This window comes from Homo sapiens, chromosome 4, assembly GCF_000001405.40.
Source record: "Homo sapiens chromosome 4, GRCh38.p14 Primary Assembly".
Lineage (NCBI taxonomy): Eukaryota > Metazoa > Chordata > Mammalia > Primates > Hominidae > Homo > Homo sapiens.
Window position 1 is genome coordinate 19,977,752 of NC_000004.12, and position 72,089 is coordinate 20,049,840.

The 72,089-nt window shown below is 35.6% G+C and overlaps 1 long non-coding RNA gene across 1 annotated transcript, besides 1 other annotated feature; it reads left to right on the forward strand.

Moving 5' to 3' along the window:
• The first annotated feature begins 29,165 nt into the window (after positions 1 to 29,165).
• On the forward strand, positions 29,166 to 48,565 carry LOC105374513 (uncharacterized). Its single transcript, XR_925449.2, has 3 exons — positions 29,166 to 29,247; positions 34,029 to 34,144; positions 48,441 to 48,565. It is a non-coding gene; the product is annotated as an uncharacterized LOC105374513 (long non-coding RNA).
• Positions 50,281 to 51,480: an enhancer, noted in NCBI's record as "CDK7 strongly-dependent group 2 enhancer chr4:20029655-20030854 (GRCh37/hg19 assembly coordinates)". NCBI's record gives its function as "activates an origin of replication core promoter dependent on BRD2, BRD4, P300/CBP, MED14 and CDK7 cofactors, with strong dependence on CDK7, by STARR-seq in HCT116 cells {active_cell/tissue: HCT116}" and the evidence as "EXISTENCE:reporter gene assay evidence [ECO:0000049][PMID:35650434]".

Sequence of the window (72,089 nt, forward strand, 5' to 3'; positions counted from 1 at the left end):
TGCCAGCTCCTCCTTTGCCTTTCACCATGCTCATAAGTTTCCTTAGGCTTTACTGGAAGCCAAGCAGTTTCTGGTGCTATGTTTTCTACACAGCTTGCAGAACTGTGAGTCAATTAAACCTATTTTCTGTATAGTTAGGCAAAAAATGGCCTAATACAGAAAACAGGTATTGAGGAGTGGCATATTGCTATAAAATTGCCCTCAGATGTGGAAGTGGCTTTGGAATTGGGTAAGAGGCAAAGGTTCTAAGAGTTTGGAGGGCTCAGAACAAGAAAAAAAAGAAAGTTTGGAACTTCTCAGAGACTTGTTAACTGGTTTTGACCAAAATACCGATAGAAATATGAGCAGTATAGGTCAGGCTGATGAGGTCTCCAATGGAAATGAGGAAGCTGTTGGGAACTGGAGTAAAGATTATTTGTAATATACCCTTCCAAAGAACTTGGCCACATTGTGTTTATGTCTTAGAGATCTGTGGAAGGTTAAACTAAAGAGTGATGACTTAGGGTATCTGGTGGAAGAAATTTCTAAGCAGCAGAATGTTCAAGATGTGGCCTAGCTGCTTCTAACAGCTTACAGTCAGATACAGGAACAAATAAATGACTTAAATTTGGAACTTATATTTAAAAGGGAAATAGAACATAAAAGTTCGGAAAATTTGCAGAGTAGTCCAGTGGTAGAGATAGAAGCTAAGCAGGCTGAGGAGGAACCATTTGGTAGAAAGATTAGCATGACTAAAAGGGAGCCAAGTGCTAGTATCCAAAACAATAGGGAAAAGGCCTTGAAAGTATTTCAGAAGTCTTTGAGATAGCCTCTCTCATCATAGGCCCAGAGACCTAGGAAGAAAGAATAGTTTTGGGGGCCTGGCCCAGGGTACAACTGCTCTGAATAGCTTAGGACACTGCTCCCCATATCCTGGCGACTCTGGCTCTGCTGTTAACTCAAGGGAGACAAGGTAGATCTTGGGCCACCACCCCAGAGGGTGCAAGCCATAAGCCTTGGTGGTTTCCACGTGGTGATAAGTCTGCAGATTGTTTGAATGCATGCTTGAAGGAGGCTTGGGGGCTTCTACTTAGATTTCAGAGGATGTATAGAAAAGCCTGGGTACCTAAGCAGAAGCCTCCCACAGGGGCAGAGCCCCAACAGAAAAACTGTACTAGGAGGAGAAATGTGGAGTTGGAGCACCCACACAGAGTCCCCACCAGGACACTGCTTATTGGAGCTGTGACAAGGAGCCCACCACTCTCCAGACCCCAGAATGATAGATTCACTAGCAGCTTAGACCCTCTTCTTGGAAAAACTCCAAACACTCAACTCCAACCTATGAGAGAAACCACGTGACCTGTACCCTGAGAGGCCACAGGAGCAGAGATGCTGAAGGTCTTTGGAGCTCACTCCACACACCAGGATGCAGAACATGGTGTGAAAGCTTATGTTGGAGCTTTAAGATTTGATGTCTGCCCTACAGGGTTTCAAAATTGTATGAGACCTATTACTGCCTTCTTTTGGTCAATGTTTTGCTTTTGGAATGGAAATGTATACCCAGTTCCTATACCACCATTGTATTTTTGGAGTAAACAGCTTATTTTTGATTGCACAACCTCGTAGATGGAAGGAATTTGCCTCCAGATGAGACTTTTGACTTGGGACTGTTGAGTTAATGCTGAAACAAATTAAGACTTTGCGGATCAATTGCAAAGGCATAATTTTATTTTGAAATGTGAGAAAGGCACGAGATGTGGAGGGCCAGGCATGGAATGATATGGTTTCGATGTTTGTTCCCTCCAAATCTAATGTTAAAATGTAATTCCCACTGTTGGAGGTGGGGCATGGTGGGAGGCGATTGGATCATGGGGGCAGATCCCTTATGAATGGCTTAGTTACATTCCCTTGGTGATGAATGAGTTCTCACTCTGGTACTTCATACAAGATCTAGTTGTTTAAGAGTATGAAATCTCCCCCATCTCTCTCTTGCTCCTGCTTTTTCTATGTGATACACCTGCTCCCCCTCTGCCTTCTGCCATAATTCTAAGATTCCTGAGGTTTCACCAGAAGCTGAGCCAATGCTGGCATCATGCTTTCTGTACAGCACATAGAACTGTATGCCAATTAAACCTCTTTATAAATTACTTAGCCTATGTTACTGCTTTCTAGTAATACAAAAACTAACACACTATGTGAGGACATGGAGGTGGCCATTTATAAGCCAAAGAAAGAGGCCTCAGAAGAAACCAACCCTACTGACACCTTGATCTGGGATTTCTAGCCTTCAGAACTGTGAGACAATTATTTTTGTTTTTATAAGCCCAACAGTCTCTGGTATTATACTTTGTTATGGCAGCTCTAGAAAGCTAATATGGGTGAAGTGGGAGGTGGCAGAATAGATTGAGCCCTCTCTATTGAGTAGAGGATTTGTAGGAAGGGTAAAGGGTTGGTAGGAATTAGGTGGAACATGATTAAAGGAAAGAGAAACACAGGCAAAGGAAGTAATGTATACCATGAAGCCAGAGACCTGAAAAGCTCTGTTCCCTCCAGGTAGTATTTGATTCATCTGCCTAAGCCATCAGCAAGACCAAAGAGTGAGGCTTCTATATGGATGGGATTTTCATTCATAGTTTCCCATTATACATATCTTCAAGGCCAGACTTTCAAGTTAGCTGGGTCATTTATTTTTTTCATATCATTAATGTTAATACTTAAAATACCTAACATTTATTGAGTAGTTATTTATTTTAAGCACTACTGTAAGTACTTTACTGTCATCAACATGTTCAAGACTCCAAGCAATTCTATGTGGTGTTTTTTATTAATATTTTTATAGATGTGTTAACTGAGACACAAGGAAACAGACAGGTGAATTCCTCAACAGCACAGAGCAAACATAAGAGAAGGAAAATGAATCTGATGAGTTGTTCTGACTCTAGAACCCATATTATGAACTCAATTGTAGTTATTTTGGAACCCTGCATGTAAATTTTCTTCAAAAATGTTCTAAGGTTTGTTTGTCGTTGTTGTGGCTTTTTTCTCATTTTAACAAATAGGTGTCCTGCCCTAAAATCAGATTATAATGAAAATATGGAGTCCATTTCAGCCCCTGATGACATTTTAAAATTATGAGTGAACCCTGAGCTCCAAACTTCTAGTTAAATAAACAATGTGTTCTCATGTTTTAAAATACTGTTCATCAGAGTTTTTGTTACTTGAAGCCAAAACTTTCTTGAAAAAATTTTAACATATAAGAAAAACAAAACGAAAATTCCCAGACATATCGTATTAGGAAAATGAAAGAACATATTGTCTGTACTTCCACTAAATATCCAAACTGTTAATGTTTTAATGTGTATGACATTACATATATTTTCTACACATAAATTACCAAAAAAGGATCATTTTTTAATATACATTTTATCCTAACATTATTTTATGAACATTTTTCTATTATACATCTTATATGTATGAAATATGCATGAAACAATGGCACTAAATATTCTTCTTAACAGGAATCAGCAAACTTTTAAATATAAAAGGTCAGATAATAAATATTTTAGGTTTGGAGGCCATATGGTATCTGCTGCAACCACTCAACTCTTCTATTGTAACATAAAAGTAGCCTTAGGTTATATATAACCAAATGGACAAAACCATGTTCTGTTAAAACTTTATTTACAAAATCAAGTGGGGGGCCAGATTTGACAAGTGGGCCAGTTTGCCAATCATTGTTTTAAAGCATTGTTTTGAATGGCTGTTTTGAATCCCTTTACTATATGTACTATGTTTCTTAAGCCTTTCTAAAGGCAGAAAAAAATGTATCTTATATAGTTGCTATAACCCATAGCACTAGAAACACAGATATGTTATAAATGTCAGTTTAATTAATAAATTAACAAATGCTGATAAAGTTTAGAATCAAGATTCAAGTTTTGAAATGTATAAGAAAGACACAAATTTGAAGAAAATAGGTAATCTATTCCAGTAAATAAAGAAGGAGAATTTGGGAAGCTTTTTATTCAGTGGGCTATGAGAAAGCAAATGAAATAGGAAAACCAGAAAAGATAAGGTTGAAATAGCTAATGGACAAATAGTAGAATCCAAAGAAGCATTCTTAGGAGGAAGGATATATAGCATTGAAGTAGAACAAAATCTGGATTGGGCTTTGGTGCTCAGACCAAGAGGACTTGGGTCATAATAATTTGAGGTTTAATTTGAGAGGAGCCACTTTACTGGAGGGAAAGTGTTTGGTTCTTTGCAAAATTAGAGTGTTAAGTTGATGATGTCCACCCAAATCTAGACAATTTTTGCATTAATCTTTGGTTACAGATGTTCTTTCTTCTGAAAAAAACAGTTTGGTTCTCACTAGGTTAACTTAAATATGAGCATTCATCAGATGGGAATATTAAATCACAAGATAAAAATATTTTGGTGACTTGGGACTGTACTATTCCACACCATAAAGCAAAAATTCAAATCATGGAAGCATGCATATTTGCAAGCATTGAGCTGGTTGTATTATTAAATGTTTCCCACAATTCCTCAAAATCTATAAAAGAAAGCTATGAAAAAACAAAGGAATTATTTGCCATCTGGCTAAACCTAATTAAATACCCCTCTAGAAAGTTGGTACATCTTTCCCTTAAGGATATTATAGCAATTTTCCATTAGATGTTGTGTTCCTCCTCAATAGTTCACAGAGGCGAAAAGATAATACTTCATTCAAACAGAGACTCCTGTTGGATTGTACAGTCCAGGCCCTGTAACCTGTGAACTAGGAAAAAAAGTGTGAGCAATCCCTACAGGTTTACCAGCGGATGCAGGGGTAAGTGCCTTATGTGGAACTATGGTGATAAATGGGAACGATTCAATTGCTCAGAAGTTTGAAGCTTCTATTTAGTGAGGCCTACATAATAATTTAACACACTCCATGAAGCACTTGGAAATGTGATTTCAAAAACCCTGTTTATTCCTGGCAACACTTAGGGTCAAAGCACTCATCTGTGACTCAGAGAATCATTGTTGATACGGATTGGTTAACATCTTTATCAGGAAGAATGTAGAGATTTATCACTTTAAGAGATCTTTCGAACAGAGACCTTGCATATTTTTGTAATGAAATGTTACTTTTCATTTTCCTAGAACCTTGGTATCATGAGTAGTTTGTACATAAATAGGTGAATATTAATTCTTAACTGCTGAGCAGAGTAGAGAAAGGTAAAATGCTAATGCTGGTAGTTTAAAGTCCATCGACAGAAGATGATGAGAAAAATATAGGTGTGTTAACCAGCTTGGATAATGATAATGTAGTATGTTTTTGACATCTGAGATATTGTTTTTATTCTAGCAATGACCGTGCTCTCCCTTAACACATTACTATTACTACTGACATTTCTCCTACTACCACCACTACTTACCATTTATGGAAAATGTACAATATGCTAGTCTTTAGTAAATTCATTCCAATAATATGTATCTAATCTTTAAAATATGCAGAACACTGTGGTAAATCCTAAGTACACACTGACGTGGCATTTCCTTTTCAGTTCTAAGCCCTTTCAGAAAGTTGTTTTATGTCCACATGTTAGGCCTGAAGACGTAACCATGGGTGATTTTTCAATATTTCCATTTAACAAGTGTTCTCATAGATGACAAATACTGGAATGTACAGAAAAACATTTACATGTGCTAATATATGGCAAAGAAATGCCAAGTGATTGGGAAAAAAGAATTGGAAAAGGCTTAGAAAACTGCATGAGATGAACAGAAATATCATATTCCTTCTGTTACATCCTGAGCAGAAGCACAGGAATAATCTTCAATAAGGTACAACCTTTAACAACTCAGTGTGTTTTGAGGACCTACTATGGGCTAAGTACATACTATGTGGTGTTTTAATTATAATTCTTATTCTGAGAAAATTTTAGAAAATGTATCACATGATATTATGAAATTATAGAGAGACAATAGGTATATTTTATCCAATTTTTCTCAGTGGTAGTATCTTTCAAGCCTATAGTGTAATATCACAACCAGATATTGACATCAACACAGTCAAGAGATAGAAAATTCCCATGACCACATGCATCCGTCCTATTGTCTCTTATAGCCATGATAAAAGGCTATACTTTTGTATGTCCACCCCCTTCTTAACACGTGACATCCACTAATCTGTTCTTTCATTTAATGAATGTTACACAAATAGAATTGTACACTATGTAACCTTTCAGGGACTGACTTTTCTTACTGAGCTTAATTCTCTGGAGACTCACGTAAGTTATATCGGGTATCAATTGCTCATTTCCTTGTATTAGTGAGTACCAAGTCCATGGCATAGATGTGCCCCAGTTTGTTTAACCTTTCCCCTGTTGAAGAATATTTGGTTGTTTTCAGTTTATAGCTATTACAATTAAAGGAGCTATAAACGTTCATGTATGGATTTTTTGCATAAACGTAAGTTTTCCTTTTTCTGGGATAAATACCTAGGAGTACAATTGTGGAGTAGTATAATAATTGCAGATTTAGATTTTTAAGAAAGTATCAATTTGTTTTCAATGTGGCTGCACCAATTTACCTTCTCACCCCAGGGTATGAATGATTCAGTTTTATCCACATACTGTCCAGCATTTGGTATTGTCACTATTTTGTTTTTTTGATTTTACCCATTCTGATATGAATGCAGTGTTACCTCATTGGAGTTTTATTTTGCATTTCTTAAGGGCTCATAATGAAAAATATATTTTCATGTGCTTATTTACCACCTATATATCCTCTTCAGTGTCATGTCCCTTAATGACTTTTGCGTATATGCTAATTAGATTGATTTTTTTTTCCTTACTGAGGGTTTTGAGAGTTCTTATGTATTCTAGATACTAGCCCTACGTTGGATGTATGGTTTGCAAATACTTTCTCCAACTGTGTAGTATATTTTTTCATTCACTTAACAACTCTTTTGCAGTGCAAACGTTTTCAATTCTGATGAAGTACAATTTATCCTTTTTCCCTTTTATAGATGTTTTTGGTATTAAGATTTTGCCTAGCCCTAGATCCAAAAAGATTTCCCCGTATTTTTTCCTAAGAGTTTTATAATTTTACATTTTATACTTACATCTCTATTTCATTTTGACTTAATTTTTTAATACAGTATAAGACATCGATCAGGTTTTTTTTTTATTTCTCTGTTTTGTTTTGTTTTTGTTTTTGTTTTGCCTATGGAAGTTCACCTGTTCTAGCATCGGTTTTTGAAAAGGCGATTTTTCCTCTGTTAAACTGATCTCGTTCCTTTGGCACAAGTCAATTGGGTATATATGTTTGGACCTATTTCTGGGGTTCTCTATTGTATTCCATTGACCTATGAGCCTAATTCTCTGCCAATACCATACAGACCTGGTTATGGTATCTATATAAAATAGGTCTTGAAAGTGGGTAAAGCAATTTTTCCCACTTTCTTCATCTTTTTCAAACTTGTTTAGCTATTCCACTTCCTTAGCCTTTCAGTGTAAGTTGTAAGATAACCCTGTCTATATCCACAAAAAAATGCCATGATTTTGATAAGAATTGCACTAGACATGTATATCCCTTTGGGTAGACTTGGCATCTTTGCTATGTGAGTCTCACAATCCATACGTAAAGTTCATGTCTCTTCATTTTTCACAGATCTTTGATTTTTTAAATCAGTGTTTTATAGTTTGAAGCATACAAGACCTGCAAATGTTTGGCTATATTTAAAGCTAAGTATTTAATTTTAAAAATGTTTGCAAATGGTATTTCATTTTACATTTTTGTTTCTATGTGCTAATTTTTTATATATAGTGTGTGTGTGTGCGTATATATACACAATTGATTTTTGTGTTTATTTTGTTCTATCAACTTGCTAACCTTATTTATATGTTCTAGGAGGCTTTTTTGATAGATTTTGTAGAATTTTTTCATGTAAGATGATCATGTTATCTGCAAATAAAGGTAAATTTATATCTTTCATTCTGATCTGCATTCCTTTTATTTCTTTTCCTCACCTTATTGTGTCTACTAGAGTTTCCAGTACTATGTGAAATAAGAGGGTTGAGAGTGGATGTCCTTGCCTTCACTCTGATTCTACAGGGAAAACATTTAGTCTTTCACCGTTAAGAATCACATTAGCTGTAAGAATTTTTTTTTAATCAAGTTGAGGAAGTTCCTCTCTATTCCTGATAAGGTTTAGCTCTGTGTCCCCACCCAAATCTCATCTTGTAGCTCCCATAATTCCCACGCATTGTGGGAGGGACACAGTGGGAGATGATTGAATCATGGGGGAGGATCTTTCCCATGCTGTTCTCGTGACAATAAATGGGTCTCACATGATCTGATGGTTTTTAAAAAGGGAGACTCCATACAGGAGCTCTCTTTGCCTGCTGCCATCCACGTAAGAGGTGACTTGCTCCTCCTTGCTTTCCACCATGATTGTGAGGCCTCCCCAGCCACGTGGAACTGTAAGCCCAGTTACACCTCTTTCTTTTGTAAATTGCCCAGTCCTGGGTATGTCTTTATCAGCCGGGTGAAAACGGACTAATACAATTCCCTTTTCCCTAAGAGTTTTTCCTTATGTGTGTTAAAGCTTGTCAAATATTTTTTCAGCATAAATTCATATGAACATGCGATTTTTATTCTTTAAACTGTTAATATGATAGGTTACATTGCTTTTTAAAATGTTGAACCAGCCATAAATCTCTGGAATAAATCCACTTGATTATGGTGTATATTTTTTACATATTAATGTACATATTAATGAATTCTGTTGACTAAAATTTTCTTAGGGAGTTTATTTATGCATTCATGAATACATCCAGGTATACTCGTATTTATATTTGTCAGCAGTTTTGTTTTTTATTATTTTTCCTGGTTGATCATGCATAGCACAGAGTGTTATTAGCTTCATAAAATGAAGTGCTCTCTCATCTATTTTCTGGAGAAGATTGTGTATAATTGCTGTCATTGTTCTTTAAACATTTGCTAGAATTCAAGACTGAAGTTATCTGGGCTTACTAGATTTTTAACAGTTTTCTTTCAGCTACAGATTCGATTACTTTAATAGTTAAAGGCTACTATTGTATATTTGATGAGTTGCGAGTTTATATTTTTCAAGTAATTGTCAATTTTTCACATATTTGTTCAAAATATTTCCTTATTAACTTTTTGATGTCTGCAAGGTTATAGTTATATCCCCTGCTTTATTTTTGATAGTGTTAATTTGTGTCTGCTTTTATCTTTTTCTTGCTAGAAGTTAGTTGGTTTTATTAATATTTCCACAGAACAAAGTTTTTGTTTTCTTGTCTCTATTTTTTTTCTGATCTTAATTTTATTAATCTATGCTTTTTTTTAGTATTTTTTTTCTCAATTCTTTGGGTTTATTTTGCTCTTTTCTCTCAGTTTTTGAGGTGGATCCTAGATTATTGATTTAAACTTTTTCCATTAACGTATGCCTTTATTGCTCTAAATATATATATATATACACACACACACACACACACATATATATACACATATATGTGTGTGGGTCTATGGATTATGTGTGTGTGTGTGTGTGTGTGTGTGTGTGTGTGTGTGTGTGTATAGTTGCTGTTTTGTTTTTTTTTTTCTGAGACAGGGTCTAACTCTGTTGCCCAGGCTGAGTGCAGTGATGCGATCACACTCACTGCAGCCTTGACCTCCTCAGCTCAAGCAATCCTCCCACCTCAGCCTTCCAAGTACCTGGGACTGCAGCCATGCACCACCACACCTGGCTAGATTATGCTTTTTGTAGAGATGAGGGTCTCACTAGATTGCTCAGGCTGGTCTCAAATTCCTGGATGCAAGTGATCCTCCCACCTCAGCCTGCCAAAGTGCTGGAATTACAGGCATGACCCACAGAGTCTGCCTGTATGTTTTTTTCTTTTTCATTCAGTTCAATATATGTTTGTATTCCCTTTAAACATCTTTGTTGATCCATGGAATATTTAGAAATGTGCTGTTTAGTGTGTAGTACTTAGGGAGTGTCCTGTTCTATTTTGTCATTGAATTTTAGTTTTACAAATCTGTAAATTGTATTTTTTCCAAATTTTGGAACTACTTAGACACTATTTTTTTAAATATCCTTTCACTCCACCTTCTTTCTCCTCTCCTAGGATTCAGATGACTCAGATGTTAAATATTTTCATATAATTCCACATGTGTCTCAGGCTCTGTTCATTTGGGTTTTTTGTTTTGTTTTCAGAAGTCTACTCTCTGTTGTTCAGAAAGGGGAATTTCCACTACTCCATCTTCAAAGTCACTGATTTATTCTTCTCTTGTCTCCATTTTGCTGTCTAGCCCACCCACTGATTTTGTTTTCATTTTGGCTATTTTCAAGTTCTAAAATTTTATTTGATTCTCCCTTCTATCTTCTCTTTCTTTGTTGATACTTTCTTTCATTTGTTTTACATATGGTCTCTCTTCTCCTTTCCACCTTTCCGAGTTTTATTTTTTACAGAATTTTCATCTGTACTATTTATGAATTTTTTTGGGAAGGGCTTTTATCTGTATTTAAAAAGAAGAATGGAGCAAAGAATGTCTATTCTACCTTTTTGGAAGTGGAAGTCCTCTATAAATGATGATTTTCTTTCTTTCATTTACTCAAGTATTTATTATCTACCAATTTCCAGTGACACAAAATGACTAAGATAGATACGGTTTCTACCCTCAAGGTTATTAAAGTCTTGTGATGAAGATGAATATTAAAAAATTAAAAAATTAGTCAATTAAAACTGAAGTAAATTGTACCACACAGAGTAGCATATTAGTAAATATAGGGGACCTAACTTAGTTTTATCCAATATTTCATACAATGCCTTATACATGTGTTAGTTGTAAATAATGTTAAAAAATTTGGAAGCTGAGGATATTTCTGAGCGGTACATTCCTCTGCATTTTTGTTTTTGTTTTGTTTTGTTTTTGACAGTCTCTTGCTCTGTCACCCAGGCTCCCATGCTGGATACAGTGGTGCAAACACAGTCACTGAAGCCTGAAACTCCTGGGCTCAAGCAGTCCTCCTACCCCAGCCCCCTAAGTAGCTGGCACCACAGGCACACACCACCATGCCCAGCTAACTTTTTTCAGAGAGGCAGTCTCACTTTTGTTGCCCAGGCTGGTCTCAAACTCCTGAATTCAAGAGATCCTCCCACCTTGGCCTCCCAAAATGCTGGGATTACAGGCATGAGAAACTGCTCCCAACACCGTTTCTATGCATTTGAGGCTTATTATGATGAATGATAACTCTACTCTCTTTCACACACAGATTCTCTCTTACTTCCACAAACAAGATAGAATTCCAGGTTAAGGGAATTTTAGTTATACTCCAGTACAGTGATTCTTAGGGTATTAGAGTGCCTAAAAATCTCTTCAGTGTCATAGCACTATTTCATTATGGAATGTTCAGCTACTTTATTTGTCTTCAGATTTGGCTGACTTCATTGTCTACTATCCTCCAAAGAACATGCTGACATTTTTAATTTGATGGACTGCTGAGAAACCACAGCAGGATATAGACCAACCCATCAAAAGTGAATTTAGGATTGCATTGATGTGTAGAACTAATTAGGTGACTATGGGGAGTGGGACCCTGATTGAAATCCATATGACTTTTCAATACTCACTCTGTAAGCTAGCTTCTGAAAGGAATAGTAAATTCAGGTGACTTGTTCTTTGCTGTCACCACAGTACTGCCTAGCCCTTCTCTGCTTCAAGTCAGCAGCAGAGGCCCTGACCCCTCCCGCAAAGCGAAGCATCCAAAAACAGGCAAGAATTTTCTTTGACTGATCTTGAAGTAGTTTTTAGTTTATCCTGAAAAGATGCTGAAAACCTACCTTCAGATCTTCTACCAAACATATCAACTCTGTCTTTGTACTCTCTCTAAAGCCCATCTTGAGCTTTAAATACTTTAAAAATAACACTGATCACTATATGTATATGTAGATATGAAGTATTTATATTTGTGTAATGAAAATTACATAAATATAAATATTTGTGTATGTTTGTTTAAATTTTGTATTTATAGTTTGTTTAAACTCCCTAGGGACAGATCAATCCCATGTAGTTATGGAAAAGATTGCTAAATTTAGAAGACCTGAGTTTGTATAGCTTTCATAACATGTGAGCAACTGACATATTGTCTTCTAAAGATTTTATAGGACAGTGCCAATTGCTCTTCTTCTTAAAGAAGCATTCACTAAATGTGTAAATCTAACATTTTTCTTTCTGATATCCATCATTTCTTTGAACTCTTTTATTTTTACTAAATCTGAGCTGTCTTTTGTGCACAATCAGCTTTTACCTACCTGGTAAGTCTCTCCCTTGGCTACCACACTACACTCAAATATGTGGTTTTGATTCATGCTCCTTAGGGTATGATATTCCTGAATCTCCACTCCAAATATGTATTTTAGATTTCTTTTTCAGAATGTCTGGTCCTTACCTCTGCTCTTACTGCTCGCATTCTTGACTGAACCAGCCCTGTTGTATCTCCACATCAAATCCTGCCATTTGTTCACAGTTAATTAAGATAATTTTAGGAAAGAGAAGTAACATTTTTCTTGGGTATTCATTAAGTGCCGGAAAAAAAAACATTGAATTGTGTATTTCATAGGCATTATCTCATTGAATTTCCACAACCTAGGTATTATTATATTCACTTTTCAAAATGCTTAATAGAATCACAAATAAACTAAGTAACTCATATAAAGTCATACAGCTGGAGAATGATTGGATTAGGACTCAAATCTTAGATTGTTTGACCTCAAAGTGTTTTGAGCTCTTATTCTCTATAACAGTGTTTCTTATAATCAAATGATGAATTGATCTGTTTAAATGAGGAAAATTATGGTGGGCACTGATTCATGGTTTAAATTATGATCTTCATCGTGGTACTTATTGAATACAAAAGTATAAGTTTTATACATGTAACTTTTGTGCAACTCCAACACTAAATACATCTCTGGGTATTGAAGAGACTTCTTAAACTTATTATTTGCAAAACTGATCTTTTGATATTCCCTTCTATTTCCACACTTGCTCCTTCTGCAGTTGTATCTATTTCAGTTAATGTCAACTGCATTCTTCCAATGTTGCAAGTCCAAAATAATAATGTTATCCTTTAATTTCCCTCTTTCTCTCACTCCCCACATCTAGCCCATCAGGAAATTATATATTCTTTATTTTCACCATAGATCCAGAATGCAAGCTCCTCTCACAACTCCCGCTACTCCCATCCTGGTTCAGGTCATCGTCACTTCCCTTATAGAGCAGCCTTTCAACTTATTTCCTTGCTTCGGTTCTTGACATCGTTAAGTTCATTCTAAACACAGCAGTCGGAAAAATCCTGGTTAAACATAAATCAGAGCACAATGTTTCTGTGCTACAATCTGCCCAATGGCTCACATTGGACTCAGAAGAAAAGCTAAAACCCTTCCACTGATTTACCAGGCCCTACATAGTCGGGTGCATGTTTTTACTTCCATAACATTCTCATTTTATTCTCTGCCTTATTTATATCTCTCCAGCAACATAGACCTGATCACTCTTGTCAACTACACAGACATGCTCTTGCCTTAGGGCATTTGCACCTGCTATTCCCTCTGCTGGAAATGCTGTTTCCCTGGTTATCTATATGGAAAGTTGCATCTTCTTGAAGATCTTCAGTGTAATTCCACCTACTCAGTGAGGCCTTTCTTAACCATAATACTAAAGCGTACTAAAAATTGCAACCCTCCTCATCCTCCTTAGTCTCCTTTACTATTTCATTTTTCTTCCTAATCATTAATCAGTATCTGACATGCTATATAGTCTACTTATTTATATTGGTATCTGCCTCTTTTATTATAATAAAAAGATGCATGAGGGCAAATATGTTTATCTATTAATTATCCTATTTCTAGTACCTAGATGACTGATTTGTACATAGAAAAGCTTAAATAATTATTCAATGAGAAAATAATTTAAAATTAATAAAATAACTATACAATTAATACAATTAAATCTGAAAATATTAGTTGAATGCAATAGATTAGTTTTATGATATATAATGTAAATTTTTTGAAACAAATTTTGCTCATATTGCATCCCATAACAGAAACATATTTGCATGTTTTTGATTTTTACTTGTTTTCAGATTAATTCCCTTGAATTTGACAATGCTAAGCCATCATTATCACTTCTCTTAATTTTCTTATTAACAATGAAATTGTTCTTTACTTTGTTGGGCCAATTAGTAGAATAGTGCCCCTGAAGCTACAATATAAAAAGAGAAAACATTTTCATTATTTGCATACTTACTACCACATTCATTGTCAATGAAGCATGGATAATTGGAATATAAAAGATGGAAAATGTCCTGCAAACATCAATTCACCATGTGAATATGGCAGATAGAGCATGAATTGTTCAGTGAGCCCAAATTTTATAATATACAGAAAACTTGCTTTTACCTATGACTCTTCCCTACTTGAAATATTATAAAACTTGTGTCTTACCAAGTGAATTCTTCTGTCCTTCACCTCTTGTGAAGGAGATTGTAAAGGAAAATTCATATATGGGAAATAAAATGCATCTCAATACTCAATTATGAGATTATTATACAGGTGACCCAGAATATGCATATATTTTTTAAGATTGTCATCAAGAGAAAAATACAAAAATTCATTAATTCTTATAGAAATTGAGACCATGTCTGCAAACTCACATGATCCACAAAGCACAGTTTAAGAAATATTCCTTATAGTACAAGGAGTTTGCATGGTAAAGTATGATAAATAGCATATGGCAATATTACACTAGATTGAATTGAAAGAGAAACATTCGATTTGTGAAAAAGGACAGTCTTATTTAAGGAAATGACATTTATACTAGGGCCAATTTAGGAAGGTAGAAACTGAAAGGGAAGTTAATTCAGCTGGAGAAAATTGCATGAGCAGAGAATCAGAAACCAAAAGGACCTTGATTTCTCAAGAAATTTCAAAACCATTAATTTACTGGAAAACAGTTTAAGAAGGAGATTAATGAAGATTAGCATGAAGAGATAGTCTGGATATTAGACACACTAAGAAATAATGGTAGCCTAAGGGTATACAGTGCCTTCTACACACGCAGGCACTCTCCTAAGTGCTTTACCCATAGTCCCTTGTTTCACCTGCACCATAACCCTTTGAAGTAGATGTTTTCATATTCTTCTCTCTACTAGGCTGAGAAAGGTTCAGCAACTTTTCCAAGGTCACACTAATTTGATAGATCTTAGAGTTCGATTCTGGAGCCCATGTTTAACACTCTGTTCTAGACCTCTAAATGTATAATTCAGTGCGTATGAAGAATTAGAACCCCCTCCAGGACATAATAAATTATTGACAGTTGATGTAGTAGGAAAAGTACAGAAGGTCCTCAGGAGCAAGAAGTAATATTTTGAAATAAGAATCTCCTAAAAGTTAATAAAAATACCATACAGACTCAGTTTTCTCATAAGGCCAGAGAAAGAGAAGAGTTTCTAGTGATCTTTTGTATTTTAACAAACCACATTTTAATAAAGTGTGTTTCTCATTTCCTTCTTTCTCTCACATCCCTCTCCCTCCCACAGCTTTGCAACAGTCACCTCATTGCAGCATTTCCTTTTCTTTCAAGCCCTATAACAGCTCTGACTGCTCATTTATCTTTTTTTTGGTACTAACTAAATATTTTAGTAGTTTGTGCCCCATGAATCTGATGTAAGAAATTGTCAGCCTTCAGTGATCTCATAAATGCTAAATCTGATCTGTGAAAACTTGGCAAAATCGCGTTATGATGTTTGTTTCTCATGTTCTCCACCCTCAAGTGTGAAGGGACCACTTAGCTAAAAATGTTTAAAATTTTCAAGAAACAAAAGTCAGGCAGAAGTGAAGTGGTTTTATTTTTCTCCTTAGTAAATCTTTAAGTTTCTATGTATGTTCTTTCATCTGCTCTCCAGAATGGTAAATGGAAGTCCTTGACACATAAATTAAAATTCATTTTAATCTTAATAAATATGGTATGGGCATTCTTTGTTTTTCTCTACACATTCCCTTTATTAAAACATGCAGTCTGGTGACTGATTAAAATATTATTTCCAGTTGACACAAAATACAACGACATTTCATATAACCATATAACAATAAATATCTGAATTAAGAGGCTTTTTCTCACTTTAAAATGTAAAGTAGAATCTACATTTACTTCTCTTTTTATGTTGTGGGGAAAAGGTGTGGGAAATCATAGCATGGTATCATTTATACGTTTATGATGGTAATATCGGATTCCCAGGAAAATTATGTTAAGTATTCTGTTTTACAAAAGCATACTTTTTAATGATTATCATTGGAATAGTTAAATATTTTTAATTATCAAATGAGGAATGAATGTTATTCATCAATAGCATCTGCAATAGACCTAATATTGGATCGATGTTGTGTTAGATTTTAAAGGCAGAAAAGCTAGGAATGGGAGAATTAGATGGATCATCAAATATAGGAATAACTCCATGCTTGGTGGGGAATCAATACAATAATATGTGGCCACTCCAAACTAAAAAGTGGCTATGCCATTGTACTCAATACTTTATTTAAAATATTTATTGAGTCCACTATATGCCACCCTATTTGGTGCTGCAATGAATTAAAAAGTCATTGCAAAGAGGTAGTCCCTGGCCTCATACAACTTTTTTTTTTTTTTTTGGTTGGGGGTGGGGTGGAGATCACACAGGTAATAAACAAGCATACAAATAAATAAATTATATTCAGGTTCTCAGTCCACTATGGGAGAAAATCCGGGAAACTAAAAAATCTAGGTTGTACTATAAGTATAGAGGAAAAAAGTATATGAAAACCTGGACAATATTAAACACTTGCTTCTGATAAACCTGGGAAGACATTTACACTCTATGCTTTTCTATCTTCATATCTAAGGTGAGAATATTCCACTGACAAGTCTTTTAAGCCCCCCTTCATGTTGTATAATTTTAAAATCCTTGTGTTGACTTCCTTGGCTGAGGAAAACAAAGGAAGACTTTCAAAAGGGCATAGATGGCCTTCGCACTCCAGTGACATCATGACCTCTATTAAGGTGCTCAATGTATATGTTCCATCTAAGTTGAAGAACACCCAATTATGACAATAGAATGAATTTCGAGATTTCCAGTCAAGATGACAGATTATAGTGTTCTCATTTACCTTTGCTCTTCTCCACCAGGCCCCATTAAAACAAAAACAGGCCGGGCACAGAGGCTCATGCCTGCAATCCCAGCACTTTGGGAGGCCGAGACGGGAGGATCACCTGAGGTCAGGAGTTCAAGACCAGCCTGGCCAACATGGCAAGACCCCATTTCTACTAAAAAATACAAAAATTAGCTGGGTGTAGTGGCATGTGCCTGTAATCCCAGCTACTCAGGAGGCTGAAGCAGGGAGAATTGCTTGAACCCCAGAGGTGGAGGTTGCAGCCTGGGCGACAGAGCGAGACTCCGTCTCGAAAAAAAAAAAAACAACCAAACAAAAAACCCCCACAAAAACAAAGTGATTTTTTGAAAGGTATCTATAAATTCAAAGAGAATGGAGGAGACAACACTATCCAATTTTTCTAAGCTGCAAAGTATGTGCCTTAGCCGATCAAGAAAGCTGACCTCTAAGTCAGCACTTGAAAAAGCCAATAAGCAACCTGCCTTATTGAAACATACACAGAAGACTCAAATTTCATCAGCAAGTATCTCTGTTCTGAGGATAAAATTGTGGCTAAAACCTGGAGTCCTGAGAAATTCCATTTCATAATCTGCAATACATCCCCTGTTTCAGAGCTTATTCTTCACTTTCAGCAGTCAGAAGATGACCTTACCATATTTTGGCCAAAAATTAGGGTTTATTTCCTGGAAAGGTGGAAAAAAAAAGAGACTCTGGAATAAGATCCCAAACAGAATTGAGAGCAAGTGTATGAAAGGAAAAGAAGGCAATTAATTATGAGCATAGTTACTGAATGTAGAGATTCCTAGACCCTTTCCTCCACTTTTCTAGGAAATTTGATTTCTTTTTTATAGAGAGTGGAAATAAATAAGGTACCTCAATTGGGGAATCATCAAGAAAACACCAGTCAGAGCACCGTACAAAAATGAACTTCAACAAATTACACCGCTCATACATACAATGATTCTAATCAGATTTTTCTTACCTCTCCTCAAAGCTAAGCATCCCATGATAAATTTAAGGATATTGTCAAATAGAAAGAGACCAAGGAATCAGGTTAAAAAATTAAATTATAGGAAAAATAAAATATTTCCGGAGGAGAAACTTGACAAAAATATCTTCAGAAGAATAAAATAAAATATTCATGAGGTAAGTGTAATAAACTGCAAAAAGAAAATACAGAGACCAACTAAGAGTTCTTGCACTTAAAATATTATTTAAAATATTTGAATATAATACACATTTAAAAATTAGAGATCCATTCCAGGAAGTCCAAAATTTGAATAATGGGAGTTTCAGAGACAGAGTGTATAGAGGAAAGAAAGGAGTGGCCAAGAAAGTAATTCAAGAAAACTTTCCTAATCTGAAGGCCCTGAGTTTCCATATTAAAATTTTCTCCAAAGAGACTACAAAAATCAAGAAAATAGACTCACCAAAGCACATCATCGTGAAAATTTAGAGCACTGAGAACAAAGAAAATTCTACAAAAGTTGAGAGAAAATAAGTTTATGTGGTGTATCAAAAATCATATTGGCGTTAGATTTTCTACAGTGACAAAGGAAGAATGCCTTCAAAATTCTAAGGGAAAATTGTTTCCATTTAAAATTTTCTTTCTAGGAAGCCATGAAAAAAGAGAATCTCTGGATCTGCAGTTTCCTCCACTATCTACATAGAGCTATTGGCATTTGAAATGTGGCTAGTGTGAATTGAGATGTAATATCAGTAAAAAATATACACTAGATGTCAAACACCTGTTACAGAAAAGAGTGCAAAATACTTCATTAATAATTTTTACACTTATTATATGTTAAAATGTTGATAGTTTTGATATGTTGAAATAAATGTATTATGGAAATTAATTATATATGTATCTTTGTTTGCTGTATCTATTAGAAAAAGTATGAGTAATATATGTGGCTCACATTGTATATCCATTGGACAATTCTTCTAAAAAGGATGGATAAATGAGAGCTCAAGCCAAGATCTCTGGAGCAGTCTTATAAACAAATTGCCTAAATTGGAGCAGATCAGAGGATCCAAAAAATCTTTTCCAAGTGATGAAACTAACAGATGAAATAGAATAGATTGAGAGAATATTTATACTACTTTGGAAGAATTTTCAGTTGAATTAGTAATAAGCACATAGAAAAAAAAACAAGCAATTAAGAAACAAGACAAATTTAAAGATAAAATAAAATATTATGTAGTGAAGGAAATATCAACATAGTATTACATGGCTCAGCTGTGAATATTATTTACACAGACATGATAAAAACAATGATTACTGACCTAAGCAAAGTTAGGATATGAAGAATTATATCCTAATTTGGTAGGATAAGACACAGGAAGTGTTCATGTGTGTAATGAGGGCTGCAGATTATGACACAGAGTCACTCATATTCCATGACGGCATGAAAAAATTGAGTACCTAAATTTAGACAACCAAAATTGACAATATAAGAATTTTATTCATAGAGATAGAGGTGGATATCAAAAAAATCAACAAAAAGAGTTACAAGTAATTTGTCCTTGGAAGTAGAAAATAAAAGAGAAGGGCAGATAGGCAACTACTATTTTTTACAACATACCATTTGGGTGTCTAAATTATGTGCAAGTTATAATTAGATTAAAATTTAACATATGTAAAACAAAAAATAAACAAAGAATAACAAGGTATTCATAGAAGAAAGTCAAAATATAAAGTAACATATTGAAAAAAATTCGAGGTTTTTAATTGAAATTGAAATGGTATAACTTTGAATCCATCAAATTCGTGAAAATTAAAGAGATTACTATCCAGTGCTCATTATTATGTGGATAAATAGGCTCTTACATGTGTTGCTAATGAAGGGTGAATTGCTGGAAATGGTTATGGAAAATAAACCTTGCGCTGTCTAATAAAATTACTTCTTCATCCAACAATCCCATTTTGAGGAATTGTTTTCACAAATATAAATGATAATAGAAAAGACTTATTAATAAGTATATTGCATCTATATTATGGAATATTAAGCATCTATTTAAAGAATTTATTAAATCTATATGCATCAAAGCAAGAAATAACCCTTTACAGATTTTAATTGAAAAAGTAATACTAAGCACAATGTCTTTAGTGTATTCACTTTGTTAGAAAAAGAAAAAGGTAGGAGAGAAAGAACAAAGTTCCTCCACAAACATGTATTTATATGTCGTTATGTGAATATGTAGAAAAACAGATTAATATGTTGCAAATTGTTGATTTCAGTACTATTAGCAGCCGTGGGACACAAATGTTTTTTCTGTACGTGTTACTTAGCAAAATCTTAATGATAAGCAACAGAAATTCTCACGTTCTTGTCATACCTTAATAAGACTTCAGTTTTCAACACCTATAAACTTAGATTGAATTTATGTTTACTCATCTATCTATCTGATAGTCTGTAAATTTGGTTTAACGATCTACGAAATTCTTCATGTTCTATCACTTTGATCCACAAAATGGCAATATCATATACTTCAACCTATTATTCACCTGTTTTTTTTTTGTTTGTTTTGCTTTTTTGTCTATTTCACCCTGGGAATATAGAAGTTCTCTGAGGGCAAAGGCTTTGTCTATTTGTTCACTTTACCCCTAGTGCTAAAATAGTACATGGCTCATAGTGAGAACTGGGTTAAAAGTTTGTTTAGATTATGTATGAATGAGTAAGGTAGCATGTCTCATTTTTCTGGCTTAAATAGAAAATATAAAATTTTCAAATATCAAATCTTTAAAATATCTAAATATATTTGTATTTCCTCTTTAAGCAAATAGTTGTTTACGATGTGAAATTGATGGTTCAACTGCAAAGTATTGTTATTCCCTAAATTTTTATATGTGATTTCCAGTTTTACTATGTCATCAAAAATGTGGACTGTGAATTTTCAGCTTTGGCAACTTTGGCCAAATTTATTATTGTTTATAAAATCTGATATCACTTAAGAAAACATGCAGGTTTTTCTTGTAGAGTACCCAATTCATACATATCTATTATTTCAAGTTTATTTAACTAAAATACTTGAATTTTTATTAATCATAAGCTAGTGATGATGCTTCATGCTATGGTTAATTCTTTTTAATCTCTCTTTGTAAATACTGTGCAAATGTTCATTATCTAAAGTTTACAGCTATTAAGTATCTAATATAAATTGTGGTATCTGTCAATAAGGAATGCCCCTTTTGGTCATCTGGTCTCAATGACCTTCATTCCAATAACATCTTTAAAAAAATAAAACAGGTTTCTAGTTATTAGACTATCTTCTTAAAATTTAAATGATAAAAACTACAAGGATCTAATAGGTCTTAAAAACTCTTGTATATATTTTTGTCCAAAAATGTATCTCTACTCTTTTTCCCAGTAACATTTTACTACAACAAAAATTACAATGTATGAAAGTGGAATGAAGTGGTACTGATTTATATGCAGTCAATGGCACAACTGAACTGCATAACTATTCTTATAAATTTTATATTTTACTTTGGGTACAAAACAAAACAAACAGAGCAATCCTTGATCTTTTTTGGTATTTGTCTGATTTAGTTCCAGGTCCTCAAAGTGTCAGCTGGCTTTCTTCCGCATCATTAATCCTTTAGAGAGAGGAAAAAAAAAGAGAGTGGAAAAGAAAATAATTTTCAAAAATAAATGTGTTTTTATATATGTAATAGACATGCATATATACATATACATATGTAATAGACATGCATATATACATATGTAATATATTTACATAAATATACATATGTAATAGACATTCATATATACATATGTAATGTACATACATAAATATACATATGTAATAGATATTCATATATACATATGCACATATATATGTAAACCCCGTGTGTGCGTGTATGTGTGTTTATGGAGAGAGAGAGACAGAGACAGAGAGACAAAGACAGAGAGAGCTTGAAATGCATTCTTCCTTCACTGGAAGACAGGCCACTCTGCTTATTTCCCAGGCTCTCCAGGCAAACATGGGTCATCTGTTTTTACTTGTATTCAGTTTTTGTGATGATTGTTGGAGAGATTAGGTGGAGTAAACCACACAGATGACATTATCTCCCTTGCAATTTTCTAAAATGTAATGTGATTTTCCTGTCAACCTTTCTGTGGACTTGTCTCTAAACTAAACTACGCTAACATATATATTAAGATATTAATAGATCTTTGTTATTGCCACAAATATTATTCCAACAACAAATTATCACACTTAAACAAGGCCTAAAACAAATCAAGTACACGAATGAGTGATTATCTAGAGCACTCAGTAAGGAGGCCAGAATTTGCTATTTTTGTTTACTGTGCATTTTTTTGTCATAGATTTCTCCATACACTGCTGAAAATTCATGCCTTCAAAACCAGAAAATCCTTTATCTTTTTCTTCACAGGTGGTAGAAGACTACATAATTTTTCTCTAAAGAAAGAAAATCACAGCACAGAAAATTAATTTCCAAGACCATTAACTAAAAAATGAAATTCTGCTGAGTTCACACCACAGGAACTAGACTATGCTGCTCTATATAGTATTAGTTCTTATAAGTCTCCCATCATAAAATAAGCTAATATGTCTCTCCATTCACTTAGTAGTACACAATGTGATATCAATCAACACTTTCATTCATTTAATGAAAGTTGATTAAGCACCTTAAATGTGCTGGGCATCACTCCAGCCACTGGAGATAAGAACGATAAACAAAACAGACAAACTCCTGCCTTCATGTGGCTTACTCTCTAGTGAGCAATTCAAATATGAAAAGTGTGTAAGTCACTGACAAGTGGTATGGAGAAAAGATAGCAGTAAAGGGGATGGTGGTGGGGGTGGTGAGTGCAATGTCAAATGGCTCCATCTGGGAAAGCATCAAGGGGAAGGGGCCATTTAAATAGAGATCTGAAGGAGATGAGGAAAGAAACCTTGTTAACATCTAGGGAGACACTTTCCAGGCAAAATGGGGGTATGCATAAATATTTGGGAAAAACTGTATATTTACTGATACAATTAGGCATCAATTATCAAAGTGTTTGCAACTAAAAAGTCCATTTAACAAATATATTTTAATATAGATTCCTAACTAAGGACACTCCAATTCAATACATTAAAGCAAGCTTTGTTGTGATTTCCTAGGCCTGTCTCTTTCGTTGGCACACTTTGATACCTTCCCTACCGACTATGCTTTTCTAATCACCCTCTTACAGAAACTCACTCTCAAGAATAAGTATGGGATAGGTTGATTTACACTAAAAGGCATAGTAACTGATAATCCTCCAAGATTTAGCTACCTGTCTCCAGGAACATTTGAATTTTGAAAGTGCACCAAAATTCAAACCAAATAAATCCATTTAGAGCAGTGGTGTTTCAAGATTTAGCAAGAGGTAATAATGCTACTAATACAAGGAACGCAGGAGTAAAACTCTGGACTTGAAGGTACAAGTCTTCAAGTTCACTTCTTACTAAATTGCTGAGGGTTCTTTGACAAATCACACAAACTCTCATAGCCTAATCTTTCTACTTATAAAATTAAGGCATTATGTGGAATAACTATCAGACATCTGCAGCTACTGTCCAATATATTTATCTCAATGAGATTTTATAGGAGCCTTTTAACAAAAGAAAACAACAAAGGAGGTGATATGATTTGGTTCTGTGTCCCCACCCAGATCTCAGCTTGTAGCTCCCATAATTCCCTCATTGTGGGAGATATCCAGTGGGGGATACCTGAATCATAGGGGTGGGTCTTTCCCTTGCTGTTCTCATGATAGTGAATAAATCTCACAAGATCTGATGGTTTTAAAAATGGGAGTTTCCCTGTGCAAACTCTCTTCTCTTGTCTGCCGCCATGTGAGATGTGCTTTTCACCTTTCGCCATTAGTGCAAGGCCTCCCCAACCACATGGAACTGTGAGTCCAATAAACCTCTTTCTTTTATAAATTACCCAATCTTGGATATGTCTTTATCAGCGATGTGAAAACAGACTAATACAGGAGGACTATCTTATTCTGCTATGTCAGAGACTGAATGTCTAATCCAATGCCCTCTGGCTCTTAAGTACCCATTAAATTATAACTCTAATTTCAAATGAGACAGCCCTGTAACTAGGGTGGGGTAGACTAAAAAGTCCCATGGCTTTTATGTATTAAAAGTAAAATAGATGATGGGAAATGTCTTATGGGACCCACGTTGAATACAGTATATATTTTCTCAGTCAGCCAATTGCCTCTAAATTTGCTATTTATAATTTACTCAGTCTTAATTAGCAGGCTGCTCCCCAAGTCAACCCTGCTGCAGGCAGAACATGAAGTAGAATATAAAAAAAACAAGTGTTTCTGGTTGCTGAAAGCAAGCCATACATATTCATGGTGAAAACAGAAAATCATTTGCCAAACTGTGGACGGTAAATACAAATTAACCCTGCAATAAAAAGTGTAATATTTGCATTTTCAAGCCTTAGATCTCTCTGGGATTAATTAGGTGATCAATCTGAATTAGAGTTATCAGGAACAAAATCTGGGCTTAGATTATGTGTGTTACTGTTTGGAGGAGGGGAGTTGTATTATTCATTATTTTTGCTTTCATTATAATTATTTGATCCCATCCTCAAAGACTGTTGTATAAACTGATTGATGAAATCCTTCTGTGAAAATATTTTACAAACTGTTCATGGCTACATAAATACAATGGGGTTTTATTGTTTCTATGTGTGCTCAACAGAATAACAATGAAGAGATATATTGATAATCTGGAAGATTCTCAAATTGTCTCTCTCCTGTCCATCCCCACTGTAACCTCCATGGCTTAGCTACTCAACATTTCCTTTCTAGGGGAATGCAACAGCTTCTCCATTACTCTCTGGCTCCTCGCTCAAGGTTTGCTTCATTCTGGTCCATTCCCACAGTGCTGCGAGAGCAAATTTTCTGAGACCCAAATATGAAGTTAGATCATTTATAAAGTTTTGCCATGCCTTTGGATAAAATTCAACTTTCTTAGCTTGCCACAGATGATCCCTGTCCTGCCTACCTCTCCAGACTCATCTCCTGGCACTCAATCTGTCAACAATTCTTGACCAAGAATCAATTTTGTGCCAGGCACAATTCCAAGCCCTGCACATTTCATTCTCCACATTTTAGCTTTATTAAATCATGTACATCCATTAAAAATATTGAGATCTCTAAGCCTTCTGTGCATTTTCACATTGTTGTTTCCCTGCGAAGAACACTCCCTTTTGCCTCTACATCTTGCTAAATTCTTATGGGTTAGGACTTGGATAGGAAATTCAATTCTATGGGAGGTCCTCTCTGACTTCACTTTGCCCACATTAGCGGTACTCCTCTCATGGCACTTACCAACCTGTATTATGTTTGTCAACTCTCTGGTTGTCTTTCTCCTTTCTTAAAATTCTTGCACCTTGAAAACAGAGACGGTGTCTGTTATTTCTGACTTGATAGTGCCCAGGAGAATCGCTGGCACACTGTAAATGGAAATAAATATGCAATCAATGGATGAATGCCAGAGGGGAAACTCTCAAAGGTCCAGGACACCAAAAGTAAGTCATCAGTGATATCCAACTTCATAAAATAAATTTTTATTAATTATGAAGATATTCTGGATAAAGGAAAACTTTTATGGTTTCTATTACTTATATCCTGTAAAATAACCTTGGCAATTTATTTCAAAATTTAATGTATCATTAGGAATCTATCCTTTGGTTTTAATTTACTAAAAACACTATCTTTGAAATCACAAACTTAAAAAGGAATTATTTACCTCAGGATTTATCCATTTGGAAAGACAATTGGGAAGTTTTCTGAGGGCACCCAAAAAGATAAAGTGAGGGCTTAGGTTGGTCGGCATGGGGTGAAAACAAATTATAGTGAGAGGTGACAGCGTGCTGGCACTCCTCACACCCCTCACTCGCTCTTGGCGCCTCCTCTGCCTGGGCTCCCACTTTGGTGGCACTTGAGGAGGCCTTCAGCCCACGGCTGCACTGTGAGAGCCCCTTTCTGGGCTGGCCAAGGCGGGAGCCGGCTCCCTCAGCTTGCAGGGAGGTGTGGAGAGGGGCGCGAGCGGGAACCGGGGCTGCGCGCGGCGCTTGCGGGCCAGCTGGAGTTCCAGGTGGGCGTGGGCTTGGCGGGCCCCGCACTCGGAGCAGCCGGCCGGCCCTGCCGGCCCCGGGCAATGAGGGGCTTAGCACCCGGGCCAGCGGCTGCGGAGGGTGTACTGGGTCCCCCAGCAGTGCCATCCCACCGGCGCTGCGCTCGATTTCTCGCCGGGCCTTAGCTGCCTTCCCGCGGGGCAGGGCTCGGGACCTGCAGCCCGCCATGCCTGAGCCTCCCTACTCCGCCTCCGTGGGCTCCTGTGCAGCCTGAGCCTCCCCGACAAGCGCCGCCTCCTGCTCCAGGGCGCCCAGTCCCATCGACCACCCAAGGGCTGAGGAGTGCGGGCGCACGGCCCGGGACTGGCAGGCAGCTCCACCTGCAGCCCCGGTGCGGGATCCACTGGGTGAAGCCAGCTGGGCTCCTGAGTCTGGTGGGGACGTGGAGAACCTTTGTGTCTGGCTCAGGGATTGTAAACGCACCAATCAGCGCCCTGTCAAAACAGACCACTCGGCTCTACCAATCAGTAGGATGTGGGTGGGGCCAGATAAGAGAATAAAAGGAGGCTGCCCCAGCCAACAGTGGCAACCCGCTCCGGTCACCTTCCACATTGTGGGAGGTTTGTTCTTTCACTATTTGCAATAAATCTTGCTATTGCTCACTCTTTGGGACCACACTGCTTTTATGAGCTGTAACGCTCACCGCGAAGGTCTGCAGCTTCACCCCTGAAGCCAGCGAGACCACGAGCCCACCGGGAGCAACGAACAACTCCTGACGCGCCACCTTAAGAGCTGTAACACTCACTGCGAAGGTCTGCAGCTTCACTCCTGAGCCAGCGAGACCACGAACCCACCAGAAGGAAGAAACTCCGAACACATCCGAACATCAGAAGGAATAAACTCCAGACGCGCCACCTTAAGAGCTGTAACATTCACCACGAGGGTCCGCGGCTTCATTCTTGAGGTCAGTGAGACCAAGAACCCACCAATTCCGGACACAATAGGAGCAAAGTTTGGAGAGATTCCAAATGGAAAAGCAAGTTAGGACTTGAAAACACTGGTCAAACTGTAGGCAACACTCTAAACCAACTATGGGCTATAGTCAACTGTGGCCCGTAGGTAAAATCCAGACTGCTATCTAATCTAAATATGTTTTTTACAAATTTTAAATTGTTCCATTTTTAATAGTTATCTAGGTATCTATATAACATCCATGTTTTTGCCTCTTTGTCTGCAAAGCATATAATATGTACTATCTGGCTGGTTACAGAATACATTTGCAAAGCCCTGGTGTACTAACAAAGGCCAAGAATGTGAGCGTGGAATAGGAGTGACACAGATCGGAAGAATGCAAGCAGAAGGTGGACATTTTTCTGAAGGGGCCCAATGAATTCAGACACACACTACACAGAAGCCCCTGGAATCACAATCATGTGTAAACAAGTTTCTTCACTTACATTGAAGAATATAGGAGATATCCACTCTTTATACATCTAATCAACCAACTGGTCTTAGGGAGAGTCTTATTTTAGAAGCCCACCAATAGTCCTGGAGATCCTGTAAGGGAGTTGGATGGGATAATCATAATATGAAATGAAGCAGAAAGAGAAAAGATCTTTTCAGTAAAAGAAGAAAGTCAAAGAAACTTCTAGTCTTGAATACTTCTTCCTAGACATGAATAAAAGTGGATGATTTATTTTTGGCTGAGTCCCCTTCTGAAAAACACTGTGACAAAGAATGAATGTTTGGTGGCCATGTGAACTAAGAGTTCAATTCACTTTGGTCTACAAATCAAATTGTCAAAAGCTCACCCTAATCTCATCCATCCTTCTCACTTATGATGTGTGCCCACTTAACTTAGGCTTTAAATTTATCTGCAATGATAACTTCTTGTCAACTTGATAAAATGTACAAAAAGACACCAGACTGAGTCAAAAATTGCTTTCACAAATGGCTTGAAAGTCATTGAGCTTTGTAAACATGAAAAACACATCTTGACTAAAGACATGTTCAGAACTCTGGAGTGACACAATAACAGTTTTAAATCCTACAGTGCATTCCTCTTTTGTTCTCAAGAAAATGGGAGTGTATATAATGGAGTATATAATTGAAGCAATTATGATGTGTTAAGTTCTAAGTGAAATATATGGAGATAATCTCTTTCTAATAGCCCTTAATTTAGGTGCCAGCACTATAATCTGCAAGTAACCCTTGTGGCTCTTAAAAAGTCATTTTTGACCTTGCATTTTTCTTCTCCTATTTAATTGTCTCTCCTCCACATCTTTATTTCTCAGAACAAAGCTGGGAGTGGTCCTCTAGGAGCAGCCCTCAGAGCTGCATCTAATTTAAAATATGGAATCTTTCATGCCATTATCCGAGGACTTACTACATATTAGACTGTGTATAAGCATTTCTTATAACAATTTGGCAAATTAGGGTTTCCAGCCCTCTGATGAGGAAACTGAAGCTCAGAGAGGTTAAGAAACATAACCATGTTGGTTTTGTGCTGTATCAGCATGGATAAAGCCGAAAATTGTGCTCCCCATAATTTCTTTTCTTGTATGGCTCCAGGTTAACATTGGTCAAAATGGTACTTGCACGAGATATAGAAGGTGGAAGCAAAACAACAGTCGTTCGTTTCCCCTAGAAGGTGGTTGCAATTAGATACCATGATAAACAGGAGAAGATTGCTTTTGCTCTCCTGTGCTCTAGGTATATCTCATCTTCCAGAAGGCTGACCTGCTGATCAATAACGACCCAGGCCCACCACCAGAGAGCTGGCTTCACACAGCAGAGGGAGAAACTACACAAATACAACAGCTCTCCATAGACCTCTCCACAAATCCCTTTTCTTTGGTCCCCAATAGGTATCTTGAATTGCTTGGCTTTTTATAATTCCCTGAAAACGCTGGCTTGCTGAACTATACCACTGCTTCAGGAAGAGTGGTGAGTGTTACTTTCTCTGACTTTTTGAACTCCTCTTCTAGACTTTTACTTCCCTAATGTTTCCCACATTGGCTCGAGGTCCAATTCCTATAATAATTCCTCACTCCCAAGTACTCACTGTGGCTTTACTCGCTTGTCTCAACTCTGACTGATACACACAACCAAGACCATGAAGCAGACCCTAGGACAGTCACAGCTAAAGTCCATGCTCTTCTTTTCTATGGATTATGGTTTTTGGCTATCTTTATGTTTAAGGGGTGGTTCCAGGCCTACTTCCAGCCCTTAAAAGAGGGATAGAAAATGTAATAGTCACAGATCGCCACAACACAAGGCAGGAGGAACTAAAATTCATAAGAAAAGTGCAGGCAGAGCATTAAGGGCCTTCAAAGATAGAAGAGAAGATCTGCTAAATGGAGCCTTTGGAGATGAATGCTCCCTCAGCATTCACAGTGAAGAGAGTAGAGGTCATCAGATGGAGAAGCACAGAGAATGAAGAAATTATGTAATAAGATGGCAATTTTTTTTCTAAAAAGCCAAATCTGGATTTCTATTGGGGAGAAAGCTAGATTAGTAGGAAAAAAATGCATATGTTACAAACTGAGCAAATAATGCTTCCCTCCCCTCAAGGGCTAGTGTGAAAAGTCTTAAAGAAAGGGGAAACTACTCTCATTATGAAGGCAGAGGAATTTGAAATGGGGTTTGGGTATGGATGTGAAGTGCAGAAAAATCAGGGAAAGGAGGAATGAGAAGGGGACAGAGGCAAGAAGAAAAGGAGAAGGAGGAAGAGGAAAAGGAGGAGGAGGCAAGAAAGTAAAGGACAGGAAAAAGGGGGAAGAACTTGAACAAAATAGGAAGGAAAGGAATAAAGAAGAAAAAAAAAAGCAAGTGGACAGAGAAGAGAAAATGATTCCCAGTGGCAGAAGGTTTTAATATGTAAATGCTCCTATATTAACCCCAAAGTTTACAAAATAATTTTTTAAACTAAGTACATCATACGAGCAAAGTCTTGGATGTGAACACACAAGAGTTTAACATCAAGGTACAGTATTGCCAAGGAAAACTGATATGTCCCACTGGAATGCAAGAGCTTGAGGGTACAGGGAAGCTTGAAACAAGATCCACAGACTTGGCTGAAATCATGGGAAAGATTTTGGAACATCACAAGTCATGGATTGGAGTTTCAGACAAGTTTAATGAGCTCTCTGGAGGGCAGGGGTACCCCATATGACATCTGTGTTATTATAATTAGTTACCATACATTGAACATTCTAAGTACATATGCCATTTAGCCATCTCCAAAACCATAAAGTGTATACTATTATTATCTTCATTTTACTAATAAGAAAACAGAGCAGTTGAATAACTTCATAAGATCACACAGCTTAAAAGGGTCAAAGATGATATTCAAACCAAGGTTTTTCTGATTCCAGAACCAGCAACTTAATCTTAATTCTCAATGACTTAGAAACAGTTGCATGCACTATAGTCTCCTTTATTCTCTCTGACTCTGCACTATGTTGAAACCAGAACACTACATAAAATGTAGAATCTGCTATCAATTTTTCCAGGGCCACTTCTTATTATTGTTTCTTCAAATGAGACAAAGCTGCAAAATCACTGTTTCTTTTCATTAGGCACTTGGTAAGGGACTGTTCAGCTATCACAATAAAGCTAACATGATCTCAACCATTCTTATTAAGACAAGTGTTTTAAATTAAAAATTAACATCTTTGACACGTTAGAATGGTATATATTAACTCGAAGTCAGGTTTCTAAATAGGAAAAATATGAGATTAGCATGATCTAATGGACAAGGGGAAAGAACACCTTCTCTCATTCCTATCTTCTAACATGGAAGGAAATACTTCCTGTGCTTTTGCTTAAAATCAAAAAGCAGGGTTAAAAGGTCAAGTAAAAACAGAATGCAGTTGACAATAAGTTTAACCATACATTATAGGTATATATTTTTAACAGGTGACTTGATATGAGATTCTTATAAATCAGAAAGGAAATCCCCAATCATGGTTCCTATTACTCTGTCTTTTAACCATTGAAGACTAGTTTCTATTGAAAGTCTCTTTTGTGTTATTTTTATATAATGTTAGTGTCTGGCTTAAAGACTAAGAAATAGGCTGGTGCACTCTAAAATAACTGTTGAAGTATGAGACACAGGATTCCCTGGATACTGGAGGTGCCTCATTTATCCTCCTTGTTAAATCACAGCCACCAAGTTGAAACTAAAAAAATAGAATTGCCCATTTCTTTGGCACATATGTCATAAAATAAACAATTGATTTTATGTTTACGTGTTTGTGTTTCTGTTTTCACAATTTTAAGTACATCGCTTTTTGAGGTTTCTTTTTTTGTTTTTTGGTTTTTTATGTGTTTGTTTTTAAGTTATTGAGTACAGATTGGAATGTTTGACTTAGATCAGGTGAGTCCCCTAAACTGGTAAATATTTACACACATTTAACCTATAAATAAGTTCAGGACAATTGTCTGAGTTTTTAATTACTTATATTTTTTAATGTGTGTATCTAAAGCTGAGCATGCATATCTTATAATTACCAGAAAAAACTTTCGATCCCCTTAGTTTTTGTTAAGATCTAGGGCAAGCTGTAGCCAACATTTTCTGTAAAGGTTCATATAGTAAGCATTGAAGGCCCAGAGTTATCAACCTCAGCGCTACTGACATTTTGTATGAGATAATTATTTACTGGGGAGAGCTGTATTGATCACTCTATGAATCTTAGCAGTATCCAAGTCTCTTCCCATAAGAGTACAGTAGTATTCACCTCTTATAGTTTCAACAACCAGAAATCTCTCCAGATTTTGTCAAACGTTCCTTAAGACCTAGAAGCAAATTTAGCCGTGGTTGAGAGCTATTGCTTTGTAATATACAGGTCATACAATCTCGGTTGCAACTATAAAAGTGTCCATAGATGATATGTAAACAAAAGAGCATGGATGTGTACCAATAAAAGATTATTAATGAAGACCAAATAGTGAACTTTATACAATTTTCCTGTGTCATAAGTTATTCTTCTTTTGTTTTATTGTTTTTCAACCATTTCAAACTTTCAAAACAATTTTTGGCTCATAGGGTAGACAAAATGACAGCAGACCATGGTATTCCAATTCCTAATCTAGGGGGTCAAATGATAAACAAGATGAGTCTCTGCTTCAAAACACTCCTGATCTACAATAACAAATGTTTCTTTACTTGGTAAATCCTTTCAAAAAGATATGTAAAGGTAGCACCAAGGGATTTGGTTTACAGAGAAGGCTGCACTGAGAAGGGACTAAATTATCCCAGTAGATGACCAGAAGTCCACCAGGGAGTCCATGTCAGGGGTGGTAGAGAGGCACATATTTTATACACCAAACTATCAATTATATATCATTTGATATTGATACAAATGTATATATGTATGTGTATATATTTTTATTTCTTTCAAAGAAGCAACATCCCAAAATTAGATAGATTAGAAAGCCTTCTTTCAACCACCTTTCTCCACATTTTTGATTGGTTGGTTGTTGTTGGTACTAGTTCTGTCTTGAATCCAGGGTTTGCATATATAACGATACGTTTTTTGGTGTTTTTTTTTTGTTTTGTTTTGTTTTTTGCGGAGAGTCTCGCTCTGTTGCCAGGCTTGAGTGCAGTGGAACGATCTTGGCTCACTGCAACCTCTGCCTCCCAGGTTCAAGCCATCATCCTGCCTCAGTTTCCCAAGTAGCTAGGACTATAGGTGCGCACCACCATGCCCAGTTAAATTTTGTATTTTTAGTAGAAATGGAGTTTCACCATGTTGGCCAGGATGGTCTCGATCTCTTGATTTCGTGATCTGCCCACCTTGGCCTCCCGAAGTGCTGGAATTACAGGAATGAGCCACCATGCATAGTCTTGAGACAAGTAGTTTTTCTGTGCTGGAGGAATGACAGCAAAAACAATCATAAATGCAGCAAGCTTATTTACGAACAAATTGATTTGAGGGAGTTGAAATCAGCAAATATTGGGATGGATTTATGTGAAGGACAAAATTCCTTGAGCTGTTCTTTCCAAATGTACCCAAAGAAGCTCTTTGTAATTTTTAAAGAATAAGCTGCATACATTGTGATGAAGTGAACTTAAGGAAATAAAATGCATTCAGTTTGGGGAAAACGGGTTTTTTTCCCCTTTATTTCCTTGAGTTTTATCTTCCCTATCAAGTTGCTGCCATCCTCAGAGCAGTGGTTTCTGTAACATGTACTGATATAGACAACCCAATATCAGAACTATATTTGCCGTGTAACTTTAATCCTCAACTTTGGCCACAACTATTCACAGTGATTAATACCAACTGAGCTATACAGTTGTCAGTTGTTCTCAAGAGAAGCATCAGTGTCTCTTGTGTGCATCTGTGGAAACCACTGAAATGGATAAAATTGAGGGTTAAGCTACCCTGTACTCTAACCATTTCCTTGTAAGCATCCAGTCTAAGAGTTATTCATCTGACCTCTTCACTAAATAGTACCCTTACACTGTTACCCCAGGAAATGAAATGTACTGTAACAGATCAGGGAACGACTCATGCTGATTAGTGAAACTTTCCAAACAACTAAAAATGTGCATCTTTAAGTGTAGATAGATGATAAACAGATACATACACACATGTGTGTATGTATAGTTATAGATGTACATACATATATATGCATAAGCATATATATGTGTGTATACATATTTCTTGTATGCCATGTATTCTCCTATCATCAATTTCATCTCCTTCTCTTTTGTATTTTAGTTGGTAATTGGTGTTTCTCCGTTACTATACCATCCCACAATGTGTTTGAGGGAAGCAATTATGGCTTGCTCATATCTGGAGACACTACAACACTTTATGCAATGCTTAAGCATGCAGTAAGTATTTGTTGCATTTCAACTCAACTACTAAAAAACTTAATAGTATTACTAAAAACACAATGATTGGTAAAGGGATATTTTAGAAACAATTATGGTATATGGGTCTTGTTTTAGAGAAATTATTCACCAAATATTACAGATAAATGCTCCAAAAATAATTGTATTTATTTTTGCTATTGTCATGCATCTAGTGAAAGATTGAGACTACTAAGTAGTGAAAACAGCCTAAAATATTTTAGTTTATCTCAGAAAATCACATGTAGCAATTATCAGATATTACCCACTCTGGTTTCTCAAGCCTCTGCTCTAGGGGAGGGAGTGTTTCCTTAAATTACTTTAAGAATAATGAATAAATAAACGAATGAAATTTGAAGAGACAAGACAACTCCTCTGTGGAGTGGCACTCACAAGAAAGAAAATCTAATAAAGGTACCTTCAAACTTCAATGTGCATCAAAATCGCCTGTGGGACTTGTTGAAACACAGATTACGAGGCTCCATACTCAGAGTTTTCTGCTTCCATAGGTCTGGGTAGATGCCCAGAAATGTGCATTTTTACTAAGTTCCAAGGTGATGCTGAAGTTGCTGATATGGAACCCTACTTTGAAAAACATAGATCTAATGTCATATTTCATGTATCCATCCTTACTATTTCTCTCACTGATTTAGGTAACTACGTTCTTTTATACATGATAAAATCGACAGTTGGAAATCCAGTTACAACTTCTCTTATCTCATTTGGATAGTGTTTCCATGGAGGATTTCCTTCTTCATATTTACTGGGAAATTTATGATTTTCTAAATCCTGAATCTCATGAAAAATCTTTCAACAAATCTGAGAAAAGTGTTATAAATCCCCTGTGAGAATTGAAGCATAACACGCACCATTGAAATGTGACTAATCTTACAGAAAACACTGACTTGAAAGCCAGGGCAGGGAACACCAACACACAGAGTCAAAGATTGAGGTCAACATTTCTGAGAAGCAGGACAGAACATTTAGAAGAGAAGGTGTCATGATAAATTGATCAGTATGACGTTTCGCTGCTCCCATGTTATCAGTTTGTGTACATGGCCCTGTCCATTGCTAATGGTGAGCCATTCCAACAAACAGAAATAAGCTTATATGTACTGTATACTTTATACCCACCCTATGAGTGTTGTTCTAAGAAATAACAAGTTTAGAAAGCAAAATACATTTTTAATTGCCAATTTCAAAGCATGATTTTCTTAACATTGATAGGAAATTGGAATCTTAACGTTATTTACATAGTGCTTATTAATGTTCAGTGGCATTTTTTCAGTGTTTGAATATTACCTAGGTTACAGTTCCTGGTAAACACTTTATCAGAATTAACGCAAGGAAAGAAAACCTGAATGTTGTTGTAGAAGACTCTGACATGAAATCAGAAACTGATTTAGAATCTGTTTTAATATTGCAAAGCAATAATAATTTCAACAGCAAATGAAAATTGGGGCAAGTGGACAAAACGTTTTTATTAATAAGGAATTAAATGTGTTCTAAAGCACTATACATCCTTACAGCTAACCTGGAGAAACTCAGGAATAAGCTTTCTAAAATATGACCAATTTCAATTCAGAAGGAAATAAATTTTTCTACATCTGAGATATTTGTCACAAAAAAGAGTATTTATATTGAATAGGGTATTTAATGTCTTGAGTGTTGTAAAATTTCATTTTAGAATGATAATTTATTAATATTAAGTAATTTATGTTGTCCTTTAGCTTTAAATTATTTTATTTGATACTTACTTTTGTGTTCATTCTCCTTCCTTTAGTTTTCCTATTATGAAATATATATATCAAGCTGAGAACATTTGTACATATTATTGAAATATAAATGTTGTCACAATATATTAATACTGGTAATAATAAACCATACACTTATTATTACATCCATTTTATTTTGCAAAAAAAAATTTATGAAATAATGTAAATCTACTGCTGAAAAAAGATTCACTGTTTATTTTTATAGTCACTTATTATTACTGAAAATGCATAAAGTGCTTTGAAAAAAATGTAAAAGAACCTGATTTTGAGAATTTCTACAAATTCCCAGGAATTCTAATTTCTTTTTTGTTGTTGTTGTTGTTTTATTTTTGAGACAGAGTCTCTGATATGGTTTGTCTCTTTTTCTCCACCCAAATCTCATCCTGAATTGTAATTCCCACATGTGAGGGAGGGAGGTGATTGGCTTACGGGGGCAGTTTCTCCCATGCTGTTTTCATGACAGTCAGTGAGTTCTCACGAGATCGGATGGTTTTATAAGTGTTTGGCAGTTCCTCCTACACTCTTCTCTTTCCCAACAACTTGTGACGAAGGTGCCTCCTTTCCCTTCTGCCATCATTGTAAGCTTCCTGAAGCCTCCCCAGCCATGCAGAACTTTGAGTCAATTAAACCAAATTCCTTTATAAATTACTCAGTCTCAGGTATTTCTTTACAGTGGTGCGAAAACAGACTAATAACGGAACAGGCTGGAGTGCAGTGGTACCATCTCCGCTCACTGCAACCTCCCCCTCCTGGCTTTAAGCAATTATTTTGCCTCAGCCTCCCGAGTAGCTGGGACTACAGGTGTGTGCCACCACTCCTGGCTATTATTATTACTATTATTATTATTATTTTTAGGAGAGACCGGGTTTCACCATGTTGGCCCGGCTGATCTCAAACTCCTGGCCTCAAGAGATCCACTGAACTCAGTGCCCAAAAGTGCTGCGATTACAGGCATGAGCCACCGAACCTGGCCAATTCTTATTTGTTGTTTCCAAATTCAAAGATTAATATCTATCAGAAATTTGGAAATGCTATGCTTGACAGAGGCAGGCATTTTCAATTTCCAAGTTTCACGAAGTAGCAAACACAAGTATTTTATTTCTATTTATTGATTTTTTTAAGCTTTTATTTTAGGTTCAGGGGTACATGTGCAGGTTTGTTGTATAGATAAATTGTGTCTTGCAGGAATTTGACATACAGATTATTTACCCAGGTAATAAGCTCAGTATCTGATAAGTAGTTTTTCAGTCCTCACCCTCCTCTTGGCCAGATCCTGTTTATTTATGAATAAATAAACAAATGAAATCTGAAGAGAGAAGACAACTCTCTCTGCCCAAATCTGCTCCTTCTGCAAACTTCTTCATCTCAATTTGTGACAAGTCCATTCTTACCAGCATTTAGGGTGAACACTTGGAACCTTACTTTTTTCTTTCCTTTTCCTCATGCCCCACGCCTAGTTTGGAAGAAAGCTGTGCTGGGTTTACCTTCCAAATACATCCAGAATCTGACCACCTCTCCACTACCCGAGGCCAAGCCACTGCATTGCACATTTGAGCCATGCAAAAGCTTCCTCGTCTGCCTTCCTACAGGTTATTCTCAACACAGCTGCCAAAGTCATCCCTTTAACATTTCTCTGGAGTACTTCTCCAGTTCAGAACAAAAGACAAAATTATTGCAGAAGCCTTATGTGCCCCTCCACGGTGTATCCTTGGTTACTCTCTGTCAACTCCTACTTTATCTCCTTTGCACACTCTGCTCCTTGAACGTACCAGGCTCACTCTCTTTTTAAGGCCACTGCTGTTTCCCCTGCCTAGAACATTTTTCCTAGATACCTTTCTTGTTCACTCAGATAATTGGTGAGAACAAGTCTCTTTAATAGCAAATCGACTGGAAAATACTAGGAAAGCACATGGATGTATGCGGAGAGGTGGATTTTTTTTCTGGCCTGTATTTTGTCCCTTTGCTACTAGTTATTTTAATTACCTCCTAGAAATAGGCCATGTTAGCCCACTCATCTTTCTTTTTCCCACAATTGAAGAAATATTTGTTACATTGCCTAGAGCCCAGAATCTCGTTGCTAGGGTAGAAGTTTCCAAGGGTTCTTTGGCATATGTCCCTGAACAAAAGATGTTTTAAAAAATCTTTTATATCATATTTTTACTGTTCCTGTTCTATATTTAGATCTGTTTAGATATATAATACATCCCACTATGTTACTCATGCCTACAATATTCAGTACAATCACATACTGTTTAGGTTTTTGGCCTAGGAGCAATAGGCCATACTGTATAGCCTAGGTATGTAGTAGGCTATATCGTCTAGGTTTATGTAAGTAAACACTATGGTGTTTGCACAACGATGAAATCACCTAACTGCACGTTTCTCAGAACTTAGCTCTGTGCTTAAGCAACAATGCATGACTGTAACTAAATTGGATACCATGGTGTAAAAAGTAAAGGTTTCCAGTAGCATCCTAAAAGACTCTTTTCCAGAAACCAGAATGTTTTTATATTTTCAGTAAGCAAGATCTGTTTTGCTTAAAAGAGTGGTTGTTAGTGCTCTGCCGTAAAAAGGTCCAGTTCTCCTTATGGAAATCTGAGATGGATGTATTTTCCTGCCTTACTTGAAGTCAGAGGCAGCCATGTGTCTCATATTGGCAATAGGATGTCAGCGGAAGTGATGTTTGTCATTTCTTTTCTTTTTTTTTTTTTTTTGAGACGGAGTCTTGCTCTTTTGCCCAGGCCAGAGTGCAGTGGTGGTGCTATCTTGGCTCACTGCAAGCTCCACCTCCCGGGTTCATGCCATTCTCCTGCCTCAGCCTCCCAAGTAGCTGGGACTACAGGCGCCCGCCACCACGCCCAGCTAATTTTTTGTATTTTTAGTAGAGATGGGGTTTCACCGTGTTCGCCAGGATGGTCTCGATCTCCTGACCTCGTGATCTGCCCGCCTCAGCCTCCCAAAGTGCTGGGATTACAGGCGTGAGGCACCGTGCCCGGCCTGATGTTTGTCATTTCTAAGCTAATGTTTCAAGAGTCAGTCTGTAGTTTGCCACATTTACTTTGGTCTGCTTTGGTGACTGTGCAGCATAAAGGTGAAGACTCCTGCATGCCGAGGTCCTGAGTGAAGGTGATCTAAACTGCAACTACCCAGCTGGCCTGCAATGGTCAGAGAGAATAAATATGAAATAAACTTAGGTCGTTTTAAGGCATTGAGATTAGGTGCTTTTTTGGTTTTGATTTGTTTTTCATTTTTTATATTGCAGAACAACTTAACCTATCCTGACTTATACACCTAATCTAAGGTATTTTTTATTTTCCAATTTTTGACTGTGTTTGAGTCATTTACGCAATTATTGTCATTTTTTTTATTTTTACAGGATTAAAACCAGTTTTTGAGTAAGAATTTCAAAAGTAATGAGTGGACTGCCTCCTGAACAAAGCATTCAGCACATTGCTTACAGTCCTCTTGCAATCATTTTGATGATTCTGAATACTCACTAGACACACAGATGCACAGAGCAATATTTGTGTAGAGTGATAGGAATTTCTGTGATGCTGCCAAAATGTTCATTTCTGCACATATAAATCCAACTCCCTTGCATTTATCATAGCTGAAAAATTCTTTGAGGTTTCTGTAACTGGCTTTTAACTGTCTCAGTGCCTGTTTTTTAGAGGGTTAGCATCCACTAGGAAAGCTTTCCCTGTCCCATTTCCTCAAAGCAAGGTGCTTCAAAAGACAGAACAGCTAGAAGTATTCCAGGGTATATTCATGATCCAAGCACCCACTCCTGAGAGGAGAGAGAAACAGAATTTAGAGGTAATCCCACCCAATTTTTGGACTTTTATGCAATTTGACTTAAAAAATCCACACCAATCTGGAGGCATATGGATTTATTTACTCATTTCCTTTGCAGAAGAGTACTTTAGGAATCATTTCTGCCTTTCCCCCACCTCCTGCCTTTCTCTGTCTCATCATTTGGAGGCTACAGGGGAAATAAATTTATCTTGAAGGAGTGTTATGAATATGATTGTGGCCATTATTTGATTAAATACTCAAAAGATATAATCCTACCCAGCGACCATGTCACATGAAGGAACCATGGTTACCATCAATTACTGTTCGTTTTCTGTAAACATGGACCTGAGCCAACTTTAGGGGGAAAATAAAAAGTTGGCAAATGATGTATTTGGCATCTTCCATCTGTCTTTTTTTTTTTCTCTACCCCTTCAGTTTTTGCTCTGGGTTTATTATTTTTCTTGGGGCACCAAAACTATTAGATCGGGGATTGTGTTTCTCGCCTACACTTCTTTAAATGTCTCCTGCTGTGGAAATGCTGTCCTCTGGCTCTTATTGTTATATAAGGACATCATTTTGAGCTACTGCCAGAGTGCTATGGAATCCCTATCTCTGAAATGGATTTCCAGGGAAAGTCTAGGGTAGGCTTTTGAGATGTTAAGCAAGTTCCTTAAGTTCATATAGCTGCCTGAAAGCAAACAAAGCATTGCATTTTAACAGGTTATCAATTATAAATGGATTTCAGGTATTAAAGAATGGTCAATTATAGATAAACGTTTGGGCTTAGGACTTTGACTAGAGCCCGTTTCTAGCTGACCTTGTGACTGACGCTGCCACATGGGCTCCACTTTGTTCACCTCGTGCTGCATTCAGGCATCTTGGAGAATTAACCTCAGTTCCAGAGGCAGGAGCTGCAGAATCTAAGCCAATCACAGTCATCCTGACTCTCATACCGTCGTGAATGTCTTAGGGATGGGCCAATCAGCATAGAGATTTATTCAGGAGCATGGAAGTGATGGCAACAGATGGGAGAAAACATTTCCTTAGGTCCTTTGGAGAATAAATTTCTTCCATTTTATGAAAAATATTTTAAGAATATTTAAGGGTCATTAAGAAATGACCCTTTTTCTCTTATCCAGGGAAGATGAGGAAGGAAGTAGGATAAGGACATGACACTTCTACCAGGGTTCACAAGGGGGTGCCAGCTTTACAAATACTTTGGCCTCTGAAAGCTGAAAATGATGTGAGGGAATTGGTCCTTGCTGACTTCATCATGCAACTGAAACAAACCTGCCCTGGAGTCCATGTTTGCTCTGCATTTCCTTCCAATTAAATGAGACCTGTAAATCTCCTTTTTTTTTTTTTTTTAACAATTTCAAGAGTTTTAAAATTTGCAACCAAAATATTCCTTCACTATTACACCCTCTAAGAATAATAGTCTCCAATAAACATATGTGTGCATGTGTCTTTATATTTATTGCAACGCTATTCACAATAGCAAAGACTTGAAACCAGCCCAAATGCCTATCAATGATAGACTGAAGAAAATCTGGCACATATACACCATGGAATACTATGCGGCCATAAAAAGGATGAGTTCATGTCCTTTGCAGGGACATGAATGAAGCTGGAAAACATCATTCTCAGCAAATTAACACAGCAACAGAAAACCTAACACCCCATGTTCTCACTCATAAGTGGGAGTAGAACAGCGAGAACACATGGACACAGGGAGGTGAACATCATACACCGGGGCCTGTTGGAGGGGTGGGGAGCTAGGGGAGGGACAGCATTAGGAGAAATACCTAATGTAGATGATGGGTTGATGGGTGCAGCAAACCACCATGGCACGTGTATAGCTATGTAACAAACCTGCAAGTTCTGCACAGGTATCCCAGAACTTAAAGTATAATAAAAAAAATAGAGAATAATAGTCTCTAACTTTCTAAAACATCCACATATGCCCAGTACCCAGGTGATTCATAATGCAGTCATGTATTGTTTAATGATGTGGATATCTTGTGAGAAAAGTGTTGTTAGAAAGATTTCCTATTTGTGCAAACATCATAGAGTACACTTATTACACAAACCTAGATGGTATAGTCTGCTACACACTTAAGTTATATGTTATAGTCTATTGCTTCTAGGCTACAAATCTGTACAGCTTGTTACTATACTGAATACTATAGGCAGTTGTAAAACAATGTTATATATTTCTGTATCTAAACAGATCTAAACATAGAACATGTACAGTAAAAATAAGGTATAAAAGATTGTCTAAACTTGCACACCTTTTATGGCACTTACCATGAATGGACCTTGCAGGACTACGGTTGTTCTGGGTGAGTCAGCGAGTGAATGGTGAGTGAGTGTGAAGGCCTATGATATTACTGTACACTACTTCAGATTTTATAAACGCTTAAACTTAGGCTACACTAAATTTATAAAATTAATATTATTTCTGTAATAATAAATAAACTTTAGCATACTGGAATAGTTTTCTTTATATGCTTTTAATTTTTTAACTTTTTGACTATTTTGTAATAACATTTAGCTTAAAACACACATTGTACAGCTGTCCAAAAATATTTTGTTTAATTCCTCTTTTATAAGCTTTTCCTATGGTTTTAAATTTTTTTTTGGCTTTTTAAATGACTGGCAGAGCAGCAGGTTTGTTTACACCAGCATTACCACAAACACATCAGCAATGTGTTGCCCTAGGCAGTTACAATGACTGTGATGTCACTAGGTGATACGAATTTTTCAACTTTTTTATAATCTTATGGGAGCACTGTCATATAGGCAGCTCATCATTGACTAATGCATCATGATGCAGTGCATGAATATATAATGTGTCTATAAAAATCAGATCTTTTGTCAGATAAATTTATGTTAAAAACATATTTGGGCTGGACACGGTGAATCACACTTGTAATCCCAGCTCTTTGGGAGGCTGAGGCAGGCAGATCACTTAAACTAAGGAGTTTGATACCATCCCGGGCAACATGATGAAACTCTGCTCTATAAAAATACAAAAATTTGCCAGGTGTGGTGGCGCATGTCTATAGTCCCAGCTACTTGAAGGGCTTAGGTGGGAGGATCCTCTTGAGATGGGGTGGTTGAAGCTGCAGTGAGCTGGGATTGAGCCACTGCACTCCAGTTTGGGAGAAACAGCAAGGTCCTATCTCAAAACACACACACAGACACACACAGACACACACACACACACACACATCCCTTTGAAGAGTCTCACTCCATGTTGAATAAGAGTAATGCTAATAACCATGATTAGACCTGCATATTCCTCAATAAAAATATTTTTGAATACCCCTATTATTTTTGCCCACAGAGAATGTACTGTATTTTGCTAGTAATGACAGACACTGCAGTTGTGTTTGGTTAATAATGCACAAATATGTTTAACAAAATGTGAATTTTTAAATTCTTCTTTGTTTCAGACATTTGTTTATGCCTAATAACATAACACAAATATCAATAGTTTTTATTTTCAAAGAATTAATCCATTAATTTGACATAAAATAACTTTTCTGGTTTTTATGAAGAGAAAAAATATGAGAGAGAAAAGAAAAACCTGAAGGCAATTATAGGTAAATGAAATTAACTATGAAATTCATTTACATAACTCCAGAATCTCTGTAACTGATATTTCCCTTCAATTTTAGTGACTGTATATCCTAGTCCCCTACGTGCATATAGTTGGCTGTTCTTTTCCTCCTCACCTTATTTATATCTTTTTTTTCTTTTTTTTTTAATTATACTTTAAGTTCTAGGGTACATGTGCACAACGTGCAGGTTTGTTACATATGTATACATGTGCCATGTTGGTGTGCTGCACTCATTAACTCGTCATTTACATTACGTATATCTCCTAATGCTATCCCTCCCCTCTCCCCCCACCCCACGACAGGCCCCGGTGTGCGATGTTCCCCTTCCTGTGTCCAAGTGTTCTCATTGTTCAATTCCCACCTATGAGTGAGAACACACAGTGTTTGGTTTTTTGTCCTTGCAATAGTTTGCTAAGAATGATGGTTTCCAGCTTCATCCATGTCCCTACAAAGGACATGAACTCATCATTTTTTATGGCTGCATATAAAAACCCTAGAAGAAAACCTAGGCGATACCATTCAGGACATAGGAATGGGCAAGGACTTCATGTCCAAAACACCAAAAGCAATGGCAACAAAAGCCAAAATTGACAAATCGGATCTAATTAAACAAAAGAGCTTTTGCACAGCAAAAGAAACTACCATCAGAGTGAACAGGCAACCTACAGAATGGGAGAACATTTTTGCAATCTATCTTTATTCATTTCTATTCTTAGCAGTTTTTCGCTTTGTGGGCTTTCCCTTCCTCAGTTCCCTCTTGTATAAAATAAGATTTTTGTTTTTAAATGCTTAAATGAGCCAATAGTGTAAAGTTCTTAGAACACTGCCTGGAACACAGTGTGCACTCATTGATTGCTTTGCCTTATTTATTAATGTTCCTAATCACCAACAGTGTTATATAACATACATGTAGCAAACACTTTTCAGTTGTTTTTATAAATGCAATTTTATTGGATACACAGTGCTCTGTGAAGAGTTTCTCATAATATAGTTTATTTTTTATTTGTGGTTGTTTAATAGTTACATTGTTTGTAGTTTGTGAGTTTTAATTTTTTTAGATGATTATTATAAGTAACCATGTAATGTATCCTTATTTATATATCTTTGATTAAAACTCTCTTATTTCCTTGGGATCCAGTCTCAGAATTGAAATCACTGGGTGAAGGAGTATACTGGTGTGACATATGTCTTCCAAATATTTCATGGAGTTCCCTACATGTAGCTTCCTTACTGCTGGTTGGGGCCTATTTCTGGCCAATGGGCACTGGCCAGTGGGGTGTAGACCTAAGTACGTTGTGTCACTTCCAGGATGAGCATTTAATTTCCAGAGAAAAAAGTTTGGATGTTTTCTCTGTCCATTCATGAGGGTCTTGTATTGAAAAATGGAGGCACCAAAAAGAAGCAGTTTATATCACTAAGTTGCTACATGAAGGACAACGTACCAGAGAGTTATGTGAATATAAAGCTACCCTACATGATCAAGAAGCAAACAGTTTTGGTGTTAAGTAGTGAGACTTGAGGTCTCTTTGTTATGGCACAAATAGGATGCTTCTGTGGTACAATGGCTTGCCTTTATCCACCCATGGTTTCACTTTCAGAGGTTTTAGTTACCTATGGTCAACTGGGGTGTGAAAATAGGTTAAGTACAGTACAATAAGATATTGAGAGAGAAAGATACCACATACACATAACATTTATTGCGGTACATTGTTATAATTGCTCTATTTTATTATTAGTTATTGTTGTTAATCTCTTACTACACCTAAGTGATAAATTAAACTTTATCATAAGTATGTATGTATAGGAAAAAACATAGTATATACAGGGTTTTGTACTATCTACATTTTCAGGCATCCAGTGGGGTCTTGGAACATATATCCCATGGATAAGGGGTGATATGGTTTGGCTGTGTCCCCACACAAATCTCATTTTGAATTCCCATGTGTTGTGGGAGGGACCCAGTGTGAGGTAATTGAATCATGGCGGCAGCTCTTTCCCTTGCTGTTCTTGTGATAGTGAATAAGTCTCATGAGATCTGATGGCTTTATAAAGAAGAGTTTCCCTGCACAAGCTCTCTCTCTTTGCCTGCCGCCATCCACGTAAGATGTGACTTCCTCCAACTTGCCTTCCACCATAATTGTGAGGCCTCCCTAGACATGTGGAACTGTAAATCATTAAACCTCTTTCTTTTGTAAATTGCCCAGTCTCAGGTATGTCTTTATCAGCAGCACAAAAACAAGCTAATATAAGGGGGAATTCCTATACTGACTTAGCAGTTGGATGTGAGGAGTTGAGGAAACTGAAATCAGAGTTTGGCAGGATACGGATTCATTTTATAGCACTGCCAAAGTAATTGACAAAATAGTGTCTTAGTCTATTCTTGCTGTTAATATAACAACTGTAGCTAGGTAATTTATAAATAATATAAATTTATTTCCTCACAGTTCTCGAGGCTGAGAAGTCCAAAATCAAGGCACCAGCAGGTTTGGTGTTTGGTGAGGGCCATGGTCTCTGCCCCCAGGATGAGGCAGGTTATTATGAAGGAAAGCTATGGTCTGAAACTGTCTCCCAAAATTTATAAGTTGAAACTTAATCAGCAATGTAATAGTATTAAAAAGTGGGGCCTTAAGTGTCATAGGATAGAGACCTCTTTGATGGGATTAGGACCCTTATAAAAAGTTTGGGTGTCCTCACATGGCAGAAGTATAGAATGCAGCAAACCTACTCCCTCAAAACTTTTCATAAAGGCCATAATCCCATCCATGAGGTCTCCACCCTCATGACACTTAATTATGTCCTAAGGCCCCACTTTTTAATACTATTACATTGGTGATTAAATTTCAACTTATAAATTTTGAGGGATGGTTTCAGACCATTGCTTTCCACCCCTGGCCCACAGAATGTTCTTCACACCTGCAACATACATTTATTTTATTCCAGTAGCCTCAAAGTCTCAACTAATTCTAGCATAACTCAAAAGTCTGAAGTTCAGAGTCTCATTCAAATCAAATATGGATGAGATTCGGTTAAGATGTGAACCTGTGAGATCAAACAAGTTATATACTTCCAAAACACAATGGTAGGACAGGCATTGAATAGACATTCCTATGCCAAAAAGGAGCAATAGGAAAGAAGAAGGGAATAACAGATCTCAAGTCCAAAACCCAACAAAGCAAACAATATTAAATCTTGAGGCTTCAGAATAAACTTTCGACTCCATATCCTGCCTTTTAGACACACTGAGGCAGGGCTCGGGACCCTAAAGCCCTTGGGGTCCCCACACCCACAGCTTTTCTGAACACAGCCCACACAGTAACTCACACAAGTTGAAATTGGGTTCCTGCACCTCTCTCAGGCTGGTGTTGCACACTGGTGGTTCGACAATTATGAGGTCTTGGGTATGACACTGACAAGGTTCTCAGAGGCATCCTTAGAAATCTAGGTAGAGGTACCAATGCTTCCATAGTTCTTGATGTCTTCATGGCTGCAGAGTTAGTAGCACATGGATACCACCATGATTTATGGCCTGTACCTTTCAGAGGGGCAGCTGAGCCACACCTGGGCCCATGAGCCACAGCTGGATGGTCAAGGAGCATTGCACTCTGGTGTAAGGAGCAGAGATGTGAGGTGCTACAAGGCAGCAAATGCTGAAGTCCTATGGGTGATTGGGTCTTTTTTTTTGTTTTTTTGTTTTGTTTTGTTTTGTTTGTTTTGGTTTTTTTGAGATGGAGTCTCGCTCTGTCACCCAGGCTGGAGTGCAGTGGCGTGATCTTGGCTCACTGTCACCTCTGCCTCCCGGGTTCAAGTGATTCTCCTGCCTCAGCCTCCTGAGTAGCTAGGATTTCACCAATCCCCAGAGACCCCAGAGATGGGGTTTCACCATGTTGGTCAGGCTGGTCTCGAACTCCTGACCTCGTGATTTGCCCACCTCATGATTTCCCTGCCTCAGCCACCCAAAGTGCTGGGATTAGTCCATGCCCACTTCTATGATAAAATACTTGTGACTTGGTAATTTATAAAGAGCAGAAATTTATTCTGGAGACTGAGAAGTCCAAGATCAAGAAGCCAGCAGGTTTTGTGTCTGCCAAGGTCCATGGTCTCTGCTTCCAAGATGGTGCCTTTAACACTGTTTCCTCACATGGCAGAAAAACAGAAGACAGCAAACCCACTCCGTCAAGCCCTTTTATAAGGGCCCTAATCCATCCATGACAGTTCCACATGACTTTAATCACCTCCTAAGGCCTCACTTCTTAATATTATCGCACTGATGATTACGTTTCAGCATGTGAATTTGGTGGAACACATTGATATCATAGCACTATTACCTATGGATCTGCGGACCTACGTGAAGGATTAGAAATTAGACACCTGTTGATTGAATGTCATTGAATGCTATTTACAATTTATTATAAGAAAAATAAATTCAGCAAAGAATTGGCCAACTTTCAAACATAATTGAAGGAAAAAGATAAAGTTCATTAATTCTGTAACTTGCCTGGTTGGAGAAAGTACCTGTTTATCAACTCCGAACAGTAGGAGTAAAGGTTATTAAGTCAAAAATGTCCAGTAAAACTTTCATCTGATTAAATACTCCCAGGACAAAGAGTAGACTAGAGTGTAATGCCTTTAAATATCATCAATAAAAATTATTAATAAGGTATTTTATATTTTTGTGCAAATACTAAAATTCACATCTCAACACAGACTGGCCACATTTCAATTAGCCATAACTGCATGTGTCTAGTGGCTACTGTGTTAGACAGTATAAACCTACCTACTTTAATAATATAGCTCCATATTATAAACTGGTACTTTCAACAACAAGAAGGACCACCACCTTCCTGATGCCTAAGTTAGAAAGTGTGATGGTTAAATGTATATGTCAACTTGAAGGGTGTTTTTGAAAGAGATTAAGATTTAAATTGGTGAACTTCCAGTAAGCACATTGCCCTCCATAATGTGTGTGAGCATCATCCAATTAGATGAAGGCCTGATTAGAACCAATAGACCAGCCTCCTTGAGCAAAGGGTAATATATCAGCAGACTGCCTTCAGACTTAATCTACATGTTTGTTTCTCCCAGGTCTTCAGGCTGTTGTCATTTGAACTAGAACACAACCATGAGCCCTCCTGGGTCTCCAGCCTGTTGGCCAACACAGCAGATTTTGGACTTGCCAGTCTCCATTATCATGTGAGTCGATTTACATATAAAGATTTAGATATACATATAGATACACATATAGATATATTGATTTATATCCAATTGTTTCTGGTTTTCTGGAGAACCTAATACAGAGAGCAATTACTTAAATGAAAGTCACTAATTTCAACCTTTTGTTCTATTGTCCACATCTGTCATAAAGTTTGGAAGTTAAAAACTACATTTTTCAGAATGATTATAGCTAAGGTCTTAGATGCAATTCAGATTCCACTAATGAGTTGCAGTTGCAAGATTTTTGGAAGATACAAGCGAGGAAAAATCTTTCTTCAATGAAGTGCCAACAGACATAGGATTTCTTCCATTACTAAATTCTACATTCCTTTGTCTAGTAACTGAAGCAGTTGTAATCGCAACATACTTCTAGCAGCAGCCACAAATATTTTCCTGTTCTTTGTATCACAGCTATAGTGCTATGACCCTGAAACCAGAAATCCAGTGCAGCTCTCTGACATTTATTCCTTTGTCCTTTCAGCAATTTTCTAAGTACCTAATTACCTTTGGATTGAAATACCCAGAGAGGTTTCTGTTTCCCACATTAAATTTCACTGGTAGAATAATGTGTTATATTTAATTATTTGTTAGATTTTTAAAATCAGGGTTAGTTATGGTAAATGCTAAGGTTCTGTAAGAGCTTAAAATTTAGTTAGCTAAATAAAAGTATATTTATCCTTTATATAATAGTTCAGAGATACATACATTTTTATTACTTTGCATTGTAAAAAATGAGCATTCTAATTATAAAAATATACTGATTTTTCTGTTATATTAATAGTTCTCAAATCTCAGGCATTAGGAAGATAGTGGTTCTTAATAGAGAACCTATGCCAACAAGTTTGGGAGTGAGAACAAGTTTAGGAGACTAGGTGGAAGCTGCCCATAAGAATATTGTACAGGCTCCTGTATATCTGGAAAGATATTTCAACGACCTATACATATATTAAACCAAATCATAGAAGTAAAAATAAGGAGAGATTATTTTGGAAAGGGATTTCTGTCAAACAGAATGTGACACATATTCTCTTTCTAGTCTATTTTATTAGCCAGAACTATTTCAGTTGCAAATTTTGTATATTCACCTTAAACTAACTTCAAAGAGTAAGTTGGTTCGCAAACCTAAAAATCCCAGGGGTTGATTACGCTTCAAGCAAATGTGGGTCCAGGATTTCCAAATATTGTCAACAGGACTGTTTCATTATTTTCGTTTTCATTTTATTTTATTTTCAGTCAATACAAAGTCAATTTCATTATCTGAGCTACCCAAGAAGGGACAAACTTCTTTTTCAATAAAAGTCCGATAACAATTCTTAAGCCTCACTGGAAATGATTTAAATAAGATCATGTACTCATCCCTGAATCACATTTTTGAGAAGGCATTCAATACTCTGAATAGGTCATATTTCCACTTTGAAGAGGAAGGTAAAATCAGCTGTAACACAACACATGTAATGACACTGGGCAATTAAGTTATTTTCCCATGAGAATTAGTTTGTTCTTACTAGAATAAGAAGGTATTGATATTAAGCAGGTAAATATTTGTAGGTCAGTCTCCAGCTAGATGGCCAGTACACTAAAAATATGTAAACCATTTAATTAAAGTTATATCTTATATATTTACATGCTAATGTTTTATATTTTAGCATCAAACTTAATAATCTTATTTGATAAAAACTTTGCTATGTCAAATGTAGAAAATAGTGCATAATGGGTGCAAAATAAATATTTGTTGAGTTAGTTAATGTGTTTCCATTGGCAACATTTATTCATTATCTATTGCCATATTTTAAAAAGAATTAAAAACATTATTGCTTAAAAACAATAGATATTTATTTGTTCATAATTGTGTGGGTCAGCAATTTGGTCAGGTCTCAGATGGTATATCTCTTCGCTATTGTCAGTTGGACTCACTCATGCATTTGGAGTCACTTTTCAACTGGCAAGTTTTCGGCAGTTATAAAATGTTTCTGACTTGTCCCAGAACACCACGCTCAGATGCTTGGAGGTTGTCTGGAGAAATAGAGATGGCCGGACTATATATCTGTCGTCTGCCTACAAACTGATCACAGGCTTTCTTTTACAATAACTGTATTCACAAAACTTGAAGACAAGGAAAGACTCAGTGTACAAACACTTTTAGGCCTCTGTTTGGATAATGTTTGCTGATACACCTTTGGCTGTGGTAAATCACCAGAAATGGAGAAATAGATTCTACCTTTTCATAAGGAAGCTTACAAATTGTATGGCTTTTTTCATGTTTAAATTTACAATAGTCCAATTTATTTACATTCCTCTTAGTTGCAAAATAATTCATCCTCCCCAAAGACTTCTCAAGAAATCTCATCAAATTTCAATATCAGGCTCAATGATCAGTATCTGGTCTAAGATAGATGTATCTCTTATGATTCATCTCCTATCGATTTAGTGACTCGTAAACTAAAAGGATAAGTTACCTGACCTGAACATGGATACTCCCATTCCAAAAGAGAAGGAGTAGAAGGTCACATTACTCTGCAAACACAAAGTTTTTCTTGATGAAAGATGAATTCTGCTTCTTGTGAGTAATTCCTGAGTCTATTTTTCTTCATGGTACTTGGTTCCGCCCTCTGAGTCATTCTTCCTTTTAGAAAAAAAGTACCTAAGAAAATGCTCCACCTGATTTCTACTTCTAGAAAGTTAAAGGCACAAAAACATTTTCCAATTTGAACGAACTCACTTTTAGTAAAAGTGGTAGTGCTTTGATTTTTACTACTTCCTTCAAAATTCTATATGTTTCCTATGAATTCACAAAGCTCTAACCATATTTGCTAATGCTGCCCTTGTTAAAGCAAGTCACGTGGTCAAATCCATTTTCAAAGGGTGGAAAAGTGGTTTCCATCTCTTAATGGAAGAAGTTACATGTTATGATGGCTTTTTCTTTTAACACTACCACAAAATTAAGGTTTAAACATTCAATAGGCAATATTCATTTTTATTTACCAAAAGTAATTAAAAAAATGAGAACTCTTTTTGTGAGATAAGCTCTTGATTCTTTGTAAATTGACTTTTCCCCAAAGAAACTTGCTGTTAATTAGCATCTGGCATTAAATTCAGACTAATAAAGAAAAAAATAAATGTGGACTATGTAAAATATTTAGTAGACATGAGACTCATAAAAGAAGAAATAATATTCAAAATCTTATTTACTGTAGTCTCTAAATAGTCTCAGAATAAGATGATGAAGCCCAGAATTATAAATTGAGCATTAATACTAACCTCATATTGTGGGGTCTAAAATAAGGATATTATATACAATTGCAAACTAATCCAGATATCCTTACAGATCTTACCTCTAACATAATAAATGACAGTTATTTATTGGGTGAATGAGAATTTTTGTCCCTAAAATCTATCTCCCAGTGTTAGTATTATATTAGATTTAATTTAGAATACTGAAATTTACTGCATGACATAGTGAGAAAGGATAGTGAAAATCTTTGTGAGCCAATAAATGCTTTCAAGTCCATTGTTCAGGGTCAGTATACTTTGTACAGTTTCTATAGAAACCATATTTCAATAACAAATATCTAAAATAAAATCACCTTGAAGCAAACTAAAAATACTCGACTTATTTCATTATAGGTTATAAGTTTTAGAACAACAATTCAGTGAAACAAGCCCTATAGAATGCCTCTTTTTTTATAAGCTGTTAGTAAATCAGAATATAACAGCCAAATAGAAGATCTTAATAAATATCACAATTGCTGCTTTGTTCTATTTCCTCAAAGCTTTTTGTATTTTCCATATTTAGGCATGAGATGAAAGAGGAGGTGTGGTAGTTTATGGGAATGGAGGAGCAGCTGGATAGAAAGATAGATTTACCTTTGGAAACTCATATGCAAGGGAAGAAATCTACATAATCATTTCAATGCAAATTATGACATCAATATACCAAATGTTACTGAGAACTCCATTAAAGCAAAGAAAACATGAACTTAACATCTACTTTTTTATTGCTAGACTCTGTTCTAGGTTCTAGGAATAAAGTTATCACAATAGTATTATAAAAGTAAATGAGTAACCTATAAAAAATGAAAATAGGTGTATTTGTGCTTTACCTTGACAATGTTCTTTAAAAATAACCTGGTGTAAAACTGGGATTTTATTGGGGAAAGAGTGATTTTAATATTGATGATGACAGAAGTTTAAATATATTGGCTTGTTTTAAAAAGTATTAGTTATTTAAAATCTTCTGTTAAAATATATGTCTATTATAATGGAAACATAAAAACTATTGTGACCATGAGGAATGGAAAGCTCTATTTCAACTTAAGGAATCTGTGAAGATAATTTTGAGGAGAAACATTTGTGTAAGACTTTTGGGTATGCAAAGGAAAAGAATGTGATAATTCACTAAGGGGATGGATTTCTTATGATTTTTATTTTCTTTCTCTACTATAGCTTTATGTTTTCAACCGACTTGAAATTGGGTTCATTTGTATCCACATAGCTAAACTAACAGTACAGAGAACTGAGACTATCTTTATCAATGTGATAATTATTTCTTTCATGAAATTATTCCTCAAGAAGATAAAGCTATAAACCAATTAATAGCTTCACCATTTGTTTCAGGAAATTCTTTTAAATGAATCATCTGGACAAAGAGTTCCCTCATGTTGGCTATTAGTTGTATTCAATATAGAATACTCATTCACTTGGGCAAAGTTCTTGCTTATGAAACAAAAGAAACTCACCTAATTTTTTTCAACAATCTTATAAATTATCTTATGAAATTTTCTCAAATACAATCAGTCCCTACCTTGAAAAATCCACTTTAAACTACTTGATTCCAGATCCCAACCCCTATAAATATCCTTCTTTGAACTCCTTATTTTGTGACATAACTAAGATTCTATTAAGTTCATGATTTTTCCTCTTAGACTATGTTAATATATTGAGCTTTGCTTAACCAACAGTTTATTCTGGTGGTCTTCGAACGGAGTCAACTGCTGACAATTTTAGAGTGCTGACCAAAATTCAGTTGAGACACCTTTGCTACCGTGGTTCAAGACCCTTGACTCAGAAAGTCAACTACTCTGAAGCCCTGGAGCTTTTTACTAAGGACTCTTCATGACCATGTGATGCTCTCCCTTACAGAAGGACATCTAATAAATATTTGCTTGATCATTGTTTTTCTGTTGTTTTGGTTGTTTTGACAGCCAACAACCTAAGTAATTTGCTTATAGAGAATCTTACCATTCCATATCCCTAATTTGAGTTTCATTTTTGGCAGATATGATTCCCAGATTTTTTTTTCCATTGAGAAAAGTAAATATCACAATGAATAAATGTCCGTTCAAAGGTCACCCAATTATTAATGAACACAGATAAAGTTTGTATCAAGGTCCAGCTAAAGTTATCAAGACTAGTGGTACACACTGCTGGTTAAAATTTATGTAAGAGAATTGTGCCTCCAGAAAAAATGGAATAGTTGCACTTTTCTCCTCTTGCCAAGTGTGCTAAAATCCTGAAAATTATATATAAAAGAAATCTATGGAGACGCTAAAGGATGAAGAGAAGAAAACAGAAAAGTTAAGGACCTTGGGACCCAAGAAACAACATAGGAATGAGTACCATGGGTTTGTGGTTTTCATTTTAATTTTTAATTTATTTTTAGTTTTTGTCTTCATTATGTCAGAGAAGGTGCTGAAGAAGCCAGACACCTGGAACTGTCAAGGAGTGTGAACAAAAATGCCTCAGTATAAATATGCTCTCTTTATCCATAGAACCAAGAAAGGAAAAGCCTAGCAAGATAGAAGTATTTTTAAATAACTGCTGTATTCTAGCTAAATGCCACAGAATAAAACTACAGCTTCAACTCCAACTCTGCTAGCATAGGTCAAGTGGGGAACTTTCACTGCACCCACACCAGGTTGTAACAAAGTACTGCAAACCCTCCATGTGGTGCCAAAGAAGGTTGAAGAGATAGCCATGACTTTCGTCTCCACCAGGCACCTGTGAGCCCTCTTCTCCTTTTATGTTAGTAGAGGCTACATGAAGAGAATAGACTTCTACACACATGTGGTAATAACAAGACACCTCACCCACTCTCTGCTGGGAGTCAGATGAGGCCTAGTGTAGAGACAGCACTTTTTTCATTGCCCGATGTTAAAGATGTTGATATCCTTTGGCTTTGTGCCCACCTAAACCTCACCTTGAATTGTAATAACCTCCATGTGTCAAGGGCAGGGCCAGGTGGAGATAATTGAATCATGGGGGGCGGTTTCCCCTATACTGTTCTCCTGGTAGTGAATGAGTCTCATGAGATTTGTTGGTTTTATAAAGGGGTTCCCCTACACAAACTCTTGCCTACTGCCAGTAAGATGTGACTTTGCTCTTCATTCGTCTTCTGCCATGATTATGAGGCCTCACCAGCCATGTGGAACTGAGTCAATTAAACCTCTCTCCTTTACACATTATTCAATCTCAGGTATGTCTTTATTAGCAGCATGGGAACAGACTAATACAGATGTCATCCCTAACAGCAACAATATAGGCCATATCAAGATTAGGAACAAAATGCTACTGTTCCTCCCATATAAGCTGGTATAAGCAGGAGCCTCCTGGGGATCCTACACTCCCACCTAGGTCTAGCACTATTGAAGAGCCTCCAAACCTCTGATGTTAACAGAGGCCAAGTAAGGAATTTAACTATCATACTCACCTGGCAGTAATTTGGCAACACCTTTCTTCCCCCAGGGCAGTTGTATTGGAGGAGATCTGCTAAACAACAAGATTTAAATAATATCCAGTGTCTCATAACATTACATCCAAAATGCCCACATTTCAACTGAAAATCACCCATCATACCAAAGACAGAGAAATCTCAAACTGAACAAGAGAAGATAATTATCACACCAAAAGCAAAATAACAAAGATGTTAGAATTTTCTGACAAGGATTTAAACCAGCCAGTGAAAATGCTTCAAAGAGCAATTACGAACACTCTTGAAACTAATATAAAATGAAAAATTTCAGCGAAGAAAGAAGAATAAAATGGAAAATTTAGACTGAAAAATACAATAATAAAAATGAATTTCTTATGCTTAAGAGCAAAATGGAGAAATCAGAGAAAAATATTGGTGAACATAAATATAGGACACTAGATATTAAGTAATTTGAATATGAGAGATAAAATATACTGGAAACAAAGACTGTGGAACAATGACAAAAGATCTAACATTCATGTCATAAGAGTCCCATGAGGAGAGAATAAAAGGTAAGGCTGAAAAATATTGGAAGAAATAATGTCTGAAAAATTTCCAAATTTATTAAAACAAAAAACCTACAGATTTACAAAGCTGAGTAAACACAAAAACGTTTAAATACAGAAAAAAAATATGCAAGGGCATCTTGTAGTCAAACTTCTAAAGACAAAAGTATATATGTATTCCAAAAGAGGCAAGAGAGAAAAAAAAAACACTTTATAGAGTAAAACTATTTTAATGACAGAGTTTTTTTTTACTCAGAAACCATGGAGGTCAAAAGGAAATAACATCACATTTTTTAAATATTAAGAAAACTGTCAATACAGAATTCTATGTCCAGCAAAAATATCTTTCAGGAACAAAATGGAAATCAAGATACTCTTAGATGAAGGAAAGTTAAGAGAATTTGTCACCATCAGGCCTAACTTAAAAGAATAGCTAAAGGAAATTTTCAAAGCAGAAAGGAAATAATAAAAGAAGTCTTGAAATATTAAAAAAAAACAATTGAAAGAGTAAACATACAGGTAAATGAAACAGATGTTTCTTCTCCTGATAAGTCTTGTAAAAGTAGTTCAAAGGCCAAAGCATGAATTATAACATTCATGTGATTTTCAATGTATAGAGATGAAATATTTAAGACAATTTTTATAGATGTGGGAAGATAACAAAATGGAAAGGGAGATAATTTTTCCCATACTTCATGGGAACTGATATAAGTTATATATCTTATTTATAAAATACTGAACGTAAATAGGCAAATGGTAAAAAAATGTATACAAAAAGATACATTCAAAAACAACATAGATAAATCAAAGTAGAAGTATAGAAATGTTTGAGAAACCCATATGAAGCTAGGAGAAAGAAAATATTGAAATAAAACTCAGAGAGGATAAAACAAAAACAAAAAAATTAAAATTGTAGACTTAAGCTATTTAAATAAATAATTAAGCCATAAATCGATACATTTAATGTTTAGAGTAGATCATGCCTACGTAGAAAAACTAAAAGAGAGAGATTGAAAAAATTGCCTATAAAATCATGAGCCATCTAAACATAGCTTATAAAATATTGACTTCAAATATAACATTAGTAGGTTGACAGCACATGAATGCAAAAAGTTATACTATATAAACATAAATGAAAAAAGAAAAAATGACTATATTCATACCAAATAATGTATACTTTAGAACAAATAACATTTCCAGAAAATAAAAGGTTTTATGTAATGATAAAAGGTAAATTCACCAGAAAGAGATAGTAATTCCAAATATAGATAGACTAAACAAAAGTGCTACAAAATATATGAAACAAAAGTTAATAGAAATGTAAAATGATAAATAAAAAATGCAGAAATACAGATGATCTCCAAGACTATTTTTTAACAATTAATGAAAGAACTAGACAGCAATTCAGCATAAATATGTACGACCTCAAAAACACCATCAATCAACAGTATCTTCTCAACATTTATAGAACACTCCATTCAACAAAAGCAAAATATACACTCTTCTCAATAGCTTATTGAATAAATACCAAGATAGACTACATCCTAGGCCATAAAGCAAATATTAACAAATTTAAAGTAATTGAAATCATATTGAGTGTGTTCTCTGACCACAATGAATCAAACTGGAAACCAATGACAGAAAGATAACAGAAAAACATTTCAACAAATACAAACTAGACAGAACCTTTAAAACAACTGATGATCAAAGAGGAAGTCTGAGGAAAAGTAAGATAATATATTGTAATGAAAGGAAATAAAAATATATCAAAATATGTGTAATGCAGCTAAAACAGTGCTGAGAGGGAAATTTAGAGAACTAAATAAATGTTATAATGCAAAAGAGGAAAAGTTTCAAAGTAATACTTTGAGGTTCTACATCAAGCACTTAAAAAAAAGAAAGACAAAATATACCCCGCAAGCAGAAGATAAAAGTATTTCTTCCTAATGTTAGGGATAAAGCACTCACACCATCACCATCAAGTATAATATAAAACGAAGTTGAGACTGTGCATGGTGGCTTATGCCTCTAGTCCCAGCTACTTGGGAAGCTAATGAAGGAGGATGGCCTGAGCCTGGGTGGTTGAGGCTGCACTGAGCCGTGATCATACCACTGTACTCCAGCCTAGGTGACAGAGCGAGATTCTGTCTCAAAAAAAGAAAAAAAAAGAAATTGAAAATAGAAAAATAATAGATAAATATTTTTAAAACTGGTTCTTTGAAAGATTAATAAAATGTATACATCTCTATCAAGACTGATAATAAGGTAAACAAGAATTACTAATATCAGAAATGAAACAGACAAAATCACTACAGATTCTGCAGGTATGAAAACAATAATAAGGAAATACTACAAACTCTACATATACAACTTTGACAACAAAAATGAAAGGTACCAATTCAATGAAATATATCAACCAAGGTAACTTACTCAATATGAAATCGAAATTTGAATAGCCTTGTAACTATTAAGGAAGCTGAATGCATTATTTAAAACTCTCCCAACAAAAACATCTCCATAGTTTTATTAGAGAATTCCAGTAAAGATTTAAAGAAAAATGAACATCAATTCCATCCAATCTCTTCCAAAAAAATAGAGGTGGAATAATTGTTTTCAATTTCATATAGTTAATATTAATTACTCTGATATCAAAACCAAAGATAGAACAAAAAAAATTAAAAGCCAATACACTTTATAAATATAGACACAAAAAACTTCAACAGAATATTAGCAAATAGAATACAACAGTATGCTTAATTATACACCATAATCAACTGGAGCTCATTCCAAGGATTCAAGGCTAAATTCGTGTTTTAAAATTAGTAGTTTCCAACATCTTAATAGACTAGACAGGAAAAAAATACACATGATCATATCTGTTGCCACTTGAAAATGTGTCAGACAAAACTCAATGATCATTCAAAATAAAACTATCAGAAAACTAGGATTAGAGAGGGACTTTTTAAACCTGATAAAAACACTGAAACACAAAACAAAACAAAAACCAACCCTACAGCTAATAACACAGTTGATGGTAATAGTCTGAGTGCTTTACTTCTAACATTGAATGTAAGGTTAGAATGTCTGCTGTCACAATAGCTATTCAATATAGTACTGAAAGTTGTAGCCAGCAAAAGAAGGCAAAAAAGGAAATAAATTACATATAGATGGGGGAGAGGATAAATTTGTCCCTATTTGCAGATGACATAGTTGTCTGCATGGAAACAGAAGATTCTCTTCCAGAGAATCTTCAGAGTAACTCTTTGAATTATAAAAGTGAGTTCATCAAGAGCACAGATATAAGATGAAGATAATAAACTAGCAATAAACATATGGAAACAAATTAAAAATATACTACAGTACAATAAAATACTAGAATTTACTCTAACTGTATTTTTGTATCCGTTAACCAATTTCTCGAAATTCTCCCTCTCCTTTCCAGTCCCAGGCTCTAGTAAGCACCACTGCACTCTCTGTTCCTTTTTTCATAACTGAGATTTTATTGGTTGTGTTGAGGCTCGGTACACAAACATTTCAATTTGTACATAATTCTTGGCACATATGATGAAAATCTAAAAAAGCCATGTACAGTAATTCTTTTTTAAAGTTATTCCAGTGACTTTCCAACTTAAAATTTTGAGGCAAATTTTCCTTGAGTGGCTATCAATGACTAGTATTTTCATATTTTCACCAGTTGATAAGCTGTTCCATACATCCCACCAACTTATAATTTAATAACATATGTACTATATACTCAAATTTTCAACCTTTCACCATACATTAACAAAATTAAGAAAACAGGACTACAATGACCCAAGTTGTTACAAAGTGCACACAATTCTGGCAGCGAAAGCCATAGTCAAGGAGTGGTTTTCTGTAGGAAACAATTCTACTAAAAAACAACATGGAAATAGAGTTAATTTAAAATGTTCAAGACATTAAATGCAGGACTGTGACTCCACATCGCCATTTAGTATGCTTTGTATTATAGGATATAAAAACAAACCCCCCACCTATGGAATAATAAGCTGACATCCAAGACAGTCAAATCTTCCCATAGTTCAATATCCCTCATTAGTTTCTGGTTCTATGAAAAAATTAATAACCAGTGAATGATTTCACCTCTTTTTTATTTTTATTTTTAAAAAGCATTCCCACTTAAAAAATGGGATGAGGTGGGATTCCCTCATTCTTAAAAATGTTTCCAAAGCTATTAAAAAACTTGCATTTACAAAATAATTGATAAAAATATTCCTCTTATTACCCAAGGGAGACAGGGACGACAGATAAGACATAGTATATGATATTAGTCTGACTTGGCTTCTATCTCTCCAGCTTCATCAGAGGCTGGACTCTTCTCAGTTTCAGTTTCTCTGTTTTCTGCAGATAATTCTTCTTAGTTTACGTCTTTCACTACCCGTTCAGCTGAGCTGAACTTCAGGGAGAGGCAGATGGGTAAATGGGTGCAATCTGTACAAAGAAGTAGCCATGTGCCCCTCACCCTCCCAGCATGTGAGAACAATGCCATCATTGCACCCTCTACCTCCATGAGATCTACATTTTTAGCTCCCACATATGAGTGAGAACACGAAATATTCGTCTTTCTCTGCCTGGTATAGTTCAGTTATTAGCATTATGACCTCCAGTTCCATCCATATTACTGCAAATGACAGAATTTGGTTTCATTTTATGGCTGAGTAACATTCTATTGTGTGTATATATATATGTGTATATATATATGTGTATATGTGTGTATATATATGTGTGTATATATATGTGTGTATATATATGTGTGTATATATATGTGTGTATATATATGTGTATATATATGTGTGTATATATATATGTGTATATATATGTGTGTATATATATATGTGTATATATATATATGTGTATATATATATATGTGTATATATATATATGTGTGTATATATATATACCAAAGTTTCTTTATACATTCATTTTTGATGGACATTTCGGTTTATTCTCTACCTTGGCTATTGTGAATAGCACTGCAATAAACATGGGAATGCAGATGTCTCTTCACTACACTGACGTTCCTTTCTTTTGGGTATATACCCAGCAGTGATTTTGCTGGATCATATGGTAGTTCTATTTTCAGTTATTTGAGGAATCTCCATATTATTTTCCATAAAGGCTGTACTACTTTACATGACCATCAAGAGTGTACTAACATTAGCCTTTCTTCACACCCTCGCCATCATTTGTTATATTTTGTCTTTTGGTAATAGCCATATTAACTGGACTGAGATGATATTTATTGTGGTTTTGGTTTGTATTTCCCTAAGACTAGTGATAGTAAGCATATTCTCATACACCTTTTGGACATTTGTATGAATTCTATTGAGAAATGTATATTCAGATTTTTAACCCATTTCAATCAGATTTTTTTAAGTGAGTTGTTTGAGTTTCTATATATTTTGGTTATTAATCCATTTTTAGATGCTTAGTTTGCAAATATTGTCTTTTGTTATGTGTATGTCTCTTTACTTTATTAATTGCTTCCTTTGCTGTGCTGAAGCTTTTTATTTTGATGTAATCCCATTTGTCTATTTTTGTTTTTGTTGCCTATGCTTTTGAGGTCTTACCTCAAAAAATATTTGCTCAGACCAATGTATTATAATGTTTCCTGATGTTTTCTTTTAGGAATTTTATCTTTTCAGATCTTATATTTAAGCCTTTAATCAATTTAGAATTTTGTAAATAGAGAAAGATAGAAATCTAGTTTTATTCTTCTGTATATGGATATCCAGTTTTTTCAGCACAATTTATTAAAGAGACTGTCCTTAACCCAAAATATGTTCTTGGTGCCTTTGATGAAAATGAGTTGGTTGTAAGTGCATGGATTCATTTCTAGGTTTTTTTTACTTTATTATTATTATTATTTGGTTTATGTGTCTGCATTTATGCCAGTACCATGTTGTTTTGGTTAAAATAGCATTGTAATACAATTTAAAATCAGGTAGTATTATGTCTCCATCTTTCTTCTTTGTGGTTGTTGTTGTTTGTTTTGGTCAGGACTGCTTTAGCTATTTAGGGTCTTTTGTGGTTCCATGTGAATAAGTTAACAATCATTTACTGTATATTTAAAAAAACTAGAAGAGAAAAATGTTAATGATACCAACGCAAAGAAAAGATAAATGCTTGCAGTGATGGATAGCCCAGGTACCCTTATTTAATCATTAAATAATGTACACATGTATCAAATTAGCACAGGTACCCCCAAAATATATACAACTATGATACATCAATTTTAAAACATATCCAAAAAAACAAAAAAATCATAAAAGTAGTCCATAGACATAAATTTTAAATGTAAAACTATAAAAATTCTAGAAGAAAACATAGAAGGAAATCTATGTGACCTTGGGTTTCATTATAACACCCAACATGTAAAGCCAATTCATATGCACACACAAATACAATAAAATACAATATACAGTAACTCAGAAAATGAAATACTGAAGTGCAAATCAAAAGTATTTTCAGATCATATATGCTAAAAACTACAAAATATTGATGAAAGAAATTTTAAATATCTGTATAAATGAAAAGATGTGATGTGTTCACGGACTGACAGAATCAACATATTAAAGATGTCACTTTTTGCCAAATTGTTATATAGCATTAACACAATTTCTATCAAATTTTGAGCAAGATATTTTATGTAGTTGTAGACAAGATTATTCTAAACTTTATATGGAAAGGCAAAGGAACTAAAACAGTTAAAAACAATTTAGAAAATGAAACATAAAGTGGGAGAAATAACCCTACCAAATTTCAAGACTTACTAGACAGTAATCAAGACTTTTTGATTTGTAAGAGTAATAGGTACATAGATCAATGGAATCAAATAGAAAATTCAGAAACAGCCCCACACTCATATGGCCAACTGATTTTTAACATAGCTATAAAATTAATTATTTTCAAAAAATGTATTTGGAGGAATTGGATATCCACATGCAAAAAAAAAAAAGGATAACTGTGAGCCAAATCATAGACACTGTATAAAATTTACCTAAAAAGTTATTATAGATTTTAATATACAACTATGAAACTTTTAGAAAACAACATAGAAGGAAATATTTTCAGGACCTAGGGCGTGTAAGAATGTTCCTAAACATGACACTAAAAGCACCCTTTTTAAGAGAAAAATATAGATAAATTAACTTGATCAAAACTTTTAAAATTTTTTGTGCAAAAGACCCCATTAAAGGTGTGAAAAGAAAAGCAACAAACTGAGAGAAAACATTTTCAAACTGCACATCTGACAAAGGACTTATAGCTACAATATACGAAGAATTCTCAAAACTCAAAGGTTAAAAAACAAAAATCCGATTAGAGAATGAATGAAAGTCTTGAGGGAACACATCACCAAAGAGTATCTATGGATGGTAAATAAGCATATGAAAAGATGTTCCACATCAGTGGTCATCCGGAAATGTAAATTAAGACTATGATTATTGGAAATAATTGTCAATTTCCTAAAAAAACTAATCATAGTCTTAATTAAAAGATATGAATAAATTGAAAGTTATATTATACTTTCCTTTTTACTTATCTTATGCCTATAGAATATCCATAAAGCTTAGCATATAGACTATTTATATTCTCATTCTAATGTGCTACTTTATTTTTTCTCTGGAATCCTTGATGTAGTTGGCTTCCCTTTTTAATTGCTTCCAATCCATACTCCCTCTAACCTTCTTAAATAGACTATGACCTAATAGTCCAATATCGAAGTCACTTAATATGCTAGTAATTGCCATTTTGTGAAAAATATACATCCAATTGAACCTATTTATGTTTTGTATTTGTTTCAGATATTCCGTGTACCATTGCACTAACACATACCTTTTATTTTTCCTTTTCAGCATTTCTGAAATTAATGATAATGTGTTTGGTGATTAATTTAAGTTTTAAAACACCTTCTGGGTGTTTTATGCTTTTTATGAGTTTGGGGAGGAGGAATTAGCATGTGTGCTATACGGAAAATTTTTTATTTCTTTATTCTCTCTCTCCCTTTTTAAAAAAATTTACTGCTACATCAAATTTATACTACATATTCCCATACTATAAAAATGCCTGCTTTCCAATCTATTTCATGTGCTGGTATTATAAGGTGCACCGAAGGGTATTTCCCTTCACTGCATCATTTTGATAATCACTTCTGCCTCAATGCATGAAGGGGTTCTTTTGTATAATGGATGTTGGAATGTGTTGATAACTTTAACAGACAGTTGTTAAATTGAGCATACATTTAGACAGCAATTTGCACCGGCTATAACTACAATACCCAGTGTGCTACCAAAAGAACCTGGCATATTTCAGTAAGGGTGAACACTTGTAGTTCATCAGATATTAAATGACAAGATTGGTTTAACACATTCTATATATCTCATCTTGGTTGACATGCAACTATTTTACTTCTCCTAGAGTGCAAATCAAAATGACATCTATTACTGTGCTCACATTTCAGATAATCAAGGCCTACAATAATGGAACAAATATTGTTAAATGTGCATTATTGCAGCATTCACTTTCATCTTCATCACCATCATTAAATTAGTTGAAAGCATGAGCGGGGAGCATGACATTCCACTAAGTGCTTCCTGCCTTTTAGGAAACTATACCACTGTCTCCAACACCAGAGAAGTAACAGCAATTAATCTGAGTTAACAACTCCCTCCATCAACAGCCATCTAATATGATTTGACAAATATGCTTATGGAAATTCTTAGGCACTGGAATAGAGTTTTGATGTGTATTTATGTTTCCTTACTTATAAAAGGGTAACACCCCAAGATACAAACAGCAAAAATAAAGATCAGAGAGCTAAGAGTCATGGCTTGACAAATTTGCACTCCATTGCTCACTTGATAGTGGGCAGGCTGGAGTATTAATACCAACCCCAACACCACCCACCATGTTTAAGGAAATCACTGATACTTCTCCCTATCAGAAATTGTTTTGTCTTTGCTATGTGCTACCTCATTGCTTAATACTGCTTTTCTCCTTTCTTCACTCAGTAAAAATCTATTCATTCTGTAAGTACTGACATCTGGGAAACAATAAGTAAGTTGAAAGCACAAATGTATTTTACTTATTCTTACACTCCCAGTCCTTAAGAGGATAGCACATACAACATGGTTGTGCTGAATGTTTATTGAACAAATAATCAGAATCAGGCAAGCATAGACTTGAATTTTCGCTTCAACTTGACTGACTGTGTAAGACTGAACATTTTTGAGCCAAATTTTCCTAATCTGTAAAATCAAGAAAATAAAATTCGTCTCAAGGCCTTATAATTTTAAGAGATGTGTCCGTAATGTGCTTAGCACAGCCTAAAAACCTGACTCACTTTCCTTCCGCATGGTGCCTCCTTCTTCATTTCCTTTCTCATGCACATTCTGTTGTTATTGGAATTCCTCTTGAGTTTTCTTTCTTCCTCTTTCAAATTCTCAGAATCAGAGTTAGACCTTCTTCACACTCAAACAAAGAGAAAATCTCCTTTTGATATATAGTGTATAGTGTCCATCAACTCTGGGTTTATTGATTGGTAACCCTCATTAGTAGAGGTGGATTTCAAGTGATAAAAATCCTGCAAAACACAATTTATCAGAAACTCTGATTGCAGAGCACAAACCTGTAACAGTCACATGCTTTGATGCTATGAGTAATAATTTGCATACTTTATGCATCACGACACTCTAAATAAAACAAACAAACAAAACATTGATTTGATAACCACCCTACAGGGAACCTGAATTATCTGTCAATTTTCCTTATGATAATTTCCCAAAAATATTACCATAAATATAAGGAACAAGAGAGTATATGGCAAAGAAATGAAGAGAAAAAAGGGTAGTTGGTGGCAATCTGTTGGGGAGTTAGTTACTTTTAAAAGGATTATATTTTTCAAGATTTTGTTATATTTGTGGTGTTTGTTTTTATAAAGTTCAAATTTGTTGTATGTTTTCTCTTTCAAAATAAGTATTCATGTTCATACTTGATTCCTTTTAAAGCGGGTTAAATTGTACACATCTTGGCGCTTGCCTACAAAACTAGATCCAACCTCACTTAAAACTTTTCTTACAATTAGCTGCCTTCTTATTTAAATAGAAGGTACACATGTACAAGAATCACACATTCCCTGTGCACTTCTGCATTTCAATGCCTACACACTAGTCCAAACTTCAGATTTCCAGAGAAATGTTTTCCATCTTTTAATGTGACTATGAGACATCTCATTTTATTATAGTTCATGGTGACTGGCTCCCTCAAGCTTTACTTCACATGAAATGTCAACATTGAACATAAATACATGGAAAGTACATCTGGTCTGGTGGGATAGTATTGATGCTGGCTTTTTGGAAATTGTGAGTTGGGATGAGTTTGCTGCAGATATCCAAGCATCTGCCAGTTAATTTTGTGTGGTATATCTGGAAAGGTCCCATGCACACTGAGGCATAACTTCAAATACGTTTTTTTGGCTGTGGATTCCTGGGAAACAAGATGAGCAGACAGACAACACTGCCTAGAGTAATTAGGAACAGAGTGACTTGCTCTACATCCTCAGGAAATTGTTGCAAACTGGGAAGGCACATCCCCCAATTTGTTTTTTTCCTCTGAACATCCCTGTCTATTGAGAGGCAACAGCTGGCAGTGTAACTGGCTGGGCTGCTTGAGTTTGCACTAATATCATTAAAGAGTAAAATATTAATATACTCCTGTTAAAAGAAGTTACACAGAACTTATCCCTGAAAAGCCATCATTAATCTTCATAATGACCTTCCAAATAAGATAGAAAAAATGAACACATTTTATAGATAGGAAAATCTGGATAACTAGGGTTTTGTTCAAGGTCAGAAGTCTAAAAAAATACACACTGTATTTCTCATAAATTAAGTTTTTGCCATGATTGCCTCAATCCTATTCTCTGCCTGCTATAAGAAAGTGTTTTCTCTGCCAAACCGCATTTCTAGCAGAAATAAATACTTTATAAATCCATTCCCTTTGAAACTTGCATTCAAGTACAGTCAATCTTATTTTTAGAACATTTATGCATTCTTACTTTAAAAAATCATTTAAAGTTATCCTTATAAAGATCATATTTCTTCTTTACTGCCAAAAGATCACAAATGCCTACAGGGCAGAAAACTTCCTGTTGAACAAGGGAGATTAGATGAGACTTTCAACAAAAGATTAATTTGTCTACTGAAATACGGTTGGTATTGCTTAAGCTGATGATTTTCTTAGGAACCATTGCAATGAAAGCAATGTGACTTAATGTGTCCAGTTTAATGAGTAAACATGTTGGTACTACCAAAATGTATTAGATTCCATTTTAAATAATCATTTACAAGCAATATGAAGCAAGTGATAATCAATGGAAAATTGCAACAGAAATGGAGAATATGAAGAATTGAAAGAATGTGGCTACGTTTTTAAAAGTAAAATTCGCAAATAAAATAATCAGATCTTCTTCAAATTGCTGATAGGGCATAGCTTATACATCTAATTACAAAGATTGCATAGACCATATCACATAAACAAAGAAGCATTTGTCCTTACTGAAGAGGGTATTCAAACCACAAATTGCTCTGTAGTATGCTCCGAATACAGATAAGCTTGAAACTGCTTTATTTAGTCTTCATACACACACATCAAAATAGAAAATGGTTGCATATTTAAACATTTTAGACCCATTCCTATTTTAGCAAATTCTAGCTTACAATATGATTATGATTACATAGATTTATAAAACCTCAAATATCTCCAGTTATCACTTGGGATTTTTCTTCTTCCCTGATTTTTTTTGGGTGTGTGTGTGTGTGTGTACTTAATCAGGACTCAGATAATCACATATGGTCTGAAATGCCTTTCCTGCTGCTTGGGCTCTCAATATTATACATCATTCAAGTCCTTATTAAAATACTACCATGTTCATGAAACTGTCCCACTCTCTGATTACTGCTCCTACCACCATTCCCAATAGGACTGATTTTCCTTCCAAAATAGGTTTTGGCTGGAAGTCCCCATTGCAGTCTTTCCAACTTTCTACTGAAAAGCTCACAGATAACCTGAACATTTGAATGCACAGAAACAAAAACACTTAAAAAATACCCAAATGTGATTTTGACCAACAACTTACCTTCAGAATCTGAGTAGTATTTTGATAAAATGTTAAGACCCATGGGCCCAGGTTAAAAGAAAAAATCTACCACCGAATGGCTTATGATAAGTCTTTATAAGCCAGAGTTATTCTGTTCACCTGGAAGAAAGAAAAATGAACTCCATTCATTCAATGGCGTTTTGCTCACTTATTCATGAAGCCATGGTCTATAGTATAATAAAACAGAGTTAATCAGCAGAATTCTGGATGAAGACAGAAGGCAGGCTGGTTCAGTGGTTCAGCTCCTAAAGAAAAGCATAAAATGCAGGCCAGAATGACTTTTTTTTCCTTTATAGGAGCATAGGCAGGATGATCATTTATTCAGGAGCATGGAATTTTGGAAATCAGTGAAGCAAAAGGGATGGAGCCAGAGAGATGGCTGAACCTGAGAGAAAGGAAGTGCAAACTTGAATGTGATGGCTTCTACTTGGACCACAGTGAGGGAGAGACAGAGGTGGGATGTGAGGAACTGGTTCCCACAGAGAATGGCTCTGTCACCATTTCCCTAAACAAGAGAGAAGATCATGTGCAGGCCAGGTGATAAAAACCTATTACGACATCACCAGCGAGAAGCAGGAATCCGTGAAAATAGCATAAATCATAGGGCTAAGAGATAACAGGATGACATAAAAGGGAAGATGATAGCATAAAATCATGGGGCGATACCCAAAGACAACAAGCTGACATAATCAAGGTGTAAAGTGAGAAGGGTAAAGTTTAAAATGTTAAAGGAAAAAAAATCTCCATATAAAGTTTAATGGAGAAAATGGACACTAGAATATTGGATCAGTGAGGATGGTTTGTATGTCAGTGTGGTGGGGAGCAGGGCAAGTAGGATTGTGAGAATGAAATCATGGAAGAGATGTTGACAGATGTTGAGGGAAAAAAAAAAAAGAAACCACCCAAGACTGAGATACAGTCCCCTAAAGGGAACCAGGACAACTGAACACAGGAAAAAGCAATTACATATTTGAAGAGAAAATTTTAACAAATAAAATATGTCCTAAAATAGTAGATGAAATAACATCAGAGCATTTGACGCAAAACATAAAAAGAATAAGACATCCAGACATTTCTTGTGGAGAAATTTTAATTATGATAAAAAATTAAAAGATTCTTCATTCAAAAATGCAAAAAAGAGAACCAGAAAAGTATGTAAAAGGGGACAAAATTGGTCTGTCTTCAGACTTTCCCATGTTAAATATCAGAAGATACCAGAGAAACATTCAGAAAACTGATCAAAGAAAAGTTTGTGATTCATAAATTTTTAGACCCTGCAAGTTTTCATTGCTGTATAAAGCCAAAAGAAAGGAATTCTTAAAATAATGTGAAGTCTTACACAAAGATACCACCCACGTGGCCAGGCAAAGGAAAAATAGCTGAAGACATTCTCTAGCTAACATTGAGATGAATCCAAATCAAGGGCTCAAAAACAGGAAAGAATACTTTATAAAACAGATGACAGAGTTTTGTAGGAGACTGTATCTCTATAATTGTAAGTAGTGTAACTAAATAAAAGCAAATATCAAAAATCATTATTGGAAGCAGACAACATAAAAGTTATTATCGACAGCAATAATTCATATTGAAATTCATGTGTTAACATAAGTGAATAATACAAGGCAGAAAACTGGGCAAAGTTTGCTACATCATGTTTAATACAGAGGACAGAGAAGCAAAACCTTCATTTTATTTATTTATTTATTTATTTATTTATTTATTTATTTAGCTATTTACTTTAAGAATCACCAAAAGTGTAAAACAGAATGTACGAAACAGGCCAGGCACAGTGGCTTACACCTGTAATCACAGCCCTTTGGAAGCCAAGGTGGGCAGATCACCTGAGGTCAGGAGTTCAAGACCAGTTTGGCCAACATGGTGAAACTTCATCTCTACTAAAAACACAAATATTAGTCAGGTATGGTGGTGCATGCCTGTAATCCAAACTACTTGGGAGGCTGAGGCACAAGAATCCTTTGAGCTCGGGAGGCAGAGGTTGCAATGAGCGAAGATTGTGCCATTGCACTCCAGCCTGTGTGACAGACGAAGACTCTGTCTCAAAATAAATAAATAAATAAAAAGTAGAAATGAAAATAAAGTAAAATAAATGCAAATTAACATGGTCCATGGAGTTGAAGAAAGAAAATAAAGTGTATGTTTTTATATTTATTTTAAAACAAAATTTAATACATGAAACACACCAAATCAACTTAATAAAGAAGGAAATTATCTATTAAAAGACAAAGATTCTAAGATTAAGGTAAAATATAATAAACAAACAAATGTCACATCCAAGGTAGTATGGGTAGCATTTACTCACTGCCACACCTGCTGCAAATACTTTTACAGTTACTGATTCATTTAGTCTTTGCAGAAACCTCTCAGGCAGTACTACTTTTATCCTCATCTTACAAATGAGGAAACTAAGATGTAAAGAAAAGAGTAGTCTGGAATACATCTAAACTTCACAGGAATATTAAAAATAAAAAAAACAAATATTCACCAACGTCAAATAGAAGTATATAGTAGGGGTTGCTATACTGTTTTCCAACAGCTCCAAGCACTGTGTACAAGGAGCGTCATATAATTTTGTTAGAAGGCGCAAGCAAAATTAAAGGTGAACAACCATCAACTTTTTTATTCTAGACATCACAAAGTTGTTAAAACTAATTGGAAAAACTGGGAGTCACTATCATTGCAAGATACTTTAATACACCTCCCTCAAATCAAATGGTCAAGAATAAATATCAGAGACATTTTAGTGATTATAAGGTGAACTATTTCATCATGCCAAGCGCCAACTTTCTTTTTCAAATATCATATTAGAATATTTTGAAAAGAGGGGACATATTTTATATGCCCTAAGATATTGTTTCTTTGATTTTATACACATTCATATGTATACACAGAAAAATACTTAGGATGACATCAATTCAATGCTGTCTTAGTTTGATTTTCATGTAGGGGTTGGGTAGATTGTAATGGTCTTCACTGTATTTTTTAATTTTTTAGGTTTTTAATATGTCCACAAAATACTTCCATAGTTAGCAAGGTTATCCATCTAATATCCACTCATCCAAAAAGTACTTATTGAACCCTTAATTAAGTGTCTCAGTTGGTGTTAGTAAGTGATGACTGACCCTGAGAGAAAATATTAATAAGCAAAGGGAAAAAAGCACTTTCCTTTATTGTAAGTAAGGGATTCATAAACTTGACACTTAAGAACACAGCTGTACAAACCAGGAGGTTGAGTGGGATCAGCTTTGTAGGAAGGGCAAACAGTTCTAGCCTCCATTTCCAAGAAAGGTGCCTCACTTCCATCTCCACTGCCTAAATAGGGTGAGAATTCTACTAAGTGCTTTGAGGGGCTCCACTGCATTCCCAAGGAATTTTTTCACCCCCTCTTGGCCTTTCCCAACGGCTCTGTAGACCCTCTGTTTATGTGCCTATCTGACCACCAGGTGAAAGTACCTGTCTACAGCCCAGCAACTCCCTGAATGCTTACTGCAGAAAGCTACAAAAGGAATTTGGGGGACAAGGTCTGAGGTCTGTACTTCTCTGAAAGGCCCAGACTTGTAAACCTTTGTAAAATTGGTCCCTAAAACTAGATGCTGGCCATGTGACAATGAAAAAGTGCACACACCCCTGCCCTCCTGGAATTCATATTTTAAAGGAGAGGAAGGCATTGCATAAGTAATTACCAGCATGATGAATGGAACAAAGAATAGGGGATGGAAGCCATGAAGATATTTTTCTTTTCTCCACTGTCCCTTTTTGCATTGCTGATTATCCCAATGTGGACCTTGTTACCTTCTGTTTTGTTCTGTGTTTCTCTGTGAGCACATCTGTTTTTCCAAGCAGTCAGTTTCTTGCAGGCATCTGCAAAGGCCCTCAAATTAAATACTCAGTAATGTCTTGCTAAAATTAATGAAGAGAAAGCATTAGGTCTCTAATAGGCTTTTCTATATCAATATTGTCTATTTAGATTCAACTTTCAAGACACTAGGAGGCATGTTTATTTCATTATCTTAAATCTTGCACCAGACAATTCTTTAGAAGTTTTTCTTTTC